At 41.8% G+C, this 72,089-nt stretch overlaps 1 protein-coding gene across 2 annotated transcripts; it reads left to right on the forward strand.

Moving 5' to 3' along the window:
* Nucleotides 1-8,483: 8,483 nt before the first annotated feature.
* Nucleotides 8,484-40,562, forward strand: LOC117883403 (guanylate cyclase soluble subunit beta-2-like). 2 transcript variants are annotated; one of them, XM_034782676.1, is made up of 17 exons: nt 8,484-8,873; nt 10,711-10,784; nt 11,800-11,894; nt 13,160-13,320; nt 13,707-13,806; nt 15,633-15,853; nt 16,717-16,828; nt 22,816-22,919; nt 25,443-25,659; nt 27,396-27,716; nt 28,017-28,165; nt 34,217-34,363; nt 34,635-34,789; nt 35,947-36,161; nt 36,247-36,369; nt 37,376-37,553; nt 40,218-40,562. In XM_034782676.1, the coding sequence occupies exons 1-16, from the start codon at nt 8,871-8,873 to the stop codon at nt 37,525-37,527; spliced, it is 2,349 nt and encodes a 782-aa protein (XP_034638567.1). In that variant the 5' UTR covers nt 8,484-8,870; the 3' UTR covers nt 37,528-37,553; nt 40,218-40,562. The 2 variants fall into 2 exon arrangements, with proteins under 2 accessions (XP_034638567.1, XP_034638568.1); XM_034782677.1 differs by lacking the exon at nt 34,217-34,363.
* Nucleotides 40,563-72,089: the final 31,527 nt, after the last annotated feature.

A 72,089-nucleotide genomic window follows, 5' to 3' on the forward strand; every position in this document is an offset into this window, starting at 1 on the left:
CTGCTGCTTCCTCTTTTGTGCCTTTGAAGATTAATGGGGACTAGCAGGTTTAACAGCCTCTCTGCTGGACCCTGGGCTTTCACTCACAGCAAACTTTCTGGCACTCTGGGTTCTTACCTGTTTGTTATTCTCCAGGATGCATAGTGATCCTTTGAAGCCAAAGAAGGTACAAAATTGAGCAAAACCTGTTGGGCCTCATGAATATTCAAAGAAAGAGCCTCTTTCAAAGAGGGGGTGGGGATAAAACTGAATGGGGGGGCACATGCTGAGACGTTTGAAGGGCTGGGGAGGATGTTAGGGATTCAGGAAAAGGAATTGGGGGAAGGGAGGCTGCTCCTGGATTAGAGCTGCATGAACAGTAAATAAATAGACTTGTGAAGATATTTGCTAATAAAAATGCAGCATTTACTTTGTAAAGGTTCATGAGGTTATTATAATTATTTAATGTAGCATCTAGGGGCCCCTGTCCGAATCAGGATCCTATTGTGCTAGATACTGTACGTACCTGGAAGGAGAAACAGTGCCTGTCCCAAACAGGCAATCTTAATGCCTGTACAATCTACATAGACCAGACAGACAAAGTGTGAGAGAAAGGGGCTATTGTTATCTGAATTTTATAGGTGGGGAGCAAAGGCACAGACAAATTAAATATTTGATCAACTGACATGTATGTGTGAAAATATTTGCAGATCTCCAAACTTTTATAAATTTTATCCGTAATGATCCCATGTCTGAAAAATCACTCTAGAAGTGGATTGATCAGTCACTGTTCTGTATTTGCTATACATGTCTTTTCTTTCCCTGTTTAAAAAGTTTCAGTCATCCATTTAGGGAACAGAAACAATACCACATGACCAAGCTAGGTAATCATGAACAATGGACACTAGTGAATAATCAAATGACCCGTTTGCAAACAAACCATGATCTGAAAATTGTTCAACTAAACTATACATGTGACTAACAAATACATCTGAAGAAAATTAGAATAAATTCACAAACAATTCACTAACCCAGGAAGGGCTAAATTCATAATTAGTGAAAAATTCTGCTCTCACATCATGTCTTTGTGAAATGAGTTTATGCTCAGATAAGTATTTGTATTTTCGGTAGCTTACCTGAACTGAACCTCCAAATCTTTCCAAGGTTTATCTAGCATACTGATTAAGTCTTTGAAAGTCACTTTACCATTTCTTTAATTTCTTGTAGATAACCTACAAAAGAAACGTAGGAAAGTACTTTCTTTTCCAAATCCTTATGATCTTACTTCTCAATGTCTCGAGACCCAGGAGTCTGACACTGAAGTTTTAAATATGTGATGAAGACTAAAAATCAAGTTTACAATTTAAAATTAGCAGCACGTGACTCTTTAAATGATGTGGGGTTAATTTCTTACATGTGTATTTTGTAACCTTGGTTTCATGATTCCTCACTTCTAAAGTCAATTATTTACATTTATATACAGCGTAATAAACAGCAGCCTTATGTGGGTAAAATTGGAACTGAAATCAGGGACACAGCTCAGAATGAGTTACAGTTGAGAAATACATGTATGGGTGGAAACCTCATCCTGGAATCATGTGGCTCATGAACTCAGAACCAGATTATTTTTACTTGTTTTGTAGGAGTGATTAAGCAATCAAATCTGGTGTGCAAATTGTATGCCCATCCCATAAGGTAACTAACAATTATAATATCTAACCATGCCCATTTTAAGGTAGATTGGAATTTCTATACAAAAACAAATATCTCAAATAAGAACAAATGCTACAACATGTAAATTCTGTCAAAACAAATGCTGCTCATGCTATAAATAATTGTAGTGGTGGGATAAATTGGTTTCTAGATGCTAACAGTCCTTTGCTGGGATGCTATTTAAGAAAAATGTATAATGTAGAAATAAAACAAAAACACTGAAAAATATAGAGGGGATTTTTTAAAGAAATATTTAAAATTGAGGGAAACTCAAATCAGCTTTTCCAGGTGAAAGTTATTTTTAAAAGAAAGGCAATTTACAGCTGCAAAGTGTTACTGAAGCAATAGCAACAAAATGGACCCCATTTGGGCCTCAACACAGTCTTAAAAAAAGGGAGCACAATTTTGGCCAAAATTGTTTACACAAAAATGTACATTGCTAGATTTCTCATGTGCAAAATAATTGCATTTGAGCATGCAAAATGGTAAATAGGTGATTGAGGCCACGATTTATGTGTATAATTGTAGTTTGTATACATAAAATAATTTTGCAGAAATCTAGGCAATAAAAATGTAGTGGACTTGAAAGTGGAGAGGACAGAGGAGGACTGATGTGGTCTCATTTCTTGGAATAATAGAATTATTTGACAGGTTTCAGAATAGCAGCCGTGTTAGTCTGTATCCGCAAAAAGAACAGGAGTACTTGTGGCACCTTAGAGACTAACAAATTTATTAGAGCATAAGCTTTCATGGACTACAGCCCATGCATCCGAAGAAGTCTCTAAGGTGCCACAAGTACTCCTGTTTTTTTTGAGAATTATTTGAGTGTGGCTGATTCTGGATTCCCTAGAAGTTGGGAGCTGGAAATTAGGAAGGTTGTAATTTTGGTAGGTCTGACTCATTAAAAATGGGATTCAGGCAGTGTTCTGCTTACGGACAAGGGATATACTGGAGGAAAAAGAATTGTAAATTTGCTATCAAACTGGAGTCCAAGATTTCTTGCCTTGGGACTATGGTTAATATTAGACATAAGACAAACAAATCTTAGATTTTGAGGCATTTTTGTCTAAATATACAAAACTCTGGAATCCACAGATCAGGCATCCTAAATGTGGTTCATTCCTATTTTTATTAATTAATTTTCATTCTAATTTTCTAATAGTCTTCTTCTTTGCATGACTTAAAAAAAACAGCAGTGTTAAATATCCAAGTCTAGGTTGGCAATCCAATTAATAGCTTCAGATGACACAGATCATAGATAAACTACTGGAATATGTTCATGTGGGACATTGACTGATGAGATGTTCTGTAGTTTGAGGTCCATTTCTTCAGTCACAAATATGATTGTGTCTCAGTCTCCTTTATGGACAGAGTAGTTGCGTCTGTCATGTGGCTGCAATTCAAAGTGAACCATGTTTTGTGTGGGAGTGAAAAGCCACTGGGTTTTTCAGATGGTTCCTTGATGAGGTGTTTCTTTGGGATGTTGGAATCCTTTCACTTTTTCTGCCATTAATTTGTTCAGCGAAGTTACAGACTTAACAGAAATAGACATAATTTTCTGATAGTGTTCACAATGTACTAGACATTTTCCAAAATGAAAAGAAGACATAGTTTGTGCCCGAAGGAGCTTGCAACCTAAAAACAGACAAGGAAGAGTAGGGGAAAGAGGCAGAACTTATTAGGAGAGTGTTCAAGATGGTGCTTAGCCATGTCTTGTTCATACAGAGTTCTATTTGTCATAGTTCTTGCATCCACTACTCCAAACAATGAATAAATTAGACTCAATTATTCCTCGAACTGGTCAATGTAAGTCAGCTAGTTTCCCTGTAGGTGTCCCAGTGGTAGTGGATCTTCTTGAAGGACTTGAGTGCAGAGATGATAGAGGCCTTGTGGATGAGTTCAAGAAAGGCATTTCATGCTCAGAGATGGTGTGGGAAAAGGCATGGAGATGTGTATGTGATAAACTGACAAATGGGTAGTTAAGGCTAGCACCATTAGCAGGGGTTGAGAAGGGACAATTATGCAGGATTTTAAAGACATTGACAAGAAACTTGATGTGTGAAGCAGATTATGGGTGTATGTGAGCCAGGTGTGTGAGGGGAGGGAGTGGTATGGTTAGAATGGTTGGCAAGGAAGGTAGAGCTGACTGGAACATTTTCAGCCAACCATTTCTTCCCTCCTACCCCCCATTGAAATATGTTTTTTCATCAAAGCCAAAACATTTTTGGGGGGACGTATTGATTTTGTTGAATTTTTCACTGGGAAGGTTTCTGCAGTGCAGGGTGGACTCCCCAGTCACTTCCAGAGAGACAGAGAAAGCTAGAGAGAGAGAGAGACCCAAATCGAAAACCTGATTAAAAATGGATATTTAGACACAATTTCATTTTCTGAAAATATTTTAAAGATGTTGGTTTTGTTCCAGAACAGAATGAAAACAAATTTTGGAACCTCGGAGATTGTAATGAATTGTTGTTCTCCAGCCAGCTCTACAGGAGGGTGACATTGTTGTCAGGAAAGCCTAATTAAAAATGGAGTCAGGAGTTGAGTATTTGACCCAAATCACAAGAGCCTACCTTAATTGTTCTGGCAGAGTGTCCCACCTAGACCTTAACCATTCATTCTAATCTAAGATATAAGGTTGGTAACAGTGTTTTATATCAACATTTTTATGGCTGACTTAGAACAACGCTTCCTCAGCTCTCGTCCCCTAGTGCCCCTCCTCTACTTGCGCTACATTGATGACATCTTCATCATATAGACCCATGGAAAGGAGGCCCTTGAAGAATTCCACCTGGACTTCAACAATTTCCACCCCACCATCAACCTCAGCCTGGACCAGTCTACACAAGAGATCCACTTCCTGGACACTACAGTGCAAATAAGTGATGGTCACATAAACACCACCCTATACCGGAAACCTACTGAACGCTATACGTACCTACATGCCTCCAGCTTCTCTCCAAGACACATCACACGATCCATTGTCTACAGCCAAGCCCTAAGATACAACCGAATTTGCTTCAACCCCTCAGACAGAGACAAACACCTACAAGATCTTTATCAAGCATTCTTAAAACTACAATACCCACCAGGGGAAGTGAGGAAACAGACTGACAGAGCAAGATGGGTACCCAGAAATCACCTACTACAGGACAGGCCCAACAAGGACAATAACAGAACACCACTGGCCATCACATACAGCCCCCAGCTAAAACCTCTCCAGCACATTATCCAGGATCTACAACCTATCCTGGAAAATGATCCCTCACTCTCACAGACCTTGGGAGGCAGGCCAGTCCTCGCTTACAGACAACCCCCAACCTGAAGCAAATACTCACCAGCAACTACACACCACACCACCCCAGGAACCAATCCCTGTAGCAAACCTCGTTGCCTACTCTGTCCCCATATCTACTCTGGCGACACCATCAGAGGACCCAATCACATCAGCCACACCATCAAGGGCTCATTCACCTGTACATCTACTAATGTGATATATGCCATCATGTGCCAGCAATGCCCCTCTCCCATGTACATTGGCCAAACCGGACAGTCCCTCCGCAAAAGAATAAATGGACACAAATCGGACATCAGGAATGGTAACATACATAAGCCAGTAAGTGAACACTTCAATCTCCCTGGTCATTCTATTACAGATTTAAAAGTCACTATCATTGAACAAAAAAACTTCAGAAATAAACTTCAAAGAGAAACAGCAGAACTAAAATTCATTTGCAAATTTAACACCATTAATCTGGGCTTGAATAGGGACTGGGAGTGGCTGGCTCATTACAGAAGCAGCTTTTCCTCTCCTGGAGTTGACACCTCCTCATCTATTATTGGGAGTGGACTACATCCACCCTGATTGAATTGGCCCTGTCAACACTGGTTCTCCACTTGCGAAGTAACTCCCTGCTCTCCATGTGTCAGTATACAATGCTTGCATCTGTAACTTTCACTCTATGTATCTGAAGAAGTGAGGTTTTTACCCACAAAAGCTTATGCCCAAATAAATCTTTTAGTCTTTAAGGTGCCACCAGACTCGTTGTTGTTTTTGTAGATACAGACTAACACGGCTACCCCCGATACTTGACAGTGTTTTATGTGAACAATGTACTACTGGGTTTGTGCTTGTATTAGCAGAACTGGATTTTTCAGAATTTTGCACTATGACACTATTCTCTTTACTGAAAGGCTTTAATGGTGGTGACATAGTCATTGCATATTACACACATATTCATCCAGCAGGTAACGTATTCATTCATCTTGTTTTGTTTTGTTTTTTAAAGACCTAGACTGATTTTTTTCACACTGAAAGTTATGAAGGCCCAGCTCCTGAAAGGCATTTAGGTGCTTAACTCTCATTAAAATTAATTTGAGTTTCTGTGAGAATCTAGGCTCAAATTCATATTTGAGCAGGTGAATGGAAGTGGTCGGATTTTCACAAAGTATTGAGCAGCTGCAGTCCTGTTGATTTTAATGGGATTTCAGGGGGTTCAGTGGTTCTGAAAATCAGATTACTTTTAAGTAGAGGCCCAAAATGGATTTAGGAGCATGATTTTAGGCACCCAGATCTCAACATTTTAGTCATGTTCCTCTGAGTATAACAGGACCTAAGGTATATAAAGGGATGCATTTTAACGGTAAAAAAATCTTATTTAATATATTTTTGTTCTTTATTTACCTCGAATATATTCATTCCTCTGAGTAGTCAAGAATCTGCTAATAATCCTAGAACAATACACGTTGTGTTACTCCTGTGTAATCCGCTTCTAAATGTAAAATTGGGAAGGGATGCCCTCTAGAGGTCAAATTACAAAGAAGTTGACGATAATAGAAACTGACTCTCTTGACTGGAATTGTGTAGTAAGGTTGATGTCCTGTGGAGTTTTCCTTCATTTTAATTACTTTGCTAAACAGGAAACGAGCAACCATTGAACTGAATACATAATAAAATAACGTCATCAAAAAGTAAGTCTTATGCGTTTAAAAGACAAGTTACAAAAGGGAAATGCTCAAGTGCACTGCCAGATACGCTGCTGCCGGATACGTTCTGCCTCAGTGATACGGTTGCATTTGTCGTAGCTGAATGTAGCTTTATAAACCCCCTTCAATAGGCTGAAATTACTGTTATAAAATCTCCTCTCCTTTTGCAGCCTATTTACTTTGAATGCAGGAACCCTCAGCGTTCATGTACAACAAAATATAACGGCCAAACTTAATTTCACTGGCGCTTCACCAGAGCTGAATTTGCCCCAGCTGGTTGAATTTAACTTATTTGTAATTCTAACATGTTTTGTATTTGTTATACATACCGCCTAAATCGAACGTACGACCAATGTAACCCAAGAGACCAGCTATATATAATGCACAGAACCCATCTCACTTCGGTTTTTACATTTACATTATATTTACATTAAAATGTTATTGATTTTCGTTTTACAGCAATTTCATGGTGTGCTCTCACCATGAGGTTTTGTTTCAAAACTCCATTACAATACAGTGGACATTTTTAAGGACTCGGGACAGAGATGCTATGTTTGCCTTTATAGTCATGTTTGTGATTAAAAGAATAACGGGAGTATCCGTTCGATCTGTTGTGTAATGACACTAGAACGTCCTGTGACACTTACCTTACCCTGATCATTCCCAGATGCCTAGCAGCAAAATAGCAACCCCTTTTCATAACGTTAAACAACTGAAATGAATCAGTTACATGGTGGTCCGTCCTAGGGCCCCCATGGAAGGAAGCTGGTTCTCCGCTAGCAGTACTGACACCTACGGGCTAGGGATCTATGGCTCCGTGAACACGAGGTAAGGCAGCTATAGTGGTGAAGTAAAGGCGTGAGAGGCAAGGCATGACATTAACTGAAAAAGTGCTTGAGCGCACAAAACCCGGATCGCTTCTGGCAGGGCCGGCTCCAGGGTTTTTGCCGCCCCAAGCGGCGGAAAAAAAAAAAAAAAAAAAAAAAAAGCTGCGATCGCGATCTGGCCGCCGAATAGCTGGACGTGGCCCTGGCTTCTGTACCGCTGACAGTGGAGCTCAGCACAGATGTTCTGGCTGTTACACTGATTAACAACCTTCTATTACAGGTCGATGTTTAAATAAATATTTGATTTTGCAGCAGGAAATATGGCATGTGTATGCGTATATAAATGCTACAGGGACCCTTCAGCATGTAGCTGCAGCAATAAATCCAATGCAAAACCTTTAAATTATATTTTTTCCTATCTAAATCCGAGTATCCTTTGAATGAAAACACACTGTGAATGTCTTTGATACACTACTTGGCTTATTAATGATAATTACCTATGAGTCATTAAAAAAGCATTGCAAGCCCGGTGATTTTCTTAGCCGTGTTAATCAAATCATGGGTATTTTAGCTTGTAATTTAGGATTTCAGTAATGGTGTTTGCCAGGATTTGCGACAAGATACCTTCGATCAGGAAAACAAAAACATCATTGGAAAAACTCCATCGTAATGGGGCCTTCCTTTGCATTTTACTGGCTTACTTGTCATTCCTGCAAGGGCTGGTAAATTTCCTTTTCTGCGTAATGAATTGCCTTACAAGCCGATCGGCTCTGCTGGGCACGGCAGAATCTGCACCAAGCCCTTGGCAGCCGGGCTGAATGACCGGGGCTCGCTCCGGAGCGCGAGTTCAGCACCCGCGCCCCTTGGACAGCGACCTGAGCTCCCCAGCGCCGCCCAGCGCAGCGCCAAGCGATCGGCAACCACCCAGCCCCGGCTGCGGAGGGGCGGCAAGCCCGAAAAGCCGGGGATGGGGGCTGTGCTTTTGCAAAGGAGGGCGCGAAGCGCTGCCGCTCTGGCGTGAGCCGGCTCCTCCAGCTCGGATCGCTGGGGGAAGATGATCGCCGCCCTGCAGCGGATGCCCGGGGGGAGGATGGAGACGCCAGACCCGTCGCGGTGCCTGACTCACCGGGAACGGCGATGCTGAGGCTTTGCTAAGGGACGGCTGCCCGCCAATGGGCCACGGCTTAAAGCCTTTTTCTCTGCGTGTGGGGAGCGGGGGGACCGCTGAACACCCCGAGGTACCATGGAGGCGGGGCAGCCCTCTCCGTCGTGGGGCGCAGAGATCGGGGGGATTTCGCCTCTTTAAACAAGGGGCCCGGCTCTGGTGAGATCCGCGGGATCCAGCGCTGCGCCTTCGGTGCCAGGATGGTGAGTGGCGCTTGGGTCCTTTCCACTCCCGGCCCCATGGGGGGATTCCCCGCGAGCCGCCAGCCTGCCCTGTGCGTGGCGGGGAAGCTTAGGGGGTGTCTGTGAAAGGGCAGATCCGGCATTTAGCCTCTCGCCCTTCGTCGGTCCTGTTCTAAGAGCCCGCCACTGATGGGTCTGAGCCAGGTTCCCCAGCGATCGGTTCCCCCCGCCAGGTCTGCTGCGCGGTTACACGCCGGAGCGCAGGAACAGCTGTGGCAGTGGCTAAAGATCTCCCATCCCACCTACAGGCCAGATCCAACCGAAATCAAAGGAAAGGCTCCTCGTCACTGCAGTGGGTATCAGATCAGAGCCTTAAGGGGCCGGGAGCTAGAGCGTAATTGCAGAGTAAACCCACTGTTCTAGACAAACCCTGCCCTGTAAAAGTCCCATTACGACCCCCCACTTTCAGAGCGCGGTGGGGGCTGAAACTTGGCGCAAAAAGGCGTGGGGGTGGGGGAGAAGGCAATTTGTGATAGGAATTTGTATTCGTGTCCAGCGCTGCATCTCTACTATCCCTAAACCTCAGAGATGGTGTAATCTAACTATCACAGATGGACAGTTAGAGCAGGTCCCTCGAAAAGAGTGACGGGCACTTTATTAAGGTTATAAAGTTATTCATTGGGCACGACGCAAATGTCTGCCTGGATGTTGCATGGACTGCATATTAACCACTGATAGGCTACCTAACTGTTATAGGGAATAGTGTCAAACAAACAGAGTAGCTTCTGTGGATTTACAAGTTTTCTTGGGCTGAATGTATGTGATCCTAACTTTGACAGCTTAAAGAATATATATCTTCTTTAAACGTGTGTTTCCATGACAAGCCCTTTTGATCATTCTGGTGAATATCATGCATTTTACCAAATCCAGAAATGATGGGTTTTTTTCCATTGAACTGCACAGAAGCAATGAAGTACTCCACTTGCTATGTCAAGTACAGAGATAGGGGCTGCAGCCTGGAAGCACGTTAAATTCCCATTGACTTCCCTGCAGGTTTTGCCTGCTGTATAATGATAATACTGAAGAAATGCAGGATCAGACCTTCATTGTGAACATTTAAATATGTGGCAGAAATCCTTACTGAGGACTTTCCTTTTCTTCTAAGTAAATTCTGATATTAAAATAGTGATTTCAGATTGTATATAGCAGCAGAGGGGTTGGAGGGCTGACAGGGCCCTCCAGTCCCCATTCTCACACCAACTCACCACAGGCCTACACCAAACCCCATGCCTCTCACAGGTGGGTTTAACATTGATGTCAGTGGATCATGCCCATGTGAATGTGGGTAAGTCCCCAATTTGCAAAAGCTGCCCCTAACTTCGGGTAATTATTGCTGTTTTGATACTATTTATCTGTATAACTTAATGTTTACTCACCTTTTTCAACCACTGTCACCTCCATTTTATATGTACCTAGAAAATACACACACAATAGTTGAGCCAACAGTGGGCCAATCTTGCTTTCTGTTACACTGATGTAAATCTGCACTAACTCCATGGGAATGAATGCGGATTGACATCAGAGCAGATTTTTGCCTGCTTTTGCCTGTTTTCTAATCTATAAAACAGGAATAAGAATTTTTCTTACCGTAAAAAAATTTTTTTAAATGTACAGATAAATAATACAAAACTTTGTAAAAGGCTTAATAACCTTGGTTGAAAGGCACTAAATGAGTGCAGAATGTTATTTACTATTTTGTATTGAATTATTACAGTGGAATTTAAAATATTATGGACTTGCATGATTCAAGGGCACTTTTGTAAATAATTTTTCCATATTCCTATATTTATTTCCGCAGTATGGATTTATAAACACATGCCTGAAGTCTCTGGTGGTTGAAAAATATGGTGAAGAAACATGGGAAAAATTAAGGTAACTCATTCTAAGAAATTGAATACATTAAGAGAAAGTATAATAAGGAACATAGTACCACAGAATACCAATCTCTCACTGTTGAATGAATGCTGAAGTATTCATTATTCAGTAAGCAATTATTAAAATTACCTATTAAGTCAAAGTCAAGGCATTTACACTGCAACATTTTATCCTAGGACATTAATTACTTCATTTATTAGACCAAATAATGAAGGATGACATTTTGTCTGAGGGACATGTGGGCAATAGACACACTGGTTTATTGTATCGTTATTGAAAAGTAATTACCGTATGCTGAATAGAAGCCACCCTTATTTTGAAGTCAATTTCATCTTGGAGCCTCAGGGAAAAGTAATTAAATGTAATAGAAAACATTGATTTTGCTCTCTCTTGTTTTTTTGGTTTTTTTTTTTAAACTTGAAAAGCTTTATGGAATTTTACATAATATAAAGAAATAAAAATAAAGCAAATGTAGATACCAAGTGATCCAGGGCCCAATCCAAAGTCCATTGGAACCAATGGAAAGATTCCCATTGACTTAAATAGGTTTTGGTTCAGGCCCACAGGGAACCAGGAATGGATCAGAATGTGCCACAATGTACAGTAAACCAATGGAACAGAAGCAAAAGCAGTAATGTCATCTGTACAGTGCCTAACACAATGGGGCACTAATACTAGATTGGGGTTCATAGGCACTACAGTAATAAATAATAGGATCAGCCTTGAACAACATACATTCTGATTCAGCCAATCACTTAGGCACGTATTTAAGTCTCACCAATGTCAATGTGACTTCTCACATGAGTAAAGGTTGCAGGTTTGAGCCTTAAGTTTAGATTCTGTCCTCAACAGGTACTCATCTATCTAGTTAATATTAATGAAGGGAAGGGTCGTTCTCAGGTACCACAGTGAGGGGTGCAAATAGGAGAACTGTGACTAACGGATACCAATTGGGTCTTAAACGTGTTCTGTTTAGAATGATATTGCAACATGAATCTCATTTTTGTTACAGAATCCAGGCAGGAGTTCAGGACACATTTCTGACGTTTGAAGTTTACAAAGATGAGATCACAATGCAGCTAATTGACAAAGCCTGCAAAATGTTAGGTACGTCAATGCAATACAAAACAATACCTGGGCCCAAGCCTCTGAGGATCTTGTGCCCCAGATAAGTCAATGGGAGTTTTCCAAATGAGTTCAACTGGAGTGTAACTGGGCTTTTTATAAACCAGGGACTAAGCTGATCTTGGGTTATACCTGCTTGTGCTGGAGCAGGCCGGAGTTGGGAAGTTCCTCCAGAAGGCAGCTGCACCAACCTCATGATTAAAAGTGCTTGGAGCAGGTCGCTGTTTGGAGCTCCCAAAAGGGGTAATGTTAGTTAGGACTAATTGACCAGACACCCTCCACTAGTGGGAGGTCTTACAGGGCCCTGAACTCAGTTTAAGACTATCCTCCCCATCTACCCTTTTGGGGGAAGGCTGTAGTAAAAACATTGCTTGCCTTTCTCACAAGAAGTTCACTGCAGCCCCAGGGCTCAGGGAGGTGCAGTTTTCATCTGCAGGCACTAATGGGGAGAATCGAGTCAGAGAACAGTATTAAGAATTAATATTGAAAATATTAGAATTTTAGACAGGTACTGGAGATGACTTTTTTTGTTTTCTATTTTAGACGATGGGACAGCTAGAGAAAATACATGTTTTTCCATTTCTAACAGTCATATAACATTTTTTTTTCAATTTTTCTTTAAAATAATATACAATAAAGATGCATAATACATAGCCATGGCTTTTGCTGCTATTTGGAGATCAACACATTTCAAAAGACTGATCAAGTTAGACTTGTGGGTTGGGATATTTGGGTGTAGCATGGTTGATTTGCACTGCGCAGCCATCAGCTTCTGACCATACAACCAACCTATTAAGCCCCGGATGGAAGAACAGCTCAGTGAAAGGAGGATATTCTGGTTGCACAGGGGCTCCTACGCCACCCCTTTCCTGTTACATATGGGGTCATGGCTGAGGGAAAGAGGGCAAGATGGGATGCTCCTATGCTACCCTGATCCCCCATCTGTGGTTTCAGCTCCTTGGGGCTAACAGCTAGAGTGAGTTAGAGCTGCTCTCAAGATGCTCCCAGTTAAGCCCAGGAATGGGGCCTGCACACAAGACCCCAGGGTAGGGAGAGTACAAAGGAGAGCTCTGTGCCACCTCTGTACCTCCACCTCCCCTGACCTGTCCTGTGTGTAACACACACATTTCTTAACATTCCCTACCTTTTCTACACACATTTTGCATTTATTGTTAGTCCATTTCTCAGCATTGTTAGAACTCTCACATCTGTCATGTTAATTAATTAAGGTATCTTTATTTTGCCAGATGTTCCCCCAGATATGGTTCTGAAGCAGTTTGGAGAGTTTTTCTTTGAATTTTGCAAACGGTCAGGCTATGACCATATGCTGAGAACATTGGGTGGAAATCTCTACGAATTCATCGAGAACTTGGATGCATTACATAGCTACCTGTCTCTTTCTTATCAGGCAAGTTGAAGTAAGAACTACTGAGCAGACATGGATGTACCCTGCCAGGGTTTACACACTGACATGTCAACAAAATACTGTACTACAACCGTCCCTCTTGTGCACTGAAATTAATTATTCTGATGCACTAGTGGGGAAAGAAGTCAGCTATTCAAAGTTATTCTTAATATTAGATGTAAATTTATTCAATACTTTGAATCAAATCAAAGGTATAGTTTCCTTCCAACATAAAGATCTTTCATTTCTGATAAATGCAAATGAAACGACATCAGCGTTATAAAATATAACTATTTATTTTGATAAGATACAAAGTGCTTTTCTAGAGCTTGCTATTGCACTAGTGTTCCTTATGATAGAGGATATTTAACTATTATTATTGTTTTCAGGAGATGAATGCACCTTCTTTTAGGGTAGAAAAGAATGAAGATGGGTCAATGCATTTGCATTACTACTCAGATAGAAGAGGTCTGTGCCATATTGTTCCAGGTAATAATGCAGTTGTGCTAGTAATGCATTACATCTATAGACTCATACATTGGCAGCTATTCTTTGCTTAGTTTTCACAAGTTCTCTGGACGAGAATTGACAGCCCGACAGCATTTTGATTGACTTTAAAATATTTTACTGTTATGGTTTAATTTTCAGAGCTACTGAGCATTTGCAGCTTTCATTGACTTCAGTGGGGTTTGGGGGTGCACTGCACGGCAATTCTGAAAAGCAGGCCATTAATGTCTGTCCTGCCAGAGCATTTCTAAAACACACAGATTTTTATGGTGGAAGAAGTTGAAACAGCTGATGTGCATTATGGAGTCCACTTTTGTGCTAGTTCTCTATATCTCATATCCCTAAAATCATTAAAATGGAGTATGAGGAGAGGTGTTAAAAACACATCTTGGAGACATCCTGCAATGAATATCCAGGCAAAACTGCCATTGGACTCAATTCAGCACTAGGCCCTCCATTAACATTTGCAAGAATCCATAGCTTCACTCAGAAACTGATCCATGTGAACATTGAGAGAATCACTATATTTCACAATTATTTTTGTGGTATGATAAAATAGATCCCCACTCTTAACTTCTAGATGATTAAGTGGAGCCCCTTCAAAGGAACTTGTAATCTCAAATGGGAATCAAAGCTTCTCCCTTTATGAATACCCATTGCCTTTTGATATTTCAGAATGCATAGCGAATTGACACTTCACCGGACTCTAGAAATGCAGAGTGATTTTTCAGATCATTGTCACTGTAGAATACTGCACTCAACCACCACATATTCTTAAGTACAAATTGAAGCAATAATAATGCATGTTGATGCAATGTTTTGTTTCAAGAGAGAAAATTCCCCTTGACTACATAATCAAGGTCAGACTGTGAAAAATGTTATTCAAAATAAAAAGGAAGAATCATAGGAAAACTCTATCATCTGTCTAAATATACATATTAGAAAATAGCTGCAGTGTGTTTTATAAAGGAAAACAGTTTGTACATGCATGACAATCACCTAGATTGAGACTGGCCTGCACAGGACAGTAAGAGGACTAAAGCCTCAAAGCACTCCACATCCCAGCAATACGGGACTTGTTTGGATCTTGAATCTAGGCATGGAGTGAAAGGGGGGTGGGAGACCAGGGCCTTCTAGCCCCATACTGCTCTCCTGGGGCCATATGGGCGAGGATGAGGCAAGGCGATGGGGAGGATACCTCCCCTACACCCTCCATGGCCCAGCCAGCAGAGTGCAGTGTCTGATGAAGAGCCAAAGCAGCAAACAGTGCAAACTACCCCTCTTGCCCCTCCACTCCCCACATCAAATGGGAGCTCTGGAGGGATTACAAATCAGAGAGGTGTCTCTGAGTCTCAATTCCTTCTCAGCCTGCTGCTACAAACCCCCTTTTACTTATGGCTCAGTCTAAAGGCTCATTTCAGTGCTTAGAGAATTTTTCAGATTCTACAGATCTTCTGCATTAACTTTGTTGGCTATGTCGATAGTTAAATATGTCTCATAACATCCCAAGGTGTATGTCGCATCAAAGCTGGTGTAAATCACCCTTACGCTGTATAAAATTAGTGGGGGTTGGCTGATTTACACCAGCGGAGGATTTAGCCCAAAACGTACACATTAGTGTAACTAGTCTTAGATGACATATGATGAATGAATTCATCATATGTCATCTTGCACTTCTGATTTTTTATATATAAACACTCAAAACTGCATAAGTCAGCTATAAATGCTTGAGTTAGTACACAGCATTGCATTTGTTATAATGGAAGGTTTTAGTTCGCTACAGAATTTTGTCTTTTATTCCCTTTCAGGAATCATTGGTGCAGCAGCCCTGGATTTTTTCAACACTGAAATTTCAATGGAAATAGTCAATCAAACAGAGGAGGAAGAAAGAACTGGGAAAAAAGAACATATAGTTTTCCTTGTCACTCAAAAACCTGTTTTTTCATACAAAAAGAGAAATAAATTCTCTTCCTCACCACAATACATTGATGACTCTGGAAGGCGAATTGAGAAACAACTGAATAAAGAGGTATTTTGATGTTCCTCCTATAAATAAACGTCAGGGAAATAAATATCTTTCATTAATAAATACTGTACTTGGGATTTTTTTACCCAAAATATTTTAGATGAATCTGCTGTTACCATTTAAGGCTACCATCCTGCAAGTTACTTCATGTAGACAGATTGCATTGACACCACAGAATAATCTGCAGGATTGGGTCCTGCAGGTCCAATCTCCAATTTACTGAATGCCTTCAGTTCCCATTAAAGTCCATAGGAAATGAAATATTTTAAGAAGAAGTAAGGATGGCTAATCATTGCACAGTTCCAGACCCTGAGCCTCTGGGAACTAACTTAGGAAGTTTGACATGATTTATTTGCAGTTATTTGTTTAGTCTGGTATACCAATATAAATGTAGCTACCATGTTTTCAAAACTGCCTCTAAGATTGCAATACCTCATGTGCGTACCCACATTTTTGGGCATGTATATCTGAGTTCCTAAATTTGGATTGTGCAAATGGAATTTGCACATGGATATCAGGTAGATGCTAAGTATCTGATTTGCACGTTTGTGCAAATGTGTGACTGTCTGGGTATGCAACATCTTGTACAACACAGACAACTGTATGTTGAACTACCGAATTTGCATGTCTCAGTTTAAGTTCAAAGGCTGGGGTCAAAGAATTTTGAAAATTTGGCCCTTTATATTTTTTTATCTCCATTAAAGTATTTTTCTTTGGGTCAGATCCTCAGGTAGTATAAATTGGCATAGCTTCTTTGAAGTTAGTGGGCCCATACTGATTTACACCTGATGAGGATTTGGCCCACAGAGCTAGAGTTTTAAGAACTGAAAATAGAGCTGAATGTTCAGATTGGGTTTATTCCACAGGGTATTGAAAAAAACAAGAAGAAGATTAGAGACAGAACAAGCCTTGTTTCTGTTTGTCCCGCCAAGAAAAATCACTGGGAAACAATCAGAGGAATCGTTACACTAGGAAGAGGTAAGAGGGAGATCATGCAAAGGGAATCTGACATCATCTATTAATACTGTCAATTTAGTATTCAATAGGCTATACATAACTTCACTGCCATTAACTACTCACCATTCATATTTTCCCTGTATCCTTTCAGTAGATTATTGTATTCCATTAAAGTTGCAGACAAAGAAGCATGCTTACTGACACCACATACTCAAGTGCAGCAGGTTGTGTGTCTCTCAGGCTTTAAAGTGTCTCATCTTTAGAGGGTGGTTATACACTAAGGGCATGGCTACACTTGCGAGTTAGAGTGCATTAAAACAGCCCCGTGCACTCTAACTCACGACGTGTCCACACTAGCAAGGCACGTAGAGCGCACTGACTCTGTGGCTGGAGCGCTCCTGGTAATCCACCTCCGTGAGAGGCATAACGCTTGGTGTGCCATGGCTGGAGCGCCACGACACCAGTGTGGACACCCTGGCCTGTTAATGCACTCTGATCAGCCTCCAGAAGTGTCCCACAATGCCTGTTCTAGCCACTCTGGTCATCACTTAGAACTCTACAGCCCTGCCCTCAGGTGACCAACTGTCAGACCCGCCCTTTAAATTCTCTGGGAATTTTGAAAATCCCCTTCCTGTTTGCTCAGCAAGAGGTGGAGTGCTCTCAGCGCATCTTTCCAGGTGACCGTGCCTCCACGCGCCAGGCGATCCCCAGTATGGAGCAATGGTGAGGTGCTGGACCTCATCGGTGTTTGGGGGGAGGAAGCTGTCCAGTCCCAGCTGCGCTCCAGCCATAGGAATTATGATACCTTCGGGCAGATATCAAGGGACATGATGGAAAGGGGCCATGACTGGGACGCATTGCAGTGCAGGGTTAAAGTGAAGGAACTGCAGAATGCCTACCGCAAAGCCCGCGAGGCAAACAGCCGCTCCGGTGCTGCCCCTGTGACCTGCTGTTTCTACAAAGAGCTGGACGCAATACTGAGGGGTGACCCCACCTCCACGCAGAGGACCATCATGGACACTTCAGAGCCCAGTTCAACAAGGGAGGATGAGGAGGAAAGCGTGAGCAAGGGGGCTGAGGAGGAGAAGACACCCCGGCATTCCTAGATGCATGCAGCCAGGAGCTGTTCTCAAGCTAGGAGGAAGGTAACCAGTCTCAGCAGCCGGTGCTTGGGGAAGAACAAACACCAGAGGAGGTGCCCGGTAAGTGGCTTTTATTTTGGGAAGGAAGTTACTCGGTGCAGGCTCTTGGGGCAAGGAGGGTTAGGGCTGCATGCATGCCTAGATGTGGAATAGGGCGTTGATGTGCTCTCTCACATCGCGGTAATTGGCCTCAGTGATCTCTTCAAAGGTCCCATCCAGAAGCTATGCAATGCACTTGCACAGGTTCCTTGGGAGCGCTATTCTACTCCTTGTCCCAGTCAGGCTAACATGTCCACGTCACTGTGCCATGATGGGTGGGGGGACCGTTGCTGCACACAGGCAAGCTGCATATGGCCTGGGCAGAAGCCGCATTGCAGTAGAAGACCCTCCCTGGCTTCCCAGGTCACTCTCAGCAGCGAGATATCTTCCAGGATGAACTCCTGTGGAAAATGTGGGGACAGTATTCAGTATAGGGGCCCCCTGGAGCTGTTGGCTCTCCCCAAGGCACAGAAACCCAGAGGACAGTACGGCTGTGAAACAATCAGTCCCCTCGACCCTGTGCTTACTCACCATTTTGGGGCTCTCGGGGATTATGTGTGCTCGCTTTGGGATGGGCAAATTCCGCTATCATTAGACAGTGCTTGTCTTTAAGTACAGGTGAATCATTGCTCTGTCTGATGTGAACAATGCTGCCTCTGTTAAGTGTTACATTTTGCCTTTACAGATGCAACCTTGAGATCTCAGCCGTCTGTTTTATCACCGGCCGAAAGACTCCAAAGAATTAGGAAGAGGTCATGTAGAAGCAAAGAAGACATGCTGCATGAAGTAATGCAGTAGTCCCTTAATGAAAATCAAAAAGCACAGGAGTGGAGGGAGAGTGAAAGGAGGATCTGCCAGCAGAATGCAGAGCGCTGGCACCAAAGCACGGAACACCAGCAGCAAAGCACGGATCAGCTGATAAGCATCATGGAGCACCAAGCGGACTTGATCCAGGTGCTGGTAGCCATCCAGGCGGAGCATTACTGCGCCCACACCCCCCTGCAGCCCTTGTCCCCAAACTCTTTCCCTTGTGCCCCCATGTCACCTCCAACCCACTTTCCCTAACATCTGGGTTCTTATCGCCATCAGCTGCCTCCAACACCTATATCTTCACCACCCAGCACTGAAAACTACAACCCTTACCCACTGCACTCAACCCCCATCACCATGCATTTTAGCCAGCCTGAAGTGCAGCACTCCTTGCACAGCACTCCAGACAGGACATACGCAAATCTGTGATTGTACCGTTCCCCACCCCACCCCCTTACCCTTTCTGTTTCCCAAGCAGTTGTGTTTCTTTTCAATACATGAATTTTCTGTTCAATAAATGGATTTTTTGGCTTGAAAACATTCTTTATTATTGCATAAAGTAAAAAATACCTTAGCCCAGGAAAGCAACAGGCACTGCAAGTCAGCATAGCAAACACAGATTCCTACTAACATTGGAACCATTGCACTTCACTCCCGTGCAAGGCACCGAACATTACTGGTGGCTTTCAGCCTCAAATTGCTCCCTCAAGGCATCCCTAATCCTTGCAGGCCCGCACTGGGCCCCTCTAATAGCCCTGCTCTCTGGCTGTTCAAATTCAGCCTCCAGGTGTTGAACCTCCGAGCTCCATGCCTGAGTGAATCTTTCACCCTTCCCTTCACAAATGTTATGGAGGGTACAGCACGTGGATATAACCACGCGGATGCTGTCATCGGCCAGGTCCAGCTTCCCATACAGAGAGAGCCAGCTGCCCTTTAAATGGCCAAAAGCACACTCCACAGTCATTCTGCACCTGCTCAGCCTGTTGTTGAACCACTCCTTGCTGCTGTCAAGGCTCCCTGTGTAGGGTTTCATGAGCCACGCATTAAAGGGTAAGCGGGGTCTCCAAGGATCACAATGGGCATTTCAACTTCTCCTATGGTGATCTTTTGGTCTGGGAAAAAAGTCCCAGCTTGCAGGTTCCTGAACAGGCTAGTGTTCTGAAAGATGCGTGTGTCATGCACCTTTCCGGGGCAGCCTGCGTTAATGTCAATGAAATGCCCACAGTGCTCCACAAGTGCCTGGAGAACCATAGAGAAATATCCCTTCCAATTAATGTACTTGGAGGGTAGGTGAGCTGGTGCCAGAATTGGAATATGTGTCCCATCTATCGCCCCTCTGCAGTTAGGGAAACCCATTTGTGCAAAGCCAGCCACAATGTCCTGCATGTTACCCAGAGTCACAGTTCTTCTGAGCAGGATGCGATTAATGGCCCTGCAAACTTGCATCAACACGATTCCAATGGTCGACTTTCCCACTCCAAACTGGTTAGTGACCGATCGGTAGCTGTCTGGAATTGCCAGCTTCCAGATTGCAATAGCCACCCACTTCTCCACCATCAGGGCAGCTCTCAATCTCATGTTCTTGTGCCTCAGGATGGGGGCGAGCTCCTCACACAGTCCCATGAAAGTGGCTTTTCTCATCCAAAAGTTCTGCAGCCACTGCTCGTCATCCCAGACTTGCATGACGATGTGATCCCTCCACTCAGTGCTTGCTTCCTAAGCCCAAAAGCGGCATTCCACGGTGGTGAGCATGTCCGTGAACGCCACAAGCATCTCGTGTCATATGCATTACTCGACTCGATATCATCGTCGGAGGCCTCACTGTTGGTTTGGATCTTAAGGAGTAACTCGACTGCCAAATGTGATGTGCTGGCGAGACCCATCAGCATATTCCTCAGCACTTCGGGATCCATTCCCGCAGAACGAAAGGAAGACAGAGTGCGCAGTACAAAAAACTTTGAAAGATGGCACCAAATGTGGATGGAAGCACAGGGATTGCTGGGATGTGAAGCGATGCATCACAGAGTGTTGGGACAGGACCCAGAATGCCTTGCACCCCCTGCCCCCTTCCCACAAGCCATAGCGCCAGAATGGGAAGAGCTGCTCTGTGGGATAGCTTCCCATAATGCACTGCTCCCAATGCTGCTGCAAGTGCCGCAAATGTGGCCACTCCAGTGTGCTTGCAGCTGACAGTGTGGATCCACTGCAGCACTTTCCCTGCTGCGCTCTCCGAGGTCTGGTTTAACTCACAGCTGCACGTGTAGCCATGCCCTGAAAGTGCTTCTGTAAAAACAGCATCATGGACTGTCATGTTTAATGACTCTCAATGATTTCCAGATAAAGTAGTCTCAGTTTATAAATAACAAAATAAAATAATAAAAAAGATTTTCTAGCTGCCAGCCTTGCAAGCTCAGCCTGAGATCTGAAACTGGGTTATTTCCTTTTCAAACATCATCAACTGTATTGGTGCTGTGGGCCAAATTATACCCTCCGCTACAGCTGTGCAAGTATAATGCTGTCTGATTAAGGCCGTAGGTGACACCTGTGTATCAATAGGTGTAGTAGGTTCTCTCAAGGGTAGCTGATTGAATTCTGTTGGTGATTCACGAGGATTAGAATCCAGTCCACTTTCCCATAGCCGTTTTGGTTCAATAGGGCTAATAGGAGTGAAAACTTATGTCTGAATCTAGCATCAACCTATATGACTCTAAATACAGATCTGCGGAGTACAAAATTGCCATTCATCACGTTTTGAAGTAGAACTGCATTTTAAAAATCAAAGAATTTGATTCGTTGTGTTAACTTGTAACAGCTCATCAATTATTGGAGTTACCAAGGGTCTGATTTTCAAAGATGCTGAGCTCCCACTGACTTCAGCTAAAGCTCCAGAACCTCAACTCTTCTGAAAATTAGGCCTTGAATTCTTAATCTAGCCCCCTTCTCTCCATAGTCACCTGAGAACTTGCTACCTTTGTTCCTCTGCTCCTAATGACAGACATTTGAAAATAGATCACTTGAAATAATCAGCAGTCTGATAGTTATGAGTTATTGGAGAACGCTTAGCTATAAACCATGCAGTATTAATCATGCATTTCCCATTCTCAGAGATTGTTTATTGTTATATGGGTAAAATAGTCAAAAGTGCCTAAAGGTACACAGTTACACTGCAATTAAACACCCACAGCTGGGGGGGCTGTTTAATTGAATTGGAGATGTACCTTTATGTAGAAAATAGATGGGTAGTTGCAGCCTGATCCCGAACATCTACACCACAATTAAACAGCCCCTCAGCCTGAGCCTCACAAGCCTGAGTCAGCTGACATGGGCCAGCCGCGGGTGTTTAATCATAGTGTAGACGTATCCTAAGTGACTGAGGTGCCTAAGACCTGTTGAAAATCAACAAGATTGGGCATGTGTTTTATGTAGGCACTTTTGACATTTCAGTCTACATGCTTTGTGCTCAGCATGCAATATGAAAACATCACCTTTCTGGTTGCAAGCTGCTACCTTCCCACAGACAAAGCGACTGCTTTCAGGAAAAGCTCAAGGAATGTTTCACACACACTCCTTTTGTTCTCCATTTCTTGGACCAGATTTCTGCACATAAGGGACAGCAAACTGTGTCCCTAAATCTTTCCGCTATGAGTGTCCATAAGCAGCTGGTAGACTATATTGAACACCTTTGTTATATACCATTTGGTGTGAATATCGCAGTGGCAATTGCTATAGTATCTGAAATATTCACAGAGACCCACTGCTACCCATCTATTTTCTGCATAGTTTCACACATATAAAGATTCATATTTTTCGGGGTTTTAAAACCTAAATTTTTCATCCAGATAAAATTGAAATGGGTGAGTTCCTTTATATTTATCTACAGTGTACCACACCTAGAATTTGCACATATCTATATTCACACATTATTTATATTGATTTACCTTATTATTTCACATCATCCTGCTAATTGTTTTTCTGAGCTACAATATGATCGAAAGCTTCAGATTTATCTTACTGCAGGTAAACTTCTGAGAGGATTTGATCCTGCTTATCCTACAACGCTCTGGATAGATACAAAAACATTTTGCAATGGACTTCCTTTCCATATTGTTTTTGATGAAGAGGTAAGGCAAGCACCTGGTAAGTAAGTTTTACGCACACAAGCCATATCGATCCAGATTCACAAAGGGATTTAGGCATTGTGATGCTATGCTGAGCAATGACAGGGGTGCATCCTAAGCCCCATCCCACTCATAGAGATCGGTGCCCATCTATGCTAGCGATCCATGAACTGTGGTAAGATAGGTTTACCTCTATCTAACACTTGTGTGTGGCCTGATCCAGTAGATGTGCTCAGAAGCCATCTAGTTCCACACAAAATGGCCAGGGGTGGGGTGGGGAGAACCTCCTTATAACCATTAGCCTAGGGCTCACCTGGTCCACTAACCACTAGGCTATGGAGTGATTCTCACTCTCTCTCTGACCCAGTTAATATTTAATTATTTAACTACAGTGAAATAACTTCAGTAGGAGAGATTGAGGGAGCCCCACATCAGATTATCCCATGGCCCTGTGGTTAGTGCTGAAAGGTGGCAAATACCTGAGCAAATCCCTTCTTCTCATCAGTTGGAGGGGGACTTGAAGTGAGGTCTCCCACGTCGCAAGGGGGTTCACTGAGATTTCTGAGTGTGAAGTGCCTGCACACATGCTAACGAAGTGCATCATTCTCAGTCACTCAATCATCAAACACACATTCGTTTCCTGGATTCTCCAACAGCACTGGATCGTTCCCCATCTCCTGGACTCCCTAGCAAAGTGACCTCTCCCCTGACAGCCCAACACTCGCATCTGGCTTCCCTTTTACATCCCCCACTCCCAATCCCCTGCTCACCCAATCACTTCTGTGGAGCTGGCTGATCATTGAGACTCTGCATACAGCAAAGGGTTCCTCTTCTAGGAAAACCCAGACACACAGCCACGTGACTGGCACACTACCCCATCCTCTGGGAAGAGGAACCCAGCTTCTTTTCACTCCTAATGGCAGGACTCTGAGCCATTTCTCTTTCACAAACCTATTGCCACAAGGGGACTGGTATGACAGCTTCTCCCTTCCCACTGACTGAACGATTAAGTGCTGGGGAACTCTCCCAGATTTGCTTGGTCCCTGGCAAGCTCCTCAACTTCCTACTCTCATGCTCTGCAGAGAATGTTGGCTTCACACAGGAGATGGATGGATATGAGAGAGAGAGAGAGAGAGAGAGAGAGACAGAGTGGGTGGGGTAAGCAAAGCAAATAAATTAGCCACTTATGGGAAGTGTTCCTGCAACTGGGCTAGATAAAGAAGTTTCAAAATGTTGATGGGACTCACTTCATAATGTAGTAAAAGGTAAATGAAAATCAGGTGGTTTAAGCCTTTTAAGGAATCTTATCAACACCACTGCAACCAAATTCTTTGTGCCGAATAAGGTCTTGCTCCCATCAATTGGAGCAGGTCCTCAGCTGGGGTGCAATTAACTTAGTCATGGAAAGTGAATTGCTTGTTGAGGAGAAAGTCCCAGGCCCTGCTGAAATTAGGGTCATATATTATCATCAGTTCAAAGACACCGCTCAAACCCTTAAAAACTGATAAAAGATATGGCCTGAAGAAAGTAACCATAGGTCAATGGTATCCATTACCATTACCAAGTTAGTATTTGCCACCACAGTTATTTTCTATTCTGAGTGTAGGTCAATACTGTGATCTCTCTCAGATCGCCCTTTGCGGTAACTGCTGGCAAAGGCTGACTTGTTAATTTGTTTTTGTAATTATAGTATTTAACTATAATGAATGTTATATCTTTTTAAAGGTTCTACAAGCACCCATCCCAAATGCTGAATGTCCCTTACAAAACTTAAGATTTTAACAATGAGTTTGAAAATCACAGAAAACAGCTTAAATCTGCCACCACAATGTGAAACCATGGCCATATGAGGAACAGAAAAGAGATCACAGCATGGCAGATTGTAGAAACAAACATAATATAATCCTCTTTAATGTTAGAATTAATTTTCTCCAAAGTCACCGTGACATTGCTATACACTCTAGGGAGTCGGGAATTGTGGGGGGACAAGGAAGGAGCTTAATGAGGCTTAGAAAAAGTATGATTTATATAACATTATGGAACTGAACTGAACATCACTCAGTGCTTTCTCGTTACTCGTTACTCATTCTACAGCATATCACTGATGGAAAATTGACTTGATTCTCCTCTCACTTGTACTGGTTTTAAGCTGCATCGGGATTGGTTGAGTTACACAGGACTTACACTGGTGTAAGCAAGACAAAGATCATACTCATTACTTGAATATAATTGATATTTCACTGAAGATTAATGTTTGGAATCAGCAATATATATCAAGGACACGTGTATGATTATAACACTATTTCCGAGTTCCAAGCTCACATTCTATGTTATGTTATTCTATAAGAGAGAAGCAATGCAGAGAAATGAGCCATGTACTTGGGCGCTGAGACGGTTGACTGGCTCTGTGTGAAGCTAAGTCCATTTGAAAATAATGATCATGTATTGCAAGTGATGGTTCAGCTGACTGGTAGCTGATCCCAAAGAGGACATGAAATGTAACCTGTGGCCCATGTTGTTTTAAAGCTCAGAGTAAAGCAAGCTGGGGTGAGCATTCAAAAGATTGTCCCTGGCCTTCAGACCCTGGGCATTCGCCTGGATCATTACTTCAGTATCGTGCACCCAGAAGTGACATTCACCATCTCTAGTGTTCAGAAGTTTATCAACAGTCAATTTGTTTTCCGGACTAGGAGAGAGATGATGCCAGAGTCATGGAAACAACGTCCAATGCTAGAGTTGAGAGGTACTTAATGTTTTCAATGAACATACATGGCTCTTGCTAAATCAAGAATAACTGTAGAGTTGAATTAGCTGATTTTAGCCATTAAGTTGAGGCAATCTCTGCAGAGTAGTTCTGCTGCCACTCCATGATCCCTCCCACTTGTCCCGGTGGATATCCCCAGCATGCAGCCAAAACCATCTGCTTCATTGGCAGTTTGGGGTGTGCAAGATCAGGCCCAGAGAGCTCAGTTCTGCTCTCAGTACCACTTGCAGGGGAACTGGAACAATTTGTATAGTGAGGGTATAGGGTAAAAAATTACACTGGCAGCCAGCTTCCCTCCCTCCAGTGCCTCCTGCCCACTGGCAGCCCCGCCGATCAACTCCTCCCTCTCCTTCCCACCCGCTGTGATCTAGTCAGTTTCTCTTTTTGTTTATAATCATTTATACTTTCTGATTCTCATTTCTGTCTTTCTCCTTTATTTAAAAATACAGAACAGTTTAAATTATAGTGACAAAGAAATCACTTTATTTGATTGGTTTTCCTTCAGAGAAAATGGTATTGAATGGTGCTCTGATTGGTCCAGGAAAGGAACAATGTGTTTGTGCCCTCACTTTGTTTCTTTAATACATAAAAAAGAAGGTCTGAAAACTTTATTTGCTTATGTTTTGTCTTAGAAGTATCATGCATGTCAAATCTGGTCTTCCCTGGTTTTGCTGGAGATCTTTTGGATGGCTTCAGAAGAGTATTGAGTAAAAAAAAATGTTAACAAAACAAGGAGTTCTAAACAGTCAGAGTAAAAATTACATTTCCTCCCAGTTATTTACATTCAATTTCTGTGGTATCTGTTATGTCATAAACCTATTAGTTCTCCAGTTGTCAATACAATTTCTCAAGAAAAACACAATAGATAACACAGAAAACAAGCAGAATTAAGAAGAAAAAGAAAGAAAGAAAGAAAGAAAGAAAGAAAGAAAGAAAGAAAGAGCACAAGCTCAATTTTTCCCCTTGCAAGTCACCATTAAAACTCAGTAATTCTCTCCTGTGCCCACAGATGAAGTAAAAACATATAGTATATCGGGCATATTGTCAAAGGGAAAGAAACTCTCATAGGCACGGTGGTCATATTCCCTTAGACTGGGTTTCAAAAAAACTGCCTCTGCCATAGACTTTCCGGGTGAAAATCCAGGCTCCGCTGAAGTCAATGGGAGTTTTGACAGACATGTTGTAAGCAACGACTGAGGGAGGAGAGTGGTTTCTAGTATAGAGAAGATAGAGTGGGTCAGGATTAGGCGCCTTCCAGAGATTGCAAAAAGCCACTGCTTCCTGCCCAGCACCGCACAGCATCCTTAGTAATCTGACGGAAACTGTAGGAACCTGAGGGTACGTCTGCACTGCAATTAGACACCTGCGGCTGGCCCATGCCAGCTGACTCTGGTTCGCAGGGCTCGAGCTCTGGGGCTGTTGAAGTGCAGTGCAGATGTTCCAGCTCGGGCTGCAGCCTGAGCTCTGGGACCCTCCCACCTTGCAAGGTCCTAGAGCCCAGGGTCCAGCCCGAGCCCAAATGTCTACGCTGCAATTAAACAGCCCCACAGTGAGAGCCTGTTACTCAAGGGTTTTTAATTGCAGTGCAGACAAACCCTGACAGTCCTCAAGGTGACATACACCTAAAGATAAGCCATTGTCCTAAGGGCTAAGAATCCCATACTATTAAAACTAGGCTGAAAGTCCTCGCTTTCTTTTCTAATTGTTCTAAACAGGCCAGATGATCTGGATGGAGTCTCTGCAGTGCATGCTCTATCTCTGCTCACCTTTACTGCGCACTTTGCATGAGTTGGAAGAGAGACAGATGCATATTGCGGACATAGCACCTCATGACGTTACCAGGGATTTGATTCTTCTCAACCAGCAACGGCTGGCTGAGATGGAGCTCTCCAACCAGCTGGAGAGGAAGAAAGAAGAACTGCGGATACTCTCAAAGCACCTGGAGGAAGAGAAGAAAAAGACAGAAGCTCTGCTCTACGCCATGCTTCCAAAGCACGTGGCCAACCAGCTAAAAGAGGGGAAACGAGTTGAGGCAGGTGAATGAATATGATACATGTATTTAAAAAAACAGCCTATCCTTAATATTGGATTTGGGAACTATGCTGTTATCCAGAGCTGGCTCCAGGGATGTGCAAACTATGTAGCCTCAATGATGCCGCCCTTTCCGGTGGCTGCCCATTCACCAAGCACAATGCTGGTGCTCTGAATTTGGTGAGAAAAGCAATCTCAGCAAACAAGTCTCATTTGTGCATAGCAGCCACAACTACTGATTGGTCCAGCCCTTCAGAATTATTTATAAATGGAAGGAGTATTAACACAGACCTTTCTGTTCACAGGAGAGTTTAAAGAATGCACCATATTGTTCAGCGATGTTGTGACCTTTACCAACATTTGTGCCCAGTGTGAGCCTATTCAGATAGTCCTCATGTTAAATTCAATGTACCTACGATTCGACAGACTAACCACAGTGCATGATGTCTACAAGGTAATTACTTATTTACAAAGGCTGCAGCTATTTTCATGAAACTGATTTTTGGGAATTGCAAAGGGTTTCAGAAAAGCATGCACTATTGGAGTTTATGGTGACCTTGAAGGAGGTCAGGAAACTAAAGGAATTTAAGTTGTTAATAACTGTTTCTGCTATTTCAATGTTGCTGTATTTAATTAAAGCAATTATATTTTTTTTCACAGTTTTGTAATGAAAACTAGCCAACATGCAGAGACTGTAATTAAATGTGCTAAAAACATGAGTGGAACCAGGCCTGCCTTGTTTCCTTGACTTCTTTTAGCTCATTCTGAACCCACCATTCCCCTTTTGGAGCTATTCAGAGTGGCAGATTTTAATCTCTCTTGTCCTTGACCTGGTACTCCAGCAGTTACATTCCTTATTTTGCCATCACTGGGGTAAGGACAGTTGATCTCTTTTTACCCCAGAAAAGCCTACCTATAAACCCAAGGTGATAGGACACTTACTATAGCACCTTCTGATACCAGTCCAAAGTGGTAAAACTAGTTGGATTGTCCATTTTGGATAGCTTGGTTCGTTCACCTTATGCCCAACCTGGCTTAGATCATTGTCCTGGACATGCAGAAAGAAAGACAAAATGCAAAAGATGTGGCTTAATTAGGCCACAACTTTATACTTAACTCATCTGGTAACTAACTGGCTGTAATTCATACAGTACAAGTCATGACCACTTCCTTAATTGGTTCTACCTGGTGGAGGGCTGCCATCAGCTCCCCCTCACCCAGCTGGTCCTAGCCTGTTGCTGGGACTCCACTGCACTCCCCTCTAATGAGAGTACAGGGGCTGGGAAAAGGGGGTCATCTCTTTGCTGTATCAGGTATTAGGAGCCTCAGGCCTGTTTTCCCCGCTTCTTTAGCGAATGTCTTCCCCTAAGCCTACTTCCAACTCTGCTTTCTCAGGGAACCAGTCCCCTATGGAAGGAGTACCTGGATTGGATATATACCACCTGTTGAGTTGTGACCACTTGAACCTTACCCCATGGGGTCCCTGAGCTGCTGTGGGGAAGGCAAAAAATCTCACCCCACCCTGGCCAGCCGGGTGGTGAGGGAAAAATTCCCACCTAGCCCCAAAAGGCAACTGATGCAATGCTCACAATAGACCAAAGAACTCAGTGGAGGCTGCTGACTGGGCTCAGGCTGGAGGGCAGAGTTTATATACCCTCCCTTAGGTGCACAGGGGCCAATGACTTAGCTGAGCTCCACTGGCCAGCCCACCAGGAGCTGCTACCAGTCCAGACAAAGCCGTCCCTGTGACTGTAGCGTGGGGGAGCTGCAGTGTCTTTTTAGGTATCCTCTTTCTCTAGCAGTAACGTTATCAGCTAGATTCAATTAACATCTTAGAGATGAAACTTCCATCAAAACGGAACGTGGGTATTTTCTCCCTAGTCTGCGTTTAATGGCCAGATTTTGGCTGGCATAATCGGCTTAGCTCCATGGACTTCTGAAGTCTGAACATCTGGCCTGATATTTACATCCCTCCCCCTACAGTTGCAAATAGCTACGCAAGTACATCCAAATCTTGAAGTCCTTACTCATTCCTTACTCAGGCAAAACTCCCAGTTAAACCCATGGGAGCTTGGGGGAAGAGTAGGTTACAGTTTCAAGGTTCCCAGGAGGGAATGAATTATTGAAACTGATCAAAGGCACTTACCTAGCCCCAGCTAATAAATGTTGGAAGTTATGAATAAATCCAATTAAAGAAAATCTCTTGGCACAGCATAAATATAATTAGAATATCTATTTGCATTAGTGTCTTTGGCTGTAAATTTTTTAAATTTACTATAGAAAATAATAACTGGCATTATCATTAAGTGGACTACCTTGATGGGAGCGATCTATAGCTACACAGTTTTCATGCCTAGCATACTATATTGTTTTAAGTAGTTATGTTAATAGGCAGCTCATTAGGAATTTGGTGCTTGCTATATTACCGGTGTTCAGGAAAAAAACACCAGTAAATCCAGTTTAAGCTAATTGTTCATGTAATGATAATGAATGAAACACTGAAACCTCCTAAGAGTTGTTTAGAGAATTTCTTCACAGCCTAATGGCTTTGTACAATGAATTTAATACTTTTGGGATTTCTGTGGTTCAAACAACCTTCTTATATTCCTGGCATTGGCTCTGCGTAATCTCTTTGCAGGGCCAAATCTCAAAGTACTTTCTTAGGCACAACTTCCACTCACTACAATGGGATCTATGCCTGAGTAAGGACTACTGACTTTGCCCATAGTAGAGACTATGGGGAAATGCATAGGTTGCAGTAAGTTGCAGGAAGACAACCTGGTCCTTTTGTAAGGAAGTTATGACAGACAAGCACCACGCAGCCTGCTTCACACCGCAATTTAATATATTCCTAACATTTGGATAGTTTTTCTAAACTATCATTTGACTAGTTTAATAGTAATTGTCATTGAAGAATAGCCTCAATTTACATTTCCCCCTAAAATATCCTTTTAAACCCCAATTTGTGAATTAGCCAGCCATGTATGAATCATCATCACTCCGATAACTGCATTGGACATTGGGGCACCATTATTGATGAGCAATCAACCAATTGTCTCCACCCCTGACGATTGTGTCAGTGCTTGAGTCTCTGCGAAGTCCATTCTGTCCTCTCTTTTATGTTGCCAATCCATCTCTTCTGTCTATCTCTTCTTCTCTTTCCCTGTACTGTCCTTTGGAGGATTATCTTGGATAGGCCAGATGATCTTGTTACATGGCCATACCACTTCAGCTTGCGCTTCTTCACGGTTGTCAGGAGGTCTTCATGTGACCCAGCACATTGGGCGATGATGTTGCGGACCTCTTCATTAGTGACGTGGTCGAAGTAGATGCCCAGGATTTTATGGAAGTATCTCATCTCTTCTACCTTTATTTTCCATTCAAGTTCTGCCGTAAGGGTCCATGTCTCACACGCATACAGAAAAATGGAGATGACCAATGCATGCAGCAGTTTCAGTTTGCATCCCATGGAGATGTTCTTATTCCTCCAAATTGGCTTTAGCTTTGCCACTGCTGCTGTTGTTTGCACAGTTCCTGCCAGAATTTCTGCCTTGGATCCTTCATTAGGGATGATTGCTCCCAAATACTTGAACTGTTTCACTGTCTTCAGTTGTTGTCCACTGACAGTGATATGTGAGTTGATCCCATCACGTTTGTTTGTTATCAGCTTGTTTTCTCTATATTGATTTCCATGCCGCATTTTGCGGAGGTTTCATCCAATCCTTTCACAAGGTTGGCAAGGTCATCTTCGCTGCCTGCCAGGCCGTCAATGTCATCAGCGAACCGAAGATTTGAGATTGTTCACCAATGCTGACTCTGCATATGTGCTCTTCAAGGGCATCAGTCATTATGTGCTCCAAGTAGATGTTGAACAGTGTGGGCGAAAGAAGGCAGCCTTGCCAGACTCCAACAGTGGTGCAAAACCACTCTCCTATTGTGCCATTGACAAGAACTGCACTGCTGGCCTTGGCATAAAATTGTTTAATGGTAAGAATAAGCTTATGACCAACATTGTACTTCTTCATTGCCCAGAGAGCTTCATGCTATACTCGGTCAAAAGCCTTCTTGAAGTCAACAAAGACATGGTAGATGTCCTGTTGGTGTTGTAAGTACTTCTCACATAGAACAGGAAGGTTGAAAATCTGATCTGTGGTACTTCTTCCAGCATGAGAGCCAGCCTGTTCTTCAGAGATGATATTATCTGCTTGTGGCTTCAATCTGTTCAATATGACTTTCAACATCACTTTGCTGGAATGTCTAATTAAGCTTGTGGTCTGGTAATTTTGACACAATTGCAGGTTGCCTTTCTTTGGCAGAGTGATGATTAGTGACTGTGTCCATGTGGAGGGCCACTCACTGGTCTGCCAGATCTTGTTGCACATCTTGGTGAGTACATCTATTACTATTTCATCAGTTTCGGCTGGGATGTTGTCAATACCTGTAGCCTTTCCATTCTTTAGTGATTTCACAGCTGTTTCCACTTTTTCATGCAGAATTGGAAAGTCATCCTACTCTGTTGAATCTGGGCTGTCTAAGACACTGGGATCTCCATTTGTCTGGTTGTTGTATAGATCAGAGCAGTAATTTGTCCACCTATTGATGATGTCCCTTTCTTCTGTAAGACTTTTCCTTTTGTCTTGAATTGCATTAGCTTTGGTCCATCTTTCCTTGGTCAGATGTTTTACAACCTGGAAGGCTCATTTGCTATTTTTATTATTGATACACTCTTCAATTTTAGAGTATTGTTTTTCAATCCATATCTCCTTGCCAACCTTCATTCCTTTCTTGATCTTTCTGCCAATTGCTCTGCAATTATCAGCACTCTCACTGCTGTTCTTGTCTTTCTTAAGTTCTCTTCTAATGTCAGACATTTGTAGTATTTCATTTGTGACCCATGGTTTTGCCTTCTTATGGTGTTTCCCAAGGATGTCCATTGCTGCCTCATTCATTACAGTGTTGAAATTGTTGGTCATTATTTCTACATCTTCCTCTAGAGCAAGCAGTGGGACAAATTTTCCGCCAATCATTGCTTGGAATGACTCTACAATGTTTCAGTCTTTGAGTCTTTCTAAATCAAACTTGGTTCTGGTGAACTTTGGCCTAAAGATTTTCCTTAGATGCAGCCAAAAATTTAGTATCACAAGGTCGTGATCACTTCCAATATCAGCACCGGGGCAGCTCCTTGTTTTAGCTCTGTTAATCCCAGAACAAAATCAGTTTTTTACCATGATGTTGATCATCTGGATGCTTTCTATGCTCCTAATGTGTTTGCAAGAACCAGATTGTTATAGCTGGTAAACTCCAAAAGTCTCAATCCTCTCTCATTGGTTACCGCATTACAGAAAGGGCCACAATAATCTCGCCAATCTGCCTGTGTGTCAGTACCCACTTTAGCATTCCAATTTCCCTGTACAATCAGGATATTTTTCTTATGTACCTTATCGATGATGTCTTGGAGCTGATTGTAAAAATCTTCAATTTGCTCATTGCTATAGTTTGTTGTAGGGGCATATACTTGTATCACTGTGATATTAAATGGTACTGCCTTTAGACGGATGGAAATAAGCCTGCTGCATATTGGGTGGCATCCTAATACTGAATTCTTGATATCTTTATGCACAAGAAATCCTACTCTGTTAACATGTTTGTCCTCTCCATTGTAATAGAGTGCATAGCCTTCTTCAATTAGTACCTCTCCAAAGTTCTTCCATCTGACCTCAGAGATTCCTAGGAGGTGCCAGTGTATTGTTCCATTTCATATGTGAGTTCTTTCAACCTCCCTATTCATCTCAATGTCCTTACATTCCATGTTGCTATGGTGATGTTATCTTTTCCACAGATCCTCTTTGTTGGGACTACACCAGTAGTATACTTATCACATCTGCCCTGGTGGGAGACGGATGGCGTGGTCATTATTAACCCGGGCAGCGATCAAACATGGTTGACTTGCTCATCATATGGTGTGTCTTGGGCAAATTTCTAACCTGGCAGAGCCCATCCCTCTCCAGGCAGCCCCCTTTTAGTCATCTCTTACAACATGCAGGAGGAGCAGTGGGCCTATTCTGTCCCCGGACCCACAGGGGAACCATCTATGAATAGCATTCAGTGAATCCATTAGACTAGCTGCTGCTTCAGTGATTCATGTGCGGAGGATTCATGTGTTCCCACCCTGAGTCGTAGGGGGATGCTTTCACAGCACTGTTCCTCCACTTCCTCAGGCCCTGCAAAGAGCCCTCTGTAGAACCAGGATTGAGGGGGCAGAGATGGAGCAGGAACTTTTTCACTGTAGAACCAAGGGACGCATCAGACCCAACATCAGCCTCGTAGAAATCAGGGAAGTCAAAAGGCTGGGGGTTCCCTCCACTGTGACCTCTAGGTGGTCGAGACCAACCTTTGAAAGGGAAAATGGGGCAGCTGCTGGCAAAGAGAGTCCCTGCCCCTGAAAAAAAATTCTCAGAATTAGAAGTATTTAGAATACTCGTCTGTGTTTCCCTAAATATTAAAGGTGGAGACAATAGGCGATGCCTACATGGTGGTAGGAGGTGTCCCTGTGCCTGTATCTACGCATGCTGAGCGAGTTGCCAACTTTGCCCTGGGAATAATCATAGCAGCCGAAGAAGTCAAGAATCCGGTTTCTGGAAAACCTATCCAAGTGAGTCAAAACCACAGAGATGTACATATTTCCACGTGCTGTTCGGGTGAAAGGGTTGTTGTGTGGTAAATGCACTGGTCTGGGACTCAACAGAGCTGTGTTCTGTTCCTTTGTGACCTTGGGGAAGTCCCCTAGAGCCACATCTTGATAAGTTGCCTGATTTTTCAGAGTTGCGCCCCACTGTATTAGCATTAATGGATAGATGGCTGGTTAACATTTTAAGCATACATTAAATAAGTGATATTCTGGGTTTCTTTGTGTCTTTGTAAAGATTAGAGTTGGGATCCACACAGGACCTGTCCTGGCTGGAGTAGTTGGAGAAAAGATGCCTCGTTATTGCTTGTTTGGAGACACCGTGAATATAGCTTCCCGGATGGAGAGTCATGGGGTTCCAAGTAAAATTCACCTTAGCCCCACTGCCCATTAGTGAGTAATGCTCCTTCTTCTTTACAGCTCTGCTGGAAAATTTTGCATTGCGTTTTAGATGTAAATCCCACTGTCTTCCATAACTTACTCAGTTTTAACTAATACTTCATTACAATTATCAGTTCTTGTAAAACAGTTTTATTTGTTCATATTATTTTGAGGCAACTAGATTAGGGTGAAATTTATGGTCCCTGCAAAAAGACAGATTACTCTGATTCTACATTTTAGAATAAAACATTTCAAAAATATTTTTCCATATCTCATGTGAATACATAATACATAATGATGTGATTTAAAGGCTCATTAGATCATCTAGCCAAAATAAGCCATAGAATTTCATCAATTTATCCCTGTACTGAGCCTGATAACTTGTGATATAACGGTTTTATTGGGATTTATTTAGCACGAGCTACATAAACCACTGTATTTTTTCCACCCTTGAGGAATATGAACTTCTCAATGCCAATAATACCTTTACACCACACCTCCATATTGTTCCTAAAATCAGAGCTTTTGTTCACCCAAGAATCACTTAATTGACCCATTTCCCTAGCTTTTGATCTCTGTTTTCTAAAAATAAAGGACTAAACTCTGTTCATCCAAGTTTGAAGCATAATTAATTTCTGGTATGTAATAGATGAAGTTTGCCATCAGAAATACTTAGTTAAACTACATTAGGGCAGAAGAATTAGTCCAACTCATGGTATGGACAATTGCATATCACCCTATATCTGCTCTATATAAAGCTCTAATTGGCAGGTGAATCCCACCTCAATCATTAATCTACATTTTACCATGGCTTCATGGACAGTAAGAACCTTACATATCAAGTGAGAATTTGATTTTGTTAAACCTTATTAGAGTCTGAGACAAAGTTGTTTAAATTCATTGACTTCAGCGGGCTTTGGATCAGGCACTTTGAGTACACATACATAAGCAAACCATGCCTTGTTCTGAATTAAAAAAAAAACAGTTTTAGAACAAAATCCTTCTCTCAGTTATTTGTAGGGAATCGCAACTCTACTACCCTGGACTCCCCACCTGTTTTAGTTTAACTGCTGATATACATCGTGCTATTCTGAGAGGAGAAGGCTAAGAATCTGATAATTTTTGCTCCGTATAAGCCCCTTTTAATGTGATTGTTATTGTTGTTCTAGCTGCCTAAAGGACAAAAAATTTGAGATGACTGAAAGAGGAGAGATTGAAGTGAAGGGCAAAGGGAAAATGCATACATATTTCCTGATTAGAAACAGGACTGCAACTGAGAATGAGATCATGGGAAACCCAATAAAGGAATCAGATTCTGACCATGAATCTGTTCAGTCCTTTCATGAGTCCAGGATCAAAATGATACAAAGTTCATGTCAGCAAGGTAGAGTTGGCACAACAGAAAATCAATTCTTTCCACAGTCTTTTAATTCCAATTACATTAAATGTCTGTTCCTATCTTCCCTCAGCTATGCAGCCCAGTTCAGACCAGGATCAGCCGCCAACCATAGCAATGAAGTACATTGATGGTCCCACAGAAACACAAGCCAGTTACAAAGGAAGAAGTCAAGAAAGAATTATGGATTTAACAGGTATTTTCTTTGTTACTGAATATTCAAATAGTGGAGTTAGAAAGCATTTGAGACTTGATCCTGCAAACTGATCATATTACTCATGTGAACAGTCATAGCTTACATACAGATGCATTATGTCAATGGGACTCCTCACATCAGTGGCTGCTTAAGGCTAACCATCCTGCACATTGTTTGGGGCTGACCATATCTATCTTCACAGTAATCCCAGGCTTCAGGGATGGGCTAGGGAGAAAGAAGGTCACAATGAGACTATTATGACTACCATGATCTTTAATATTTTGAAGGTCCCCATGAAGTTGTTTCTGGGATCCTGTGCAGTGGTCAAAGCCGAGTGAAGTGGGAAAGGGCATTCTCATTGCATCAGCCAAGGAGGAGGGGGAGCCACTAACCCAAACCAAGAGAGGAAAGGGCTCCATGGGGGTGCATGAGTCACCCTTGCCAGAGAGAGGATGGGGAGCTCTGATTCCCACCCCAACCTCCTGTAATTTTACCTGTTGGCCCCATCTCCTCAGTCTCTTTTGACCCAAGTACACTCAGGATTAATTCCTCAAACATGGGGGTCTTCTGCAAATCAGGTGACCCCATCAATTGTGCATTCCCTAAGCTCTGGAAACTGGCTTGTTTGTGTTTTTCTTGGTTATGAGTGGTAAGGTTAATCAAATCTTATGCCTTAAGGAACAAGCCACTCACCTGTGGTTAGGAAGGATTTATTCGCTCATGTACAGCGTTACACAGTTTATCAGGTGCTTTATGGGGAAGTTCATATTCCTGTGAAGTTGCAGGTACTGGCCAATGCTGGAAGCAGAATATCAGATTTGATGAATCCTTCAATCCTATGTACAGAGCAAAAATATTTTATGGCTCTTAAACGGACTAAAAAAAAGTACATTTCCCTTTACCTCTGCTCTGCTCATGTGTAACCAGTAATATAACATCTACACACCTGCCTACTGATCCATCTATGGTCATTAAGAACTCACACAGGAGGAACATTTCTTTACAGGCAAAACACATGACTTTGAAAGCTACGGACATCTCCATGATGACCAGCAGCCAGGCAGTGATCCTTATCTGCCCAACCAGGAAAGAATCAAACCAGCACCTGAAGAACCACAGAACAGAAATGTCAGATCCAATTTTTGCAATTTAATTTAAGCTGCTGACTTTTAAAGTTAAACAGGGTAAGTACATTGCAATCTACTTCATTTTGCTATCTGGGTACTGACTTTGTATAGAAATTAGTACAGGGGTTTTGTAAAAATGACATTTCTTCAGTGCTTGCAAAAAATACAAAATGCTGGAGGATCTCAGGTTTTTTTATTATGGTGTTTACATAATTTAATTGTAATATATGAATATGAGATGACACAAGATGCCTTGGAAATGGGGTGCTCCTCAGCAAGTGCCACATTTCTCCAACTGTCCTTCCCCTTGTACCAATTGTGTTCATGTTCTTGGGTTCCCATCCAGTGATCAAAGCACATTGGGACAGGAAAGGATGGGCTTGTGTGACTAGTGGCATCCTGGCTGTAATGAGCATTCCTAAGAAAAGAAAAATGCCCTGAAGTGACAACTGCCTTAACTCCAATAGAACTGACTACTTGCCTGAGCAAGATGAGCAGAATTTGGCCCCCATCCTAACTTTGATACCAGTTTAATAACTGACATGTTCTCTGCAGGGGAATATATCATGTCCTGATAGCAGGGATGGACTTGGATTTAATAAAATCAGTATTTCCATTTCAAAATAAAGATGGTTTTTGCTTTTTAGTATTTATGGGACACACATCAGTTTACGGTTTCTTTACCTGCATTTGTGCTGCACTTAGAAGACCTTAAAAGGAAACACACACTGCTGAACAGAAAAGCATTTTGAGCCCAGTTCACCCCTGTGCAGAGGGCCAGTACAAGGTCTATGCACCACTTGAGTCCTCTAAATAGGGTTTAAGTGGGATATAAGTGGATTTCTATTTATTTCTGAGCACCCCTTCCCACCTAAACAAGATAAATAAAGATCTGGATCCTAGCAGTGGGGCATGACTTTGCTCCAGACAAGCGGTTCTTTAATTTCACTTATCTAATGCAGAAAATGGGATTCGGACTCACTAGACGATTTACCCCCTCAGACCACATTTGATCAAAAATGGCAGAGGGAAACTACAGGCAGAGTTGCCAAAAAAGGATTTGTGACCTAGGACATAGAAAGGAGCCATGATGGACATATAGACTGTGACCAAGATAGTGCATGGAACTTTTTTTTCCTTTTATTGCACTGCAGCCATCCTAGTATGGATGTAACACACGGCCCCCAGTGGGGGTTGGCTTTAGACTCCACCCCCAAATTGATTTAAGGTCTGCAGCTGTGGATTCCTTAACTAAGTAAGTGTGTGAACGTGAATACAGTTTGATGCACTTTGAGCAAGTATTCACCCGGGTGGATAATATGGCTGCTGTGCTGACATGCTCTGGGGCATCAAAGTTCCTCCTCTGTATATAGGTGCATCTGAGGCAAATGTTCAGATCTCCTTTAAATACCAAAGAAGAATGTGAGACTTCTGTACGGAATCTTCCCTCTGCAGAAGACCCAGAGGGAAGTAATGCTATTTCACCAGGTTAAACATTTCTGTTAAATCTAAAGTAATATGACGTGCCTGGCCACGTGCCCTAGAACGTTAACGTTTTATATGCTACGCCTGAGCACTACGGGAGAGTCAGAATTGAACTCCGTTTTATTACTGGTATGCTTTTAAGCAGGGCCCCCCTGCTCTCTGAGAACTGTGTATTATTTTGGTGATGGCCACACCCGCTGTAGGTTGCAGACCTAAGTTTCGTTATTGTGAAACTGGGCAATCTTTGGTGGTGGGTTGTTCCTTAGATCTGTGACATCTGCATTCCAAGCTACATCTTACTAAACCCCTTCTCACTCCGGATACCCTGGAGCCCCTTACTTCCCACACTGAGCTTGGACAAACTGCTCATGTATTTATATACAAATCTCTCAAGAGACATCGAGCCTGACTCTTTTCTCATTCACACTTACTCTCACTGACATTTAATTTGAGGGACCGGCAGTGAAATCAGTGGTGTCTTATCGGTGTAAGAGGACAACCTGCCCTGAAAGCATTGATCTGCCCTACTAGACAAATAGATTTAATTAGTCTTTCTCAAAGAGTCACATATGGTAGAAAAGTGTTCTTTCCAATTATCCCAATTTGGACAAGACAGTTGTAAGATTTGCTAACCGTTCTGGGTCCCCTGGGCAGTTGGGAGTGAAACACCTTTTGCTGGCAATTTTCCACTCTGGCCACTAGAAACAAGGGATTATGAGGCTGTGGCAGTCAGCAGCTGCCTCTCTTATTGTTCCTCAGCTGTCTTCACAGCTCCCCTTGCTCTGAATGCCTCACCGCAGAGAGAAAAGAGGATGCAGTCTCCCCAAACCCCGTAATATCAGGGCCTAGACAGCTGGAACAGTTTCAGGTACCCCTGGCATAGGAAAGGAGGCCATAGAGGGACAGAAGAGGAATGAGAGATCCCACAGACAACTATCCAGCAGGAGAAGGGGCAGATCCTCCAGTAGGGAGTGGAGAAAGGGATGGGCAGCTTAACAGGAAGAGAAAGAGAGAGTGGGTTGGCAGGGGAGAGAGAAAGGGAACCCACCATAGCTGGCAGAGAAGGAAGTGGGAAGACATCACAGGTGCCCAAGAGAGAGGAAAGAATGGGGGTGGAGGAAGAGATGTCCCAAAAGAGATGCGAGTTAGGGGAGCAGGCTGCCTTGCTCTCCCTGACTGATTTCCATCAAAAAGATGCCTTCATGCTGTGTAGCTCTTTAAAAATCTTTTTTCCAGGTAACCAGCTATCAGTCATCTCCTTGCTAGGAGGTTGCAAGGGTCAGCGCATCCCACAGCAGCAAGGGGGCTGGGCAGAGTATGGGGCTCCACTCTGGAAGGGAATTAGCGCTTGAATGGCTGAATAATGTCATTTGCCCCTTCTCCAGTTTGGAAGCTCACACAACTGCATCACCCATGAAGACCCCTCTAGGCCAGCAGTCAGTAAGGCAAATTTGATATATACTAGGTCATTTTCCACTGAAAACACTGTGAATGTTTAAGATGTGAAATATTTTAAATGCCAGTAACTAGTCCAATTCTGAGCACTATTGAATAATTTATTCCAGGGGTTCTCAAACTGTGGGTCAGGATCCCAAAGTGGGTTGCAACCCTGTTTTAATGGGGTCGCCACAGCTGGTGTTAGATTTGCTGGGGCCCAGGGCTGAAGCCAAAGCCTAAGGGCTTCAGCCCTGAGTGGTGGGGCTCAGTTTACAGACACCCCCCTGCCTTTGTCCTCCCTCTTCCCCCCCCCCCCCGGTACCGGGGCGACGGGGCTGGGCTCAGGCTTCGGTCCCCCCTTCTGTGGTCATGTAGTATTTTTTCTTGTCAGAAGGGGGTCGTGATGCAATGAAGTTTGAGAACTGCTGATTTATTCTGTTAAGTTTTATTTCATGCTCTCTGTGTGTGTGTGTCTCTCTCTCTGTGTGTATTTTAAATGTACATGGGCAATGGCTTCAGTATGTACTCTCTTATACAAAGTCCTTCTAATGTCTCTCATCCAGAGATCCATCCAAGATATCCTATGGGCACGGGGTTTTAAAAAATAAATTATAGCTGCACATCGTCACGTGTTCTTAAAGCAACAAATACCGCTAAAGATGTTGAAATAAAGGGGACTAGAAACACGAAATAAATACTTTGGGTTTTACTTCACTATTCATGATTTTTAACAAACACTATGGAAAGTTAGTGCAGGATTGTGCTCCTAAATCAACTAAGTGCTTTTGAAAATCCCACCCATAGTGTCTTACAAAAGAATCAAAACTTATTGCTAAAAAAGCACCTGGGGTAAAATTTTCAAAAGCACCTAGAGGAGTTAGGCACTTTTGACATTTTTTACCCATAACTAACAATGTAATTTCAAGTAGAACTGGGGAAAACAGTGCCAAACGCTCAAAACCTTCCCATTTTTCAGTAACTTTTTCATTGGTTCTCTTCCCCCCACCCCACTTTTCTACCCACTTCTTATGAACATTGAAGCAATAAAATTTTACTGGCAAAAATGTTCAAGGAAATTTAATTTCTAGGTTGCAGCCATACTATTTATTACTTCTACTGTGAACAGAGCCCCATTGTGCTAGGGAATGAACATACACATAGTAGGAAACAGTGTCAGCTCCAGCGACCTTACAATTTAAATAGACGTCAGAAAAAGAGTGAGAGAAAAGAAATCTGATTGCCACTTTACAGATAGGAAACCAAGGTACAGAGAGATTAAGGCTCAGATTTTCAAAGTTGTGTAAGGGATTTGGATGCCCAGTTTTCATTAAGCCTGGGATATTCAAAGGAGTCTAAGGATGTTAGATCACAAGGATACAATTTTCCAAAATACCTAAGTGACATAGGAGTCTAAATCCCAGTTTCAAAAGCAACACAGACAGTGACTTTCATAAACAAACATTTTAATTTAGATTCCACATTAAAAGAAAAAATATTTCTAGTTGATTCGGGGGGGAAAAAAATCAGAAAACCAGTGAGACATTTCAACTGAAACAAAAATTTTATTTTGTTTTTAATTTATCTGTGCAAAATAGTTCCTATTTTTCAACCAGTTCTTTTAAAAGCATCACTTATATTTAAATATACAGGAGAAGAGAACACTCAAATGAATAATAATAAAAAAACATTGTAGAAGCAGAAACCCGTATTGATCTAAAGAAGTCAAACTTGAACTGCTCAAATAATTAGGCAAAAGATTTGCACTAGTTATGTGAAACTCTTGACCAGAAATACAGCCCCTTTCAAAGGGCCGGTGACTAAAGCTTAGTAAATAATTCACAGTTATAGTTTGTTTGATGCATTTAGACTTTTTCCATTTATATTTGATGAGCAGCCCACGGTTCTTGCAGATGTATTCATTATTCAAAATCATTTGCCAAATAATTTATACAAATAATTATCATAGAATCATAGAATATCAGAGTTGGAAGGGACCTCAAGAGGTCATCTAGTCCAACCCCCTGCTCAAAGCAGGACCAATTCCCAGCTAAATCATCCCAGCCAGGGCTTTGTCAAGCCGGGCCTTAAAAACCTCCAAGGAAGGAGACTCCACCACCTCCCTAGGTAATGCATTCCAGTGTTTCACCACCCTCCTAGTGAAATAGTTTTTCCTGATATCCAACCTGGACCTCCCCCACTGCAACTTGAGACCATTGCTCCTTGTTCTGTCATCTGCCACCACTGAGAACAGCCGAGCTCCATCCTCTTTGGAACCCCCCTTCAGGTAGTTGAAGGCTGCTATCAAATCCCCCCTCATTCTTCTCTTCTGGAGACTAAACAATCCCAGTTCTCTCAGCCTCTCCTCATAAGTCATGTGCTCCAGACCCCTAATCATTTTTGTTGCCCTCCGCTGGACTCTTTCCAATTTTTCCACATCCTTCTTGTAGTGTGGGGCCCAAAACTGGACACAGTATTCCAGATATTCTTAATTTTTAGCTCATCCACATGCAAATCACTGTCAGCATGCATGATCTAACATTTAAAATTCAAGCAGTGTTGGTTAGCTTTGGTTGAGCCCATTGGTCATGAGGCATTGTTAATGTTCTGTGGCTCTGATTCAGGAAAGCACTTAAGCATGTCCTAAAGTCTCACTGATTAGGGATGCTTTCCACATTCTGAATCTGACTGAACGTACACTTAGAATCTAGTTTCTGGTGAGAGAAAGCTTGTGTTTGCAAATATAACAATTCACTTTCGGCAAATATTTTCTAAAACTAGCTGTTCATTAGGCTCTCCTGCCACTAAACTTATTTGCAGGCATATTCACAAATCATGAACAAATGGAGCCAAAAGGAAATCAGTTTTTTATTAGAGTGACTATCTGTGGAAACAGTTTTTGAGCTATTCACCCAGTTCTACTTGCAACATTACAAAGCAGCTATACTGGACCCAAACGGAACATGAAAAACAACATGAGCAGGGAGATCACACAATCGTATCTCAGTGAGAATATAAAAGATTTTTTTCAAAAAATGATAAACTAAACTTTAAAATTTCAGAAATGAGACATGGTGAGAAACTTTTTTACAAGAACACGTTTAGCTGAATGTAAATTGATGGAGTAAACTCTCAGTCATTACTCTTAAAATATTTAGATAAGTATGTTGTTTAAGTTCAGTCAATTGGAATAAATTCCTTCTGTAGCCACATACTATATTAATCATGTGTATAAACACCTCCTCTTCGTGCTTATGGTTTGTGATATGCAGACACCTGGACAATGTATAGAGAAATAGGAATGTATGTGCAATATTTCCAGTTTGTAAATATTTGTAGCCAAATTAAACAATGTTTTGGCAATGTCTATTTCTTTAAATAACTGGAGCTGGGTGAATAGTTCACAATAAATAATTTACTTGATGAGTTTTTCCTCTTTTCCTTGTCATGAATTGTCCCCAGTTCTCTTTTTCTCACATTTTCTTTGTATTTGAAGTTATTTGCTGAATATTTTCAGCAAATAATTCTTGATCTGGAGCTTATTCACAAGTAATTCACTGCAAGCTTTTGCTATTCAGAATTCCAGCTGTTTTGACTGAACACATGGTATGTTTCTGGTCTCTGATCAGATGAGCATAACTTAGAATCAGGCTCTCGATCGCATTTTCATATTAAGATCTGTCATGGTTTCTATTCTCTCAATAGTCCCTTAATGCAATTTCGGTGAACATTCCTGTCAGTACCTCATGCACTAGAATATTCACAAAAAATGAGTAGAAAAGAATATTGACAGTCAAGGTGAATGTCTATAAAAATTCAAATGAATGTTATATATTATTCTCAACATAGAAGCCCAGCTATATTTCTATTATAAGGTTTTACAGCTTCATACACAGAAAAACTCACATGTTCTTTAACTGTTTCTATTTTGTGATTTGCAATATATACTTTTCTAGCAATGGGAACAACAACAAAACATAAGAAATTGCGTTGCATGGTAACAGTAACACTGCAACAAATGCTATTTAAAAGTAGTTCTTGAGGTATGTGGATTTTGCAAAAATATACTTGGTGGTGGTATATTTGTTACCAAAGGGTTTCAACATAGTATATAGGCCTCTGACAGGTTTTGTCATGGTTTCCATTTCCTTGCTAAACAACAGGCCAGTGACCTGGAACACAGTCTTAGTGAGTCTCTGAAGGCATCCTGCCAAAGCACTTTGCAGAAACATAACCTGATACACAGCTATCATTTAAGGCTAGTTTATCTCAAGAATCAATGGGCCTTTAAAAATTCACCAGCTCACATATCCTTTTCAATAATGGTGCTTAACTGTTTTGTGTCCTGATTTTGTGGGCATTTGAAAGAACCTTGATTTTCGGAATAAGATGACATGTCCATTGGTAACAGGAACCTAACCGCCTTTACTTTACCCCTAGAGGAAAATGAGAAAGAATTATGAGTTGCTATGAATGTACAGAGTGTGCGGAAAACAGTGAGAAAAGGGAAAATTCCACAAGGCTACATACCACTTCTATGTCTACAAAACTGCATACAGACTTAGTGAACAAATGACTGCATCATCTGTCAGGTGTTTGCTCTTCATACCTGTGTGTGCTCATACATCTGCATACTCTTTCAATGGTCTTACACTTGTGCACAGAAAAGTCCATCTATTGAAAGTCTGCAGGCAGGTATAAAATGTTTTAAGGTACACAGACAGTTGCAACTTCCAACTATGTATGTGCATCCTCAATTTTGCTCACACAAGTGAATACCTGGTAGAAATTAAAACATACCCCTTCAAATGTTCAAAAATCAGACATCTGGAGAATAAATGATCAAGTTCTCTCTCTCCCCGCCCCCCACTCCTTTGCTGTAAATGCCACCTTTCCTCTATCCTTCAGGGTAACAGGAGAAAAGAAAATCATGAAAACCGTAAAATGTTTTTTCTTCAATAGTTATTGTAGGATAAAATATGACCCAGAGCAGACGTCCTGAACAATTCCCTTTGCTCTACTTAAATTCAACCAAAGCCTTGCATTATGGGTGAAATTCATTTCTATGGAGAAGGATACCATCCAGACCTATGAACCACTTAAGTCCTACTTAAGTCTTCAAAATAGGACTGAAGTGGTGTATAGTCATTGTATGGGCCCTATGCATAGACCTGAATATTACCCTAATGGCTTACATCACCTTTAAGTGGGGCAAAAGGTCTCATGTGGACCTTCTGCACTCAGGTCAATTTTATGAGTTAAAGAGTAATTTATCATACAAGCTACATTGCATTATGCAAATAGCCATTTCCAGATGTATAAAGCACATGGCTATTACTTGTAAGCTAGAGTGATCTTTCAACTTGTGTATTATCCACCTTCCTGTAACTTGTACACAGATGGAGAATACCTATGGCAAGATGAATGCTCAGGGCTAGGGACTGTGCCATTTAGGCACTGCCCTAAATATGGGATGCTGTGTAGATGCATTGACCCAGATGCTGCTTGATCACAGGATGTACAGTCACTCCCCCAACCTCTGGAGTGCAGGGCAGTGTGCAGACCACACCGTCCTTTAGCATAATGCAGCCTTCTCTTCCTGCTCTGCCCTTCCCCACCCACTTTGGAGCAATGTGCACACAGGATTGGACCTCAAGTCAAGGTTTGCTTCTGCGTTTTTTATAGCCTGCTCCACGTGTGGCACTTCGCTGCAAGTCAGTGGAAAATCTGCACACAGTGTGAATGCAGAATGGCACCTGTGAATGATTCTAAAGAGGCTTTTGTAGACTTTGTAGTTTTACTATAAATCCAAGAGCCATGAGAATCAGTAAAACATCGTCCAATGAGTCTTTTGCTTTGTTACAGTAACCTATCATAGTTGCTTTGCAAAATGTCTATTTTCCAGTACTGATTGTAAAGTGCTTTGAGATCTGTGGATCAAAAGCACCATTTACATGCAAAATATTAATGTTTAGTCACAGTATTATTAATTTTTACAATGACTTTAAGAAATTGCCACACCAGATAAGACAAAGTCTAGTCCTCCCCAGTCCAGCACCTTGTCTCTCACCATACTTTCAGAGGAAGGTGCAAGAAACCCCCATGGTGAACAATGAATGGAATAGCTTGTAAAAATATGCATAATTAGCTTGTGGAACTCATTGCCACAAAATATCATTGATACTAAGAATGTACTAGGATTACTGAAAGTATTAGACATTTACATGGGTAGTGGGAACATCCACAATCATGGCAAAAACATTTTTAAAAATAAGTGACAAAGCTTTGTGATTCAGGGCATAAGCCAATCACCATACTAATGGGGGTTGTGAAGAAACTTCCTCATAAGTTAAGATATTCCATAATTGTGTTGGGGGTACAGTTAAAGACTTAGGCCTAGCTGAATAAGCCCCTCAAAATGCAACAGGCAAAATTGCTGACAAGGCTTTCTAATAATTTACAAGCTTACGTGCTACCTTTGAGCAAAAGTCCCCCAAAACATATGTTTGGAAAAAATAATTATATGCTGACATTAAGGCACGTTGTTCCTCATAAATTTCCTATTCAAATAAAAAAAATACTTCAGGATGCTACCTGTGTACTGAACTATGATACGAAAAGATGGACAATTGGTGAATGGTAAAAATGAAGGCTACATTTTGTTAGTTTAAAGTTACTAGTTCATGACAATGTATGCTGCATGGTAAAAGGATAATTGAGTTGTGTTGATGATTTGTAATAACATAGAATGGAGAATGAAAAACAAATTTTGGAAGTTTGGGTAAATATGTAAGTGGGCATGTGGGATGGTAGATGACATAAAGGGACAAATTAATGTATACAAACCAAATGGACAAAGGCCCAAACTGGAGAACACCGGCCCAGAGACAGAATTGACCATCATGAAGTAGAGATCCTCACTATCCCCTGGAACTCATTAACTTGGACCTCTACCTGTTCCGTCTTATCTTATTGTCTGTTGTATGTATATGATCAGAAACAATAAGTGACAATGACTTTGTCAGAACATTTATAAGTAAAGGCTAAAAATTGATTAAGCCTAAATTGGGTGGACTTGTGCCTCAGTTTCCCATCTTACAATTGTTTCCTGTGCCTTCTTTTGAAGCAGCCAGCACGGGCTACTGATCAGAGATAGGATACTATACTAGATGGACCATTGCTCTGAGCTGGTATGGAAGTTCCTATGTTCTCAAAAGCAGTAATAAAATAGTCAATACTACTACTTTGAGTAACAATTAGTTATATAGAAATTTTCAACCATGGACCCAAAAGCATTTGTTAAGAAATATATATTTTTGATCTTTTACCTTTTCACTTTCATCAAATGTTCCCTTTTTCTTGGATTATGAGAAAGGGTAAATATCTTCTCTATGCCATTCGTTGTTTTCAGAGTAGCAGCCGTGTTAGTCTGTATCCGCAAAAAGAACAGGAGTACTTGTGGCACCTTAGAGACTAACGAAAGCTTATGCTCAAATAAATTTGTTAGTCTCTAAGGTGCCCCAAGTATTCCTGTTCTTTATTCATTGTTTTGTGCACCTCTTTCATGTACCCACTTATTCATATCCTCTCTAAACTAAACAGTTCAGAAGCACTTAAAAGTCCCACTGAAAAGAGCCTAAGTCACAACTGACTTTCAGTGAGACTTAGGTTGAAATCAATGGGAGGTAGATGTCTAGGCACTTTTGAAAATCCCAGTAGGTGCCTAGGGGCATCTTTAGGTACGTAAATACCTTTTAAAAATGTGGCCCTAAGTGACATTTTAAAATGGGACTCATGCACTTTGTATATTTTACCACCAGTCTTTTTCAGCCTTTCATACACAAGGTTTTCTGTGCTTGTAGGCATTTTTGTTACTCCCCTCCAGACTCCTTCTAGCTCTACTATTAATTCTTTTTAGCATAGGATGACCAGAACTGAACATGTTATTCTAGCTGAATGCATTTATATAATGACATTATAATATTTCCAGTATTATTTTCTATTGTACTCTTTAGCTATCCTAACTACTTTTGTGTACATTTTTGATTGCTGCCTTATATTGGAGCGGTTTTCACTGAGCGGTGGATAGTGACACCCAAGACTTGTTTCTGAGCAATTTATAGTTCATTTAGTACCTAGCAAAGTGTATGAGTAGTCTTCCCAAGGTGCAAAGTCAACTATAATGCTTCACGTGACAGGAAAGAATAAAATTATAAAGTAAAAAGAAAATGTCCTATTTCATTCAAATAGAAAAATGTGGCTTAGCTTGTCAGAACAACACACCAATCTACAAAACTCCCATTGATTTCAATAGTGCCAGAAATTCACTTTTTTTTTTTTTTTTTTTTTTTTTTGTAATTTGTAATTTTTAGTGAGGCGGTCAGTCCTGCATTGAAACCAATAGGAGTTTTGCCATTGACCTCACTGAGAACAGGCCTAGGCCCCTTATCCATTACAGAATTGTCCCCTGTGCCTCACATACATTTCACAAGTTATCCTCATAATAAAGAACTTTGAATTCAAAGAAGTACCCACATTTATTATCAAATCAAGCGGAAGTAACACCGCTAAGCTACCTACACTTTAAAGGTAGGGTTACCAGATAGCAACTGTGAAAAAACGGGACAGGGGTTGGGGGGTAATAGGCACCTATATAAGAAAAAGTCCCAAAAAACGGGACTGTGCCTTTAAAAACAGGACATCTGGTCACCCTATTTAAAGGTAAATATTACCTACCTGCACTTATAAACATGCTCTTGAAAAGATCTCCTTTTGCTAGAATTATTGCTGGAGAAGCAATCGGCTGGAATTTTTGCAGATCCTTTTTCTTCTTCGTTGGTTAGTTGCATCACCGAGGAGCCTGCTGGTGGTTTGACAATTCCCTGCACCTCCAGGATTCTGTTACTTGGATGTCTTTTCTCAGCTTTGTGGTGTTTGTGTCCAGAAAAAGATTGCACCGAGGAAGAAATGGAATAACGCCTAACAATCATACTATTACCTGTGTAGCAGATACAAAATCAGAGTTAAAATCAAATTAAATACCCACATCTGCTTCATAGACTTTTATTATATGGAAACTAAAAACCAATAGCAAAATGATTAAGTCCTGCATGATAAGAAAATATATTTGAGGAAGATTTTCCTAAGCAGAAGTGGCAGTTAGGGGCACTGGGTCATGGAGAGTTATGTGCTATTTGTGCTTTTGAAAGATCCCTTCCTGTATTTTGAGTGTAAAGCCAATGACCAATAAAAGCCTAAAAGATATTTACATAGGGCCTGAATGTGAAATCCTTTCTCATATTGCTGGGTCGCTGGGACTATTAGAGTCAGCATGACTCCTCATATGAGTAACTGGTGATCAGTAGGAGTAAGGGGTTCAGAATCTGGCCCAGAGATACACAGCCGTTTAAGCACAAGAGCAGGCCATGAGCCCTTATGCTTGGAATGATGATGCCATCTGATTGTGTGTAAATTTTATTAACAAAGTTTAAGATTTTATTTTCAACATTGGGGGGGGGGGGGGAAACCAAAGGGGTTAAACACACTTTTCTTTGAAAACACCCCCCGCCTTCAAGAAATATAGATGCGGGGAAGCAGGATAGCTGGAAAACTTCTTGCTCACCAATTCAAGCAGCTAACTATTCCCAAGCTATTTCCCAAATACGTACCTTTTTAAGGGCCTGATCCAAAGCCCTTTGAAATACATAGGAGTCTTTCTATTGAGTTCAATGGGCTTTGGAACAGATCTTAAGTTATTCAATTCCATGCAGTCACCAATTGTACTTAAATACATTAATATCCTTTGACCCCACCACCTACACCTACACCACACCTTTCCATCAATTTATCTCCTTGTATTCTGTTTATGTATGCTCTTCCTAACTTAAACCTATGTTCTCTAGGGGCACTTCATCATGGGCATGGACCTTAGCCCCTATCAGGTGGTAAACAAACCCTGCTGGACGGCGACCTCTGAAAGGGGTCAAAGAACATGTGGAAAATGTGGTGACACAATTATGATTATTTATTTGTATTATTTATTTATACCCAGTCCTGGATTAGGGCCCCATTGGACTAAGTACCGTGCAAACATATAATAAAAAGACAATAGGCCTTAATTAGACATTTTTGTACAAGGACCTGCTCCTGCAAACCCAAGCGTAAATGTGTACAGTATCCAGTTCTACAGATTTGTATGTCAGCAAATGCACTGTCTTTTGCAGCAAATCCTGCTCAATTAACTCACACAGGTGGGTTAACTCACACACTGACATCAGTGAGACTACTATAGATAAAGAGAATAAGGCGTATTTGGGCTCTTTTCTGATTAAATGGGACAGGATGAAGTGTTCTCTCCCTCTTGCATACAGGTGCACACAGAACGTACCAAGCATAACACATATTGGGCATGATTCTAACCTCACACTGATTTTTACACTGGCTTCAATGGAGTTATACCTGATTTGTCAGTGGCTAAGTGAGGTCAGATTCATTGCATATATTGTTAATCCTATTGTGCCTAAGAACCCGTCAGGGGTCAGGGCCCCATTGTACTAGACACAGGACTAACAAACACCACACAGACAGAGCCTTCCCCAGAGAAAGCACAATATTAGGCCAAATCTTACTCAAAGACAGTGGAACTATTTAGTGGGCCCTGATCCAGCAAAGCACTTAACCAAGTGCTTGACACTGAGTACTTGGGCAGTCACTGAAGGGCTCAAAGTTAAGTCCATGTTTAAGTGCTTTGCTAGATCAGGGTCTTGATGAAGGCCAGAGGGTTTCACCCACGTTGGCGAAGTCCATAACAATGGCAGATTGCCAGTCTCTGTAGGTAAATAGCTGCAGAACTTTGTGATCCTTGAATGAAAGCTAAGTGCAAAGTAATACTATCAATAGTAATCGTGACTCTTCAGTACCTTTCTGTTCCTGCAGCGCCAGAGCTGAGCTGGCTGAGACATTCCTACGCAGGGCCACTGGAGAAGTGACCCTCTCTTCCCCTGAATCAGTGAGGCTTCTGGCTTCCCCATGTGCACGTTCTCCTCTTGCTCCTTCCTCCTGGTTAGCTGCCCTCTGTCCGCTGAATTTCAGTTCCACCCGAAGGGCCCTATTTTCTCTCTCCAGCTTGTTGATCTCAGACCGCATTTCCCGGATGACCCGCATGAGCTGCGTGTTTCCCTCCATGACCCTCTCCCTTCCCCAGCTCCTCCCCAGGCAGCTAAGGCAAGTGCTGCTTGTGCAGAGGAGAAACCATTAATCCAGTGTGGCGGGCTCATCCTGCACTTAAATACATGTGAACAATAGGATCCCTCTTTGCCATCTTTCACCACCAGGAGAGCTTGGATGAAGCTGTCAAACTCTTCAGAGAGCCCAAATGATTTATTCATTCAGGGTTTCAGTTTTCAGGACTGAGCTTTTCATTTTGGCATTTACTTTTACACAAGTCAATTACATTTCCATATTGCAGCATTATTAGAAAAACTTATGGGTAAGATCCAAACAAGCGTTCCTTTCCCTTCCACTTACCTCAAGCCATCATTTTAAGTTTTCCCCCAGGAGACGGGTGTTTCTCCAGCAGGTACCCCGGAGATCTGTTTCCTCATCTGGTTCCTAAGGGCCACTGAATGCTTCAGATACACACAGGAGGGGTTTGTCTGTGCATCAAAACAATTAATCTCTTCACTGCCACGTGGTGAATTATTTATTTCTGCTTTCAACATTTGGCAATCTCTCACTTCTCAGAGAATTCAATTAAAATTCCCACTTAGAATTAAAACAATAAAACAAACAAAATGCTCCCAACTCAAACTCCCAAGAGCTGTGATAAAACAGCAGGCAAACTATAGTTATTCCTGACAGGATAGTCTGTATTTCACTACCCCTCACTACTCCTTATTGTTTGCTTTGGGAAGTTTGCCTGAACAAAGCATGGGCAATGTAAGGAGAGACAGATCAAACATGAATCTTGCAGTAGAAAAGAAACCCAAGACTTTGCGCTGCTTTCATTACCTGGTCCTTAAAGCTGTTTCTCTGCTGGAAATAAAAAGCTAAAACCTCATAAAGCGCATTGTGAAACATCCATTTTCCTTCCCTAAACTTACATTAATATTTAAACATTAGAGAACTGTCAAACCTGCATGAAAACATTTAAAAATCCTTCTGCTCTGAGATAATTCTGCATCTCCTCTAATTTTTATAACTAAGGAATGTTTGAAGGAAAATAAGATCTTTGGGCTAGATGCAACCTACTGCTTACATTGACCAACCGATGTGCTGGAACTAGGCTGAGTAATGGGTATAAGCTTTGTGTTGTATCTGAAGTCTACCAAGCATGCAGAATTTTTCCATGATCTGGAACCACATACATTATGGTTTTGACAAGTTTTCTCCTAGAGTTTGTGTGCTCTAGAATTTTCTACCTCGCACAGAGCTGGCAAAGCTCCAACTGCCTGTAAAAGCAACATTTGCTCCTGTAACAAACTATGGCTTCATGAATACAGGCACCATATTCCTCAGTGAGGCTGGACCCATAATGTTCAGCACTAAAAGAACAAGCCCTTACCAGCTGGGCTAAGAAGATGCCAATCAGCTCTCAGATTGTAAATTCTTTAGGGCAACCACACCCCCTATGCTCAGGGAATCCAGCTCTGGTCAGCCAAGGTCACTTTCAATGAAAAAAAGACTTAACAGACCACAGAATCTGATCCTGTTGTATATAATGCACCCTCCTTTTCCAGGATTCATTGAATCACCATTGAACAGCTAAAAGCCATTGAAATTAAAGGATAGAGATTTTCAAACTTGAACTAGTTTTCAAAGCTGCCCAAAACAATTCCAGAGATTCCAAGAACATTGAACTGCACAAGATTTTACCCTCTTTGATTGAAAGTCACAGCTTGCTCTACTAGAAGTGAATAGCTAAATAACACAGACTGCGAAGTCTTGGCATCTGGAAGCAATTTAGTATCTTCACAAAAAATTGTCTTGATTTAACCAATAGGAAGGTCTTTGGTGTGTTCTGTATGGGTTAGTGAAGTGTATGAATTTCTTACAAAGTAGATTTGTAAAAGAAAGGACACAAGGAAAATGTCCAAATCTTACAATACAGCTTCATTAAAAATCCAGGATAAACTAAATTTTTATTCTGAATGGCACAGAGATGACTTGAAAGTATATAATATCCCTGCATTCATATAGCTATAGATGAGAGAGGGAGAGAGAGAGAGAGAGTGTGTGTGTGTGTGTGTGCGCGCGCATGTGCGTGTGTAACTGTTGCTGGTAGTCACTGTGGCCCATAAGTAAAGGAAGCAGTTTTGTAGATTATAGAGTGTACTTTATAAAAGTTGGACAATATTAGAAAATGGCATCCACACTGCTAATGGAATCATTAAACTTCTTTTATAGCTGTTTGGCTTGCCAAGCTCATTCTCTTGCTTTTCTAAGGGTTAGACAGGCCACATGGACACTTTGCTGTTCCAATAAAACCAAATTGTGCTGTAAATCGGTCCTTTCCTTGAATGAACTCGAGTGTTTTATACGACAAATCACAGCCACAAAGATGCAGGCACCATGACCAAAAGTAAGAACAAAACCTAGAAGCTTCAGAACAAAAAGGAAAAGGCTTGATATCACTTGAACTAAAGGACCAACGCCATTAGAGATGAGCAAGCAGCAGGCTTTATCCTTAACTGGGCCAAGCCACTTGAAGGAAACATGACCATATGCAAAAACAAACTAACAAAAAAAAAACAATATACATTTACATAATTTGTATTACTATAGACAAAGCGGTAGCATTGCCTACAGTCAATGAGATCCAAAGATTAACTTCACTGGGAGTCCTCAAAATTCTAAAGCTAATTGTAATCAAAGTAGTTTCATTGTGACCTTGTGCTCCTCCCACCTGTTTATTGCAACCAACTGCTGCATCTGTGTTATTCTCAGACTCTACACTCTTTGGAGCAGGAGTTGTCTTTTTGTTATGTGCTTATGCAGTGGGGTTTGATCCATGAATAGGGCCCCTAAGCGTTACTACATACAAATAATTTTAAAAAGCCCTTTTAGAAAACTATTAGATGGGAGCATTGTCTGTGCCCAGGGATCTACCAGTATAGCAGCAGCGTTGCACTTACCAGAAGGACCTTGGTTTGATAACTAGATTTTGCTTTTATCTCCCTAGCCCATCCTTCAAGCTTGGAATTACTGTGAAAATGGATGTGTTCAACCCCCAACAACATCCAGCATGGTTAGCCTGAACCAACCACTGATGTGAATACTCCCATCATGGTATCATGCATCTTCTGTTCCTGTGAAAAAACAAAATTATCTAAATTATGAGCCTTTGAAAAATCTTAGTTCGCACATGCTCAGTAGAGACTTGTTAGAATTTGGCAGCTAAATTCTCTGAAGATTCTGTCTGCACTGAGCATGCTCAAGTGGCTGAGTATGACTTTCCCTGCAGTTTCTGCTCTAGGCATCTTGGGACCTTGAATGCAGAATTGTTCAAGGTAAATCCTAAATTAGCAGCATTTATCCTGGCCCCTCTATTTACATCAGTCTGGGAAAGAGAAAAAGTGCCAGATGAGTGGACCAATGGGGTTATAGTTAAGATACCAAAGAAAGGAACTCTGTGATTGTAATAACTGGCATGGTATCACACATTTATCTGTGCCAAGCAAACTATTGTGTAAGGTCATAATCCAGCATATATCAGAGGCAGTTGATAGCATTCTCAGATAAGAGCAAACTGGTTTTCAGAAAGGGTGTGGACACACAGACCAGATCTTCACTCTACGAAACATAATAGAACAGTGCTTAGAATGGCAATGGCAACTCTACATACATTTCATAGACTTTGAGAAGGCTTTTGATAGCATTCACAGGACCAGCCTATGGCACGTTCTGGAGGCATATGGCATTCCTTTCCGTATGATCAATGTCATCAAAAGTTTCTATTGCAACTTTACATGCAGTGTTGATCACAGTGAGCTCAGTTTGAAGTCAAAACAGGAGTACATCAGGAGTATGTCATGTCTGCCATCCTCTTCAACATTGCCATCAACGGGGTAATGCAGCATACAACAGAAGACATGCTAAGAGGTATTAAATGGACACTCTTCTCATCCCTTGAAGACCTAAACTTCACAGATGATCTCGCTCTCCTATCACATACCCAACACCATATACAAGAAAAAACAACTCGACTCAATGCATTCAGCCAGCAAACTGGACTGAAAATCAACCGCAATAAGACAGATATCATGACCTTTAATATTGCCTCACTATCACCAGTATGGGTAGAGCATTATGTTCTCACCAATGTAGAAACATTCACATACTTGGGCAGCACCATCAGCCAGGACGGTGGAACAAGCCAGGACATCCAGAACAAAATCAATACAGCCAGGAACACCTTCAGGAGCTTAAAAACAGTCTGGAGATATCAAAATACAACACCAAAAGCAAACTCAAGATTTATCAGAGCTGTGTACTTTCAACACTACTTTATAGTGCAGAATGCTGGGGAATGAGACAGTATGACATGTCCAAACTGTCTTCATCACATACAACCTGCCTCAAAAAAATCCTCCGTATCTTTTGGCCCAGAACAATCTCAAACCAAGATCTATTGACACAGTGCAGCCAAGAGGATCTGAGCACTATCATTCCCAGGAGGCATTGGAGATGGAATCAATTGGTCATGTGCTTCGGATGGAAACTGATCCCATCACCAGAGTAGCAATAAGATGGACACCTGAAGGCAAACGAAAACGAGGTCGCCTGAAAACAACATGGCGAAGAGCTGTGGAAGCAAACTGAAAAACCTGGGGCCCAGCTGGGGAACCATTGAAAGACCTGCCAGAAACAGACAGGAGTGGAGGAGCTTTGTCACTGCCCTAAATGCCAGAGGCGTAATAGGAACATGATGATGATGATGATGACTTTTGGGACCACTGTTACCGCAAGGACCAAAACTGAGAGCAGGGAGATTGCCTGTGTTCTCAATGCTCTCCTTGCAGGTGTCCAGCTAGTGTGAAGGAGGAGGATTCAGCCTGAGTTGAAGGGAGCGTGGGACAGGAGGTAAGGGGAGTTGATTGGAACAAGGAGCCTGGAGGTGAGGGAAGATTGTGATTGGGAGCTGGGGAGAGGGAAGGAGCTGGGATGGGGAGCCAAAGTGGGGTCCGACTGAGTCTGGATGAGGTGCCAGGAGCAAGACAAGGAGTCTAGAATGAGAGGACAGTACGTGATCATGTGATTAAAGACTATCATAATGCATACAGTAACAGAGGGTGGGAGGGAATGTTCATCTGCACAGGCAATCTTAATCCTGGTGCCTCTTAAATTTTGAGTGCTCGACTTTGCAACTTTACTAATGTTCTTTTAATGTAGGTGGATGGAGGGGGTGTATGTAATATTGCAGACATTGCCTCAGACAGCGTCTTTAATACAGGGAAATGTTTTATAGTTGTTGCATAAGGAAGATTATTATGTTGGTAGACTGAATTTACAACTCTTTGCAGGAATTCTCTGGATGGAAATTGTTATTTAAAAGGGCTGAATTTGAAGAATACCAAATGTTTCAGACTGAAGAACCAGAGCAGAAGTTAAGGAGATTTGAAGGCAGTGCTCTAGAATGTGATAGTATTTCAGACAGCGGTTATAGCTGTCAACTTGCATGTACAATTATAATTATTTTAGTACAATAGACTATACATTTAGAAAGAATAGTGAGATTCTAGTGTAATACACACCTTTAAAGCTAAAGTCCATACTCCCAATCATTGTAACTTGAACTTGGAATGACACAGGACACTGCTCACCCAAGTCCAGTGTGATGTCAATAGCAGAAATAGCTAGCTGTGGAATGTAAGGCAGATGCTTATCTGTCATACAAGATTGCATCTTGCTTTGAACAATGTTCATCTGTGAGAATGCTTCCTCACATAAATAAGTGCATCATTTCTATAATGCAAGGATCTGACAGGCAAGACTTTTCAGCAAGGTTGAGAGTGCTTTAATGGCTATTGATGGAAGGAAACAATATCCAGTCCACTACATTTTGTCTTTCACTGCAGTTCCTAATAGCTTGTACTAGCTGTGCTCTCTCCAAAGCTGAAGGAAGCAGACTGCTGATGGTGTAAGCATCTTCCTGACGGAATGAAATTCACCACACCGCTTCAGAAACTTGAAAGTGAATCTTTTCTTCGTATGTGAGAGGGACAAACCCATCCATATCTAGGGTGTTTTTTTTCTTTTCACAGTTTGTGTTGCTCAGCATAATACAAACTGCCCGTAGCAAGCCTTTCCTCCAAGAACTGAAGTTTCATTTGAAATGCATGCACAAGATCAAATGCAACTTCAATAACTGGGCCTTGACCTGCATCAAAATGATCAGCAGAGTTAATTGCCAGCTAACACCTATAGGACAAACAAGAGCTCTAACTTTGTATAGATCAGCATTTTCCCATGATATATCCATAGAATTTGTATATATTCAAACCTTCTCTTTAGCATATCTGTATCCTTCAGAAGCACATAATACATTTACATAGTGATACACAGTGATACATTCACCTGTGATCAGGGCTGGCTCTAGGCACCAGCAAAACAAGCAGTTGCTTGTGGCGGCAAATTTGCAGGGGCGCAAGAATCCAGCATGGGAGCTGAGAACCAACAGCGGTCCCTGGGAACTGTAGTTTCTTGGTTAGCTCACTGCCTATAGAGCCAGCCCTGGAGCAGGGAAAGAACTACATTTCCCAGCATTCCCTTGGCCACTACCAACAGGAAAGGGAGGGGGAAGGAGTGCGGAACTGAAACCTCATGCTGCAGCTTGCTGTGAATGATAGGGACAGAGCCAGCTGTAGGTTTTTTGCCGCCCCCCACTCCAGCCCTGGGCTTCCCCCGCACCCCCGTGTTGCCCCAGCTCTGGACTCTCCCCCGCCCACACCTCCTGCCACCCCAGCTCTGGCCCCCACCTGCACCCCCCTGCTGCCCCAGCCCTGGGCTCTTCTCCCCCCCCACCCCCGCACCCACACTCCCTGCCACTCCAGCTCTGGCCACCACCTGCACCTCCTGCTGCCCCAGCCCTGGGCTCTCCCCCAAAGAAAGAATTGGGTGGACTGAATGGACAGTGCACCTCTCTATCTGAAGCCTAGCAAGGGAGATCCCACTAGAATTTAAAATGAAAAGTAAGGGAGGGGAGGCTCTACTAGGACCTGGGCAGCTTTAGATACAGTACCAGGCACGTAGGAGTATTTACACTTCTGAGCCATGGAAGCAGAAATTGACTTTTCCTTTCCAGATTTAGCTAATATTCAGAAAGGGAATCTAGCACCTGCCTTCCTGATTTGAACATCCTCAAAATTCAGGAGTGCTCAAGCTCAATTTGGGCAGCTGTTACTTGATCTCTCCCAAATCAAATATACGGATCCACTGTAACTTGCTGTAGAAAAAGTAGAATAAATTGAGCAAGAAATGCTTCCCAGTGGTTATTAGGACTGGAATTGCTACTTTCAACAGCCATTGCTTTTTTTTTTAGTTTTAGTTTTATTTGTTTAAAAGGAAGACAGTGATATTGCATTGGCAAATTTCCCATAGAAACAAAGAATGGAACAAAAGAATAATAAAGGCACCTCAACTTTTCCTCGTTTATGTAAGACAGTCTTATAATATGCATCCAGATATCCTTCAGTCACACAAACTGAAAATTGTTCCACTTTACTGCAGTTCTGTAACCATATGGGAACCAATCCAATCTGTGTTCTGTGCACATCCAAAATTCCTGCTGAATGACCTGCCCTGGGAGTGAGTTACCAGTGACCCAAAGCTGGGGCGGCAGGAGGGTGCAGTTGGAGGTTGGGGGGGGGGGGGGGAAAGAGAGGCCGGGGGGGGGGGGGGGGGGGGGGGGGGGAGCCAAAAATGTTTTTGCTCGGAGCAGCAAAAAACCTAGAGCCGGCCCTGCCTGTGATATACAATCTGCACTCTCCAGTGTTTCTTGTAGTCTGCTAATTGTCTAACAATTTTTCAGTGCAACAGTTTAATTAAAAATATATGTAATTCTTCATGATTGTGAAGAAAAACTTAGGAACGTCACCCTTGTTGTTTTTCAGAGCCTGAAGTAATGTGATGTGACTTTCACTCATTCAACCCAGTGAGTTGTTTTCTCTGGAGCCTAATATGGACAATTTCTATGTCAACCTTCTTAACTATTTAGTGCTGATTACTTTGGCCTAAAGGTATAACTAATAAGCATACTCAGTGTGGATGGATGTTACATAAGTTGGAGATGAAAAAGACTTAGACTGTGGTGTATGACCTGAAGTACCAACGCTAATCCTGATTTCTGTATGTTTATGGAAGATAGAATATTGTCATGAGTGGGTGTATAGGAAAGCAGAAAACTTCTGTGTATGGTAAACAAACAGATTCAGGGATTTTAGCGTCTACAAGCCAGCTTATGGAAGATTTATTCTGTAGCTAACTCTGCAAGGCTCACTACATTCTCAGAGCTCTATACTCAGCAAGGCTGAGGCCACTTCTTGAGTTGCAACATCTGGCAAATGATTATTTTAGGGGTACTTAAAATATTGCATTCTGTAGTGGCAGCATTTGCTTTTCTCCAGATCCCTATTGTTAAATGGGAGAGATGGGTAGAACTTCTGCTCTCCTGAAAGCTGTTCCCCAGAACATTTTATGGAAGAGCATGGGCACTTTTGCTGGACCCTTTGAAGACTACATCTTGGAAAGTAGGCCATTCAGATGCCTCCTGAATATCCTACAAAAGGGCTAGACGGCTGTCCTGAAAGTAGATGAAAGGGGAGATGCAGGCACAGGCAGTGAAGGGTTTAGAGTCTTTTGTGAGGAGAAAGAGATGGGGAGGGAGATATGCTGCAAATCTGGGATGTGGATGCAGTTTCACCCATGATTCCATCTGAAACTAGAAGTAATTTTGTTTCTGAAAAAGGCTTTTTTCCTCACAGTCTTCAATTTTGCTGTTTCCAAGAACTGATAACACCTGTTTGCATGCATTTCTCTTTTATAAAGTTTCCACACATTTTAGGCATTGTAAGTTACATTCTCCCCTACCTGCCAGGTGGCATTATCTTGGAGATGAACTGAGCTTTCAGAAATACTGACACTCATTTCAACATAGATTCAAGCCTCAACATGATCACGTTCTTGAAGAGTTTGTGTACTTTGGCAAAAGTTTATCAAACAGTTGAACCTCACAAATGCTGGTGTCGCTCCCCTCAGCTGTTCCCTCCCCCATCCTTTCACCCCAAAAAGCAAGAGATCCCCCCTCTTTTTTGTAATGTAAGCTTGTTAGCCTTGAGTTCATTTAATTCAAGCCTCTAACTGAACCTCTGGGAAAAGTCTCTTTTTTACTGTCTTGCAATGAGCCCTAAGAGACTGAGTTTTGTGTCTTTTTTGAGGGCTTAAAGCACCTTTAAGCATAAGCATCAGAAGTAACGCAGCTAAATGCCAAGGGTGCTATATGCCAACAGCACACGATGTCTGCTTTGCTAATCACTCTCTGTAGAAATTATTTGAAATAGATTTTCAGTTCTGTGTGTATGTGTTTGTGTTTCTGAGACACGCATCAAAGAATCGTAGGACTGGAAGGGCCCTCAAGAGATCATCTAGTTCAGTCCTATACACTCATATTATAGCCACTCAGAGAAACTCTCATTAAGGCTAACTATAGGCTTTCCTTGCTGGTTACACAGAACACTGAAACTACTTTGACAAGTAACTTGGATGTGACAAATGGCAAATTCTGCCTTGTCTAAGCATCTGGCAGGACGAAAAGGTGCAAAAACCTCTTTCTCTTCCCCTGCAGTACACCAGTAAAAACCAGGAAACATCTTGACTCAACATTGGCTTGAGGAGATAATGGGCCTGATCCAAAGCCCACCTAAACTATTGACTTCTATGGACTTTGGACAAGGTCCAATGTGACCAGCTAATAAGCCTAGCAGCCTCCTCAGGGAGTTAGGGTACCCAATCCTGTCACCTGATGGCATCCATAGGCACTGGGCATGCTTCTCCTTTCTGTGAACCTCTACTAAGCCATTCTGCACTGAACAGGCAGAAAGGCTCTGAGAAGACAACCTCTGCCCAGCTGATCCAGGTCTACTCCTATAGCTCTGCAGAGAAGATAAGGCACAATTTTTATCTTCCATGCAGAAAATAAGGTGGGGAGACTTGCTCCTTTCAAAAGGCCCTGATTCTTCCTGGGTGCCTGACTCTGATCTCCTTTACCCCAGTGAAAATCCGGGATAACTCCACGCAGTCAGTGGAGTGACCCCAGTGTAAAACCAATGCATGTGAAAGAAGAGAAAAGAATCAGTCCCAAATAAGGATCCTACTGCCTAATTAGGAAAGTTATTATTTTCTTCCGAGCCTCTCTCTGATGTGAAGGGAAATGTCTCTTCTATATCATTTTGAATTTGCCACTCATAAAGCCTACATTTAAAAATCACAAGGTTGCTGAATAGCTTAAGCAGTTAAAGAAAATGAGCACAAAATTTGGTGACTAATTAGTGCTTTTTAAGATAAGGTTCAAGTTCATAACCTCTAGTCTTATGACAGTAGCAAAAATTTAAATAATATATTGAAAACACCTTCAACTGAGTGAATATTTAAGCCCTTCTAACAAGAAAGTTTCCTGGTTTAATATAAAATGATTCAGGAGTATAAATTATTTATAGATTAACTGAGGGTTTTTAAATGGCAGAATAAAAAACCAGAATAGCAAAATCTCACTTTTAGGTAGCAGGATCTGCAAGGTGCAGAAATCCACTATTGCTGTCAATCCAGTAATAACATTTTTCTATTTGCATTAAATTATGAGAATTAAGTTGGTAACACTTACATAGTTTTCTATTTTTATTAATTAAGAGGAGATGACCAGGAGTTCATACGGGGCCCAGTTCTGCCACCTTTTTATCAAGCAGCACCTACTCACACGAGTCAGTGCTACTTGATATAAATCAGCTCTAACTTATTCTGCCAGGGCACAAATATGCCCAGCTAACACACCCTTTGCTCTGGGAGTGTTCTCTACACTGGATAGGTGAAAGGCTGAGACTGGGTGGAACCCAGCTGCTATGCCACCCAAGCACTGGACACTGTAAAGGGCCAGAACCACCAACTTTACAGATGGTTTGTGCCACCAGCTGTATTATGGCCAAGATTTTGGTCTACATCCTTACACACGTAAATCTGTAACACAAACCAGACCTCCTTTATGGCTTGCTTCTGCTCATACTGAGGTCAATGGCAAAATTCCCATTCAACAGGATCAGGACTGGGCCCTTACTGTTACCACATGCATAACAGGAGGGGAGCTAGAATACATCTTCGTTTCACATCACACAGGTGGGCCTTTGGCACAGATGAGTAACTGCTTAAAAGTACTCTCTGAGACCTCTGATAGCCACTGAAAACCCAACTCCATCCATCTACAGACATGTCAACAGAACATCATGGCGAAGTGAATCAAAAAAGACTACTGATAGATCTCCCAGACACTTAACCCTTGTCCATCACCATAAGAAGATCATTGACAAGAGTTCTCTTCTGCTGCAATGTTCATAATAACCAGAGCTAGTTGAACAATTCAATTGTCAAAAAACTGTAAAGGCAAACATTGAAATTATTTTGGTAGTCAAAACGAAACAAACAAAAAACAGATTTTTATTTGTTGAAAACTGAAAGTGTTTCAGATTAATCCAGGTTTTTTGAATACCAGACTAATGTCCCATTCACTAGACCCTCCTTTCCACTAATATGGAAATTTTTTGGTCAGCTGCAATAGGGCTCTTTCCCTAAAAAGAAGGCTAAACAATGGTGAGGCTTGCAGTTTTAATAGAAGGATTTCTGAGCAAAGGCTTCATACCACATGTTTGAAGGAAACTAGAAGTAGGCATTGACAGTCTCAGTTAAAATATTAAAATGCAGATGAAAAGTTATGAAAATTCAAGAATAATAAATAGCTTTAAGTGCCATATTATTAACCAAACAGATATATTGCTTTTGGAAGTAGGGTCCAACCAGAAAAAGCAGAGTAGACATTTCAAATTAGGCAGCTACACATGCTGTTCAGTGTAGGTTTTGTGTATAATAAAAAATAGCTAAAGGAGTTAGGCCAAATTCTGCTCTAAGTTACCTGAGTGCAACCCCAATGACATCACATCATGTTTGTGGGAAGGATGGGCTAGTGCAGGGATCAGCAACCTTTGGCACTCGGCCTGCCAGGGTAAGCACCCTGGCGGGCCGGTCCGGTTTGTTTACCTGCCGCATCCGCAGGTTCGGCCGATCGCGGCTCCCCCTGGCCACGATTTGCCGTCCCAGGCCAATGGGGGCTGCGGGAAGCGGCGCGGGGCGAGGGATGTGCTGGCCGCTGTTTCCCACCACACCCATTGCCCTGGAGTGGCGAACCATGGCCCGTGGGAGCTGCAATCAGCTGAACCTGCGGACGCGGCAGGTAAACAAACCGGCCCGGCATGCCAGGGTACTTACCCTGGCGTGCCCCGTGCCAAAGGTTGCCGATCTTTGGGCTAGTGAATGGGGCACTAGGCTGGTACTCAAAAGACCTGTCTTCAATTCTTAGCTCAGCCACAGATTCCCTCTGTGACTTTGGGCAAGTCACTTAATCCACATTGTTGCTCAGCCCCCATCTGTTAAATGGGGATGAATTTTCCTTCCCTCACAGGGTATTGTGAGGATAAAATCCAGTAATAATTTTGGGGCTCTTGGATACTACAGTAATATGCCATACAAGTAGAAAGTTGTAACAGAGAAGAATCTGGCCTATTATGTGTTCTGTGAAGAGTTTCCAGCATCGATGTGATGTATGGTGTATGTGTTACTTAATGCATTGCATTTATAAATTGTTCTGTTGGTGCAGATCTGTCTGAATCTATCTACAATTTGTGTGTAAAACAAAAATAATCTTTCTAAATGATTACTGAAATGTTTGTAGATGTTCTTTTTTGTAGGCCAAGAGTACCACTGAAGTGATTTATAAACTCCCTCTGGATATGCTGCCATACAGATTTGTGCAATAGTAGCTCTACCCAGCGGTCTAGAAGTTTACATGCAGATTACATTCTTCATCTGAGATGATGCACTGATTTAGGATTTCTTCTATAATCAGGCAGAAATGTAGCTAAAAGCATATATAGAGCAACTTCAGCTATGCACCAGACCAATCTCCCTCACTCAAGCTTTTCCACATCAATAAGGGACAGTTCTGAGAAAATTCCTGCTCTACAGAAAAAGAGTGATGAACTTTCTAGGGCCTGTAGGCCAAGTCCATGCAAAGGGTTGGTGTGGGGTCACACTGCCCCATGGGCAGCAATCAGAGACATCCTGCCTCAGGGTCAGAGAACACCTGTATAAACTCTTTGGCATGTGAGAATCTGCCTACTGTAGTAATGACTACTACCCTTCTTTATGGGATGCAGGGAGGACAGCTCTGCCTGTTCCTTACACTGGCTCCTCAAGGATGGGGAGAAGGCAGTTTGTACCTTCCCTTCATCACACTACACTGTATCAGGGCCTGGGAGAGTCTCATTCTGCACCCATTGAAATCAATGAGAATTTTGCCATTGACTTCAGTGGGAGCAGGTGCTTTACTCGCCAGCTTCTGCATTGTTCTTGTAAGTTGCTGTATCTCATGGAGAATTTCTGTGTATTGACTTAACACCTCTAGTGAACTACCATATAATTGGGGCATTCACGGAGAATATTTAAGTTGACAGGGTGTTTGCTATTTTATTTAATTTGACTATAGAGTAATCTATTCCCTCTCAGTGTGATTTGCCTGGGGTAATCAGATTGTAATTTGCCCTGGCAGGAGTAACAACATTTTGCAAAGCACTTTACACACTGTGATTAAGTCCTACAACATGTCCAAGAGAGAGACACGCTCTGTAAGCATTTCACATGAGGGTAAATTGAGACACAAGGCCACACAGTGAGCCTGAAATAGAACTAAGGGCCCCACTCCAAGTCCTCTGCTGTCTTAGCCCACCAGTACTGGTGTGTGTAATGTGCCTGCAGTTGGATGTTGTATGCAAGGTCTTGCTAAATGTAATTCACAAGAGTCAGTCTCCCAATAAATAAAAATCTCGCTGTAAATTGTTATTCTGTGAATAGAAATTGAATGTTGTCACATTCTTAAAGATGTTTCCTGATTGCCGGAGCTCTTGGACAGTGATTTCCCAGTTGAATTAAATCACCTAGTGCATCAGTAAGATCAGTCTAAGAATGTAATTGGAAGTCTGTGTTGGCACTGTGTCATTGACATTTCAGTATGGAACAGCAACACGACAGCAAAATGGATAGGAGAGAGGATATTGACAGCAGCTGTCAACGGGATACTGACACGATAAGCAGCATTTGGAGTGGAATCTGAAGGAATTGCAGGGACAGACCATGTGTAAAAATTCAGCTGCCTTTTGTATAACCAGCATGAGAGAATATAACGCTGGCTGCTTTTTATGCTTGAAAGAAAGCTTGTATAAAAGTAATCATTAATGAAATTACCCCACTGTGAGAAGTGTTTCATGATTTTTATTTATCTTTAGTGCTCTTCACCTAAAAGGGCACCTTAGAAATGCAGTTTCTAGGGTCAAAAGAGCTACCAGGATTCATTTGTATTTGAATAAGACTAATTTAAATGTGGTTACATACCTTAAAATGTACATTGCCGGTGAGCTTGCTCCCAAAAGTTAGGTTCAATAAGATCATAGAACTATTTATAATAATAAAGTGGTTATTATTAGAACATTTTTGTTGGGATTTCAACTTCCCCCCCCTATTTTTCTGAATCCATCTATCTGCTGCCTCTCATGGCATCTGAACACCTTTGCTACCTAAATATTACAATTCTGTGTTAATATATAGAGGTAGAAAATGAAACTGACTAACGTATTTTCATTTTCCAGGGTGAGTGAAATGCAAAAAGTAAACAAAAAGCCCAAAAGAGGAAAAGTAAATTATATTTTAATAATTTAAGAGTAGCAGAGAGAAGGCTGTTTTGTTTTTAAATAGGTGTTATTTAGCCTGACAGTGTCTATTTAACAATGCTTTTTATTAAAAAAGATGGACTAAACTAGATTTTTCTTGATTTTCTTTTATGTGTAGTTAACTTCCATATATGTACAAATCATCCATCAAGTCCGGTTATAGGAGAGCTCCACTTTCAGTGCAGTATGAACAATGACCTAGCCTATTAACTCCAGGGGGAGCGTGCGACATAACAGCATCCCAATGAAAGAGGACAAGGGGCTGACTGGTATCTAGTAGTGAGTTTCATCTGGTCTGATCAGTTCGGTGTATCCTATCTCACTTATGTCATAACCTGCATGTGTCATGTAAGATACCAATAGAAAGCTAATAGCGTACTGATCATTAATATAATTGGCTCGAGTATGTGTGGAGGACAAATTCAAAATTACAAACATATTGGGAATTATGTTCTGAAAGAACATCTCCCAGGTGGGGCTGGTGTTACCCCACCCAGGACAAAGGAAGGTGGTTCTGCCAACATGATGGTACTTTTGAGATGCATTAAGTGATAATGGCAATGTATTTACATAAAAACCATCACACTAACAAGGGGAGGGGATAATCACTCAGCATCATGGCAGGGGAGAAGAGTGCAGGAACAGACCAATTCACTTCCATTTTACCAAACACCAGCAAGGGAAGAAACCAGCATGGAATTTTCTTCACCACCAGACTCCATGTCTCATACCTCATAGCTTGAATGACATACTTCGACATACTTTGGGAGTAACTTTCAGAAGAACCTCTTTCAAAGGTTCACTGGACTATAAAATGGAGGGTCGAAGAAACCCATGCTATCTTTCATCCAAGAAGACAAAGGAATGGAGCACTTTGGACTTTCTGGGAGATACTGACCAGAGGGGTGGGCCGCCATCTTGGTGGAAGGTAGATTGGTAAGGAAACTACCTTGAACAAGGCTGTAGCTTGTTGTGTTAAGTCTTAGCCACTAGAAAGGTTTTTCCGGTCTGGACCCCATCGGCTCATTGACTCAAAGTCTCCCAGGGGTCAGAGTTAATTCTGGGTCCTAATTTTTGAGTGGCACTCCCCTGTCCCAGCCAATCAGGTTTGTGTGGGGAAAACGGAGGGAGGAAAAGGGAGAAAGGAATATGGACATGGGAGATTTGGTTATGGGTTGCTAGTCAGAGAATGGTAGAGCTGATAAATACTATCTCGGTTCCCATTCAGCCATGAGGTCCCTGTGGCTGTTCTGAAGATTTTTTTCCTCTGAGCCAGACTTGAAAACAATGTTAATTCCAGTCCCTGGCATTTTAGCACACTACGATTTATAAAATACTTTACTCCAGCCTTTCATTTTTAAATGTTGATACAGATGTTATTTTTTACAATCAATCAAACATCTAAGAACTTTGCATTAAGCAGACCCATGGTAAGTGTTTTAAGATTGTCACAGACTGAAGTGTTTTTAAGATTGAATGTTGGCTGCTCAGTTATATTGTAATATAAAGAACAAGCAAAGAATTACACACCAAAAACATTGAAAATAATCTCTTCCACTATAGCGTTATTTAATATAATTTAAAATGCTCAGTGAGGAAAGGCTGGAAAGAGTGTAGGAATTTTGGCTGAAATTCTGCATTATCCAGATTATTTTGAGTATATAGGGTCAGATATCATTGTGGTATCAACCTAATGAACAAGCAGTGTTCATTGGAGAGTGTGGGCATTGGTGAGTGCCATTTTCACCCCATCTAACATACTTATCTAGCTACCTAAAACACTTCTATGGCCCCGTTACCCTAGTATGTGAACATCTCAAGCTTTAATATATTTATCCTCACAGCACATAGGAAGTGCTGTTATCCCCATTTTACAGATTGGAAATCAAAGCACAGAGAGGCTAAGCAACTAGCCCAAGGTTACACAGGAAGTCTGCGGCAAAGCAGGAATTGAATCTGGGCTTCCCAGCTCCCAGGAAGCACCCTAACCATCGGGCCATCCTTCCTCTTCCACACAGACCACCCACAGTCACACTCAGTCTGTCCACTGTTATCTGCTACAGAACAGTGTACAGCTACAACACTGTACACTGAGCTACAACAACAGCTCTCAAACCAGCTGGTGTTAGTCCTAGATTAATTAAACTGCCCAGGACTCCTTGGAAAGTTAGCAACCTATTTGTAAATCTCCTCTCACAAAAAGCTGTGAGCTGTAGCTCAGTTTCTTATTCATTTAGCAACATGTTCATCAAAAGAATCATTTAAATCTTGTATATGTTGGAATACTACTAAACACTACTAAAAGTCTTGACTGTATTCTGATTCCGCTTTCATTTGTAGAGCTGTTTGAAGAAATTTCAGTGGAAGCATATGCCATCCAAATATGCACTTCCATCAAAATCTAGATACTTCACAAAATAGGGTAGATTTCACCAAAATTTCATTTTCAAAAACCATTGGGAAAAAAGTCCAAAGTAACAGTGCAATTTTAAAAATGGCTTATTTTGAATTTTTTTTTTTACAATTTTGCATTACACATTAAAAAGTTGAAATTGAAACAAAATGTTTCAATCCATCCAAAATGATTTTTTTTTGGGTGGAATTTTCCTTCACAGAGAATTTCAAAATTTCCTGCCTTTGTTCTAATCAGGACTGAAGCCATATTTAAAAATCTTGAAATCCTTCATGCAACAGAATTTCCATCCTCCACACACCTCTGTTTAGTTGTATTTGTTAAAACAGAGCACTGAACTGCTGACAGTTTAACCGAGCAGATTTAGGGATGTTGCCTACACATTGTTGCAGTTCTCCCATCCATATTCACATTTATTCACACCTCATGACCTAAAATAGTTCTATTGATTTCAGAGGGACCATTCATGGACCAAGATACTATTGGATAAGAGTAGCATTGGGAGAATTAAGCTCTATTGTTGGTAAACTTCAGCACATCAATGATTTCATCTACATTTTTTGGTGGAGCGACTCAGTGAAAGAATGCTATTTTTCCCTTTTCTTTTCTGAATCTGATTTGGGTTTTATCCTGGAACCCAGTGGGCCAAACTTTCCAGCCTGCCCCACTCCTATCTGCCACTAAGCTGGTGCAAAGAGAGCAGAACGTTCCCTTAAGTCTCTGTACAAAATGCTTCAGCCACCTCCAGCTGGTATATGGGCCCTACAGTACCATAGCCATCTGGTGCAGTTTAGAACATCCCAGAGGCTGCCCAAAAATGCTCCAGAGCTGGGGCTGGAGGCAAGGCAGAGAATGACACCATCGTATCTGGCTCAGAGATAGTTCTCCCTCTGTGTGCTGCACCCAGGGTAAATTGGATGCAGCAGGGAGTCTGGCCCATTATCTTTATGCTGATCCCCACATTTACTGTCTTACAGAAAATGTGTCCTAAAAATGGCTGTGAATTAGTGATGGTCCTGAACCAACCCTTCTGCTTCCCCCAGTCTGCATGCCCTACACATTGGGCAAGTTTGATTCCAGATCTGAACCTTCCCACAAGTTCCTACCTTTACAATGTGTTAATCCCTACGTCCACACACCCTGGGAACAGTTAGATTTAGATCCAAACACTGAGATTGAGCTCTGTCATTTCTATAGCATAGATGACCCAGTGTAATTTCTGCTGTCAATGGGCATGAAATATTTTTGGCACTGATTTTAGATTACATGCTCTTTGGGGCAAGGATTGTGTCTTCCTCTGTATTTGGAAATCACCAGGCACATATCGGTTGCTATTGCAAAACCAAAAACAATATATAAAGAAAAATGCTTAAGAAGATTAGATTTCCTCTTACACTCCGGGTTTTATTAGCTCTTGCAGCTGCCAATGCAATACATTTACTATCAGCATAAGCCTTATTTCTCCTCACCCCAAGGGGAACATTCTTCACTGGCAAAAGCTACATCATTTCACGGATATGTTTACCTATAGGAATGTACTTTGAATTACTGGAGAAATTATTGCCTGTTCAGCTCTGTGTATCTTATCAGCCCCAAGAGCCAGCAGTTTCAATAGTTCTGGATGCTTCAATGCCATCCTTTTGTTCACTAGTCTCTGCTGCAATTATGAAAGAAACATTTTGTGAAGTTCTTATTGTCTCCAGTGTTTTTAGCTTCTGTTGTCTCTGTTGTCTGCTAATGGGTCAGAACAGCATTGAGAAAATAATGTCTAAAATCCAGAAACCATAAAATAAATAGTTGAACTTATAACCCCTTAATAGCTTCAGAACATTTACAGCCGACCTTTGTTATTGACGTCTAATAGAAAAATGGTACAATGCTTAATTGATTATTGAACACGTATATACATGTTCAGACATTACTGTCCTGCATACCGAGCCTTAAGAATCAAAATAGACTTGATTAGACAGAGATTAACACAAAGTCTATCTAAGGAGAAGAAACACTTGATCTCCTTTCTATTGCTCTCTGGCTGTATCTACATTACATTTTCTTGGGAAATCTCTTCTGTTGGATGTCCAATAGGTGATATTTCCTAATGTTTGAATTGGGAGGAGCGGCTGGAGTATTTGCCATATCTACCTTTCTCACCACTGCAAGCCAAGGAAGGTGACAATTGAGATGCAGAAGGAGTTGAGAAACTTGGAACAGCCATCACTTCTTTTTCCCCTGTGAGCAATTTATACCACCCTCAAAATAGCATACTTCTGTCAGTGATAGAGTCTCTTCAGCTTGTGCCCAATGCTTTCCTCAAGGGGCAAAGACAAATTGGGAAGACTAGGTTAGGTGTGGTGAACGTGTGATGAGATGGTCAGAAACGGAGGCATTTACTCGTTGCTTACAGTCAAACAGATGGGGAAGTAGCTCGTCAGAACACTGGAAAGAAGGAGGAGAGCACATTTCCAAATGACTGATTATTAAATGATAATAATCTGAAAGTGTTTCCTTTTAAATTAGCTGTGATAATAAGTGTATCCTGGGGTGGCAAATTCTTCATCCTTTGCACTGGATTGTATTGATCCCAAGGTACAGTTATTAGCCCATAGATAGGAATAACACTAAAGTTATCTGAATTATAACTTTTGTTTATTGTTCTTTGCTGCTTTCATATGCTCTTGCCCAAAATCTTGCTCAGATTTCTGCTGAATAAGCCTTTCCACCTTTACCTTCCCATTTTAACGGTAGTTTTAATGGGTAATCTTCTATAGCTGACTCCTAAAGAGGACACTACCATATAGAGGAGGACTCCTATAGCAGGACATGGGATACCTCCAGAGGAAGATGATTGGAGTTCTCTACAGGACACTATGAGATGAAGAACTGTAGCGCCATATGAGGGACTCTCCCTGATATAACTATCAACTTCAGTGCAGTTAAACGAAGTTAACCCCTATAGAAACTCCGTTCACCCTCAACCTGTGATGTGTTGCATTTTTAACTCTCTTCGTTCACAGTTCATTTTGTCACTGTGATTAGTCTGTTGTGGGCTGACAGATATGACTGTTTATATGAAGGTTAGAACACCACTGCAAAAAATCCTTTGTATGTGTATTGAGCGTATAGAGAATTAGTAGATACAAATCAAATCCATGCCAAATTTTGTTTATTTTTTGAATATTTGTGATAGACCATCCATCTTAAAGTTTCAGCCTCATATGTTAGGTT

This window comes from Trachemys scripta, chromosome 9, assembly GCF_013100865.1.
Source record: "Trachemys scripta elegans isolate TJP31775 chromosome 9, CAS_Tse_1.0, whole genome shotgun sequence".
Classification (NCBI taxonomy): Eukaryota; Metazoa; Chordata; order Testudines; family Emydidae; genus Trachemys; species Trachemys scripta.

Coding starts and splice junctions, on each gene's coding strand:
- LOC117883403 (XM_034782676.1), top strand. Junction 13,321..13,706: donor ACCTGTCTCTTTCTTATCAG/GCAAGTTGAAGT, acceptor TATTGTTTTCAG/GAGATGAATGCACCTTCTTT. Junction 13,807..15,632: donor TCTGTGCCATATTGTTCCAG/GTAATAATGCAG, acceptor ATTCCCTTTCAG/GAATCATTGGTGCAGCAGCC.